Source organism: Hordeum vulgare, chromosome 5H, assembly GCF_904849725.1.
Source record: "Hordeum vulgare subsp. vulgare chromosome 5H, MorexV3_pseudomolecules_assembly, whole genome shotgun sequence".
Classification (NCBI taxonomy): Eukaryota; Viridiplantae; Streptophyta; class Magnoliopsida; order Poales; family Poaceae; genus Hordeum; species Hordeum vulgare.
The window spans coordinates 346,471,519-346,543,607 of NC_058522.1; the positions used below are offsets into that span (position 1 = coordinate 346,471,519).

The window sequence follows — 72,089 nt, forward strand, 5'->3', positions numbered from 1 at the left end:
GGGAAGGCATCCCCTCTCTCGTCTTCAATCCATCGGTAACGTTACTTGGGGCTATATTTTTATTCACCACATGTTATGTGTTTTTGCTTGGAGCGTATTGTATTGTAGGAGTCTTTTATTTTTGTTGTGTCACAATCATCCTTGCTTCACACCTAGAGAGAGAGTCATGCACACACCATGATTTTGTCGAGCTTCACTTAAATCTTTTGGTAGACAAGTCAGCTCACATGTGCTTCACTTATATCTTTTGAGCTAGATACTTTTGCTCTATGTGCTTCACTTATATCTTTTAGAGCACAGCGGTGCATGGCTTGGTAGTTGATCTATGCTTTGAAAGTGGTCTCAAAAGGGGTAGTTATCCAAAGGGATACGAAAACTTCCACCTACATGTGCATTGAATAGTTAGAGAAGTTTGATTCATCTCAATTAGTTTTGAGTTGTGGTTATGGTAATATTGAAGTCATGCTAGTAAGGTGTTGTGGATCTAGAAATACTTGTGTTGAAGTTAGTGATTCCCGTAGCATGCACGTATGGTGAACCGCTATGTGATGAAATCTGAGCATGATTAGTATATTGATAGTCATCCTTTGCGTGGCGGTCGGGGTCGCGCGATGGTTTATACCTACCAACCCTTCCCCTAGGAGTATGCGTTGAATGATTTGTTTCGATTACTAATAAAACTTTTGCAACAAGTATATGAGTTCTTCATGACTAATTTTGAGTCCATTGTTTAGATGCACTTTCACCTTCCACCATCACTATCTTCCTAGTGCCGCGCAACTTTCGTCGGTGCACAAAAACCCACCACTAGCCTCCCTCAAAACAGCCACCATACCTACCTACTATGGCTTTTGCAAAGTCATTCTGAGATATATTGCCATGCAACTTCCACCATGACATGTGCCACCACGTCTACATTGCCTTTGCACGATCGTAAGATAGCTAGCATGATGTTTCCATTGATGTCTATGCCATGCTAGATCATTGCCACGGTACACTACCGAAGGCATTCCATATAGAGTCATAGTTGCTCTAAGTTTTGAGTTGAAAGTGTGATGATCATAATTATTGTAGCATTGTCCCATGTGAGGAAATAAAAGAGGCCAAAGAAGCCCATAAAAAAAAGAGGCCAAAGAGCCCACCCAAAAAAAAGTAAATAAAAATGAGAGAAAAAGAGAGAAGGGACAATGCTACCACTTTTTCCACACTTGTGCATATTGAGCACCATGATCTTCATGATTGAGAGTCTCTCGTTTTGTCACCACCATATAGCTAGTGGGAAATTTTCATTATATAACTTGGCTTGTATATTCCAATGATAGGCTTCCTCAAAATTTCCTTAGGTCTTTGTGTGCAAGCAAGTTGGATGCACACCCACTAGTTTTCTTTAAGAGCTTTCGCATACTTGTAGCTCTAGTGCATCATTTGTATGGCAGTCCCTACGCATTCACGTTGATATCTATTGATGAGCATCTCCACAACTCATTAATATGCCTAGTTAATGTGACTATCTTCTCCTTTTTTGTCTTCCAACCTCCACCACATTCCACACCATCTATAGTGCTATAACTATGGCTCACGCTCATGTATTGCGTGAGAGTTGAAAATGTTTGAGAAAGTAAAGGTGTGAAACAATTACTTGGCCAATACCGGGGTTGTGCATGATTTAAATTCGTTGTGCAATGATGATAGAGCATATCCAGACTATATGCTTTTGTAGGGATAACTTTCTTTTGGCCTTGTTATTTTGAAAGTTCATGATTACTTTGCTAGTTTGCTTGAATTATTATCGTTTCCACGTCAATAGCAAACTATTGCTTTGAATCTAATGGATCTGAACATTCACGTCACATAAGAGGAATTACAAAGGACACCTATGCTAGGTAGCATGAAAGCATCAAAAATTCATTCTTATCACTTCCCTGCTCGAGGACGAGCAGGAGTTAAGCTTGGGGATGCTTGATATGTCTCAAACGTATCTATAATGTTTGATGCTTTCACGCTGTTATCTTGCCTTCTTTGTATGTTTTATGTACCTTTTTATATCTTTTTGGGACTAACTTATTAATTCAGTGCCAAGTGTCAGTTCCTGTTTTTTCCGTGTTTTTGACTCTTTTCCGATCTGATTTTGGAATGGAGTCCAAACAGAAGAAAAACCCCGAAATGATTTTTTCCCGAATGGAAGAAGTCCAGGGGGCTTTTGGGCCAAGCCAGGTGGGCTCCAGGGAGCCCACAAGCCCCCACTCCGCCACCAGGGGGTAGGCGGCGGTGGGCAGGCTTGTGGCCTCCCTGGCCGCCCCCTGACCTAGGTCTTTGGCCTATAAATTCCCAAATATTCCGCAAAAAATCAGGGGAGCCTCGAAAATACTTTTCCGCCGCCGCAAGCTTCCGTTTCCGCGAGATCTCATCTAGAGACCCTTCCCGGCACCCTGCTGGAGGGGACTTTGGAGTTGGAGGGCTTCTTCATCATCATCATCGCCCCTCCAATGACTCGTGAGTAGTTCACTTCAGACCTACGGGTCCGTAGTTGGTAGCTAGATGGCTTCTTCTCTCTCTTGGATCTTCAATATAAAGTTCTCCATGATCTTCATGGAGATCTATCCGATGTAATCTTCTTTGGTGGTGTGTTTGTCGATATCCGATGAATTGTGGACTTGTGACCAGATTATCTATGATATATATTTGAGTCTTTGCTGATTTCTTAGATGCATGATTTGATATCCTTGTAAGTCTCTCCGAGTCTTGGGTTTTGTTTGGCCAACTAGATCTATTATTCTTGCAATGGGAGAAGTGCTTGGTTTTGGGTTCTGCCATGTGGTGACATTTCCCAGTGACAGTAGGGGCATCAAGGCACACATCAAGCAGTTGCCATCAAGGGTAAAAATATGGGGTTTTTATCATTGGTTTGAGATTATCCCTCTACATCATGTCATCTTCCTTAAGGCGTTACTCTGTTCTTATGGACTTAATACACTAGATGCATGCTGGATAGCGGTCGACGTGTGGAGTAATATTAGTAGATGCAGAAAGTATCGGTCTACTTGTTTCGGACGTGATGCCTATAGAAATAATCATTGCATAGATATCGTCATGACTCTGCAGAGTTCTATCAATTGCTCGACAGTAATTTGTTCACCCACCGTCTACTTGCTTTCATGAGAGAAGCCACTAGTAAACACTACAGCCCCCGGGTCTATTCACATCCATCGTTTACAACTCCGCTTTTACTTTGCTTTGTTACTTTGTTGCTTTCAGTTCTCACTTGGCAAACAATCTATAAGGGATTGACAACCCCTTCATAGCGTTGGGTGCAAGCTTTTGTGTTTGTGCAGGATCTTGAGATACTCCTCCGCCGGATTGATACCTTGGTTCTCAAACTGAGGGAAATACTTACCTCTGTTGTGCTACATCATCCTCTCCGCTTCGAGGGAACACCAACGCAGAAGGATTCCTGGTGTCGTCAACGTGCCCATTTCTGGCGCCACTGGAAGGTCTTTTGTGCAGTAGCATAACGGACATCAGAAGCATTTCTGGCGCCGTTGCCGGGGATACACAGCAAACATCACTAACTGTTGGGTAACCTAGCAATAATTCAAAATTTTCCTGCGCCATACATAGATCTTCCTATGGAGAAACCACCAATGAGAGAGGAGTGAGAGCATGTTCATACCTTTGAAGATCGCTAAGCGGAAGCGTTGCTAGAACGAGGTTGATGGAGTCATGCTCGTTCCGAGTCAGATCGCGGTGTGGTTCCGATCTAGTGCCAAACCACAGCACCTCCGCGTTCAACGCACGTGCAACCCGGTGACGTCTCCCGCACCTTGAACCAGCAAGGAGGAGGGAGAGGTTGGGGAAGAGCTCCGGTAGCATGTCGGCGTGGTGGCGGTGGAGCGACGAGGTCTCCCGGCAGGGCTTCACCAAGCACCGTGGGAGAGGAGGGAGAGGAGAAGCACGGCTGCGCCGAGAGAGAGAGAAGTGTGTGTCTCCAATGGCCAAAACCTCCACTATATATAGGCAGAAGGGGAGGAGCGCACCCTTTAGGGTTCCCACCCCCAAAGGGTGCGGCAGCACTAGATGGGAGGGGCGGCCGGCGGCCAGGGGGAGAGGGGGGTGGCGTACCCCTAGGTGGGCCTTAGGCCCACCAGCGCTAGGGTCCCCCCCCCCCCCCGCCTTCCCTCTCTGGTGCGCCTTGGGCTGGGTGTGGGGGGCGCACCACCCCACCTAGGGGCTGGTTCCCTCTCACACTTGGCCCATGTAGCCTCCCGGGGCTTGTGGCCCCTCCCGGTGGGCCCCCGGAACCCTTCCGGTGGTCCCGGCACATTGCGGGTGGTGCCCGGAACATTTCCGGCGTCTAAACCCATCCATCCTATATATCAATCTTTACCTCCGGACCATTCCAGAGCTCCTCATGACGTCCGGGATCTCATCCGGGACTCCTAAGAACCTTCGGTAACCTCGTACAACAATTCCCTATAACCCTAGCGTCATCGAACCTTAAGTGCGTAGACCCTACGGGTTCGCGAGGCATGCAGACATGATCGAGACACCTCTCCGGCCAATAACCATCAGCGGGGTTTGGATACCCATGGTGGCTCCCACATGTTCCACGATGATCTCATCGGATGAACCACGATGTCAAGGATTCAATCAACCCCGTATACAATTCCCTTTGTCTATCGGTATAGAACTTGCGCGAGATTCGATCGTCGGTATTGCTACTGCAACAAAAGACCTTCCAATGGTGCCAGAAACAAGCGTGTTGACGGGAGACTATTCTAGTCTTGATACTCCTCAGCAACGGCACCAGGAATCCTTCTGCTATGGCTATGCCTTTAGGGACTTCCTTGGCAAATATGCAAAGGATTCCCCCGTGGCCTTGGAGCCTTGCGTTGGTGTTCCCTCGAAGCGGAAAGGGTGATGTAGCACAGCGGCGGTAAGTATTTCCCTCAGTTTTGAGAATCAAGGTATCGACCCAGTGAAGGATTGTCACAAGTACCTGCACAAACACAAAGGGCTTGCACCCAACACTATGAAGGGGTTGTCAATCCCTTATAGATTGTTTGCAAAGTGAGAATTGAAAGCAAAAATAAACAAAAGCAAAGTAAAAGCGAAAGTGGAAACGATAGTTGTGAATAGACCCGGGGGTCGTAGTGTTCACTAGTGGCTTCTCTCATTAAAGAAAGTAGACGGTGGGTGAACGAATTACTGTCGAGCAATTGATAGAACCGCGCAAAGTCGTGACGCTATCTAAGGCAATGATTATATCTATAGGCATCACTTCCAAAACAAGTAGACCGATACTTTCTGCATCTACTACTATTACTCCACACGTCGACCGCTGTCCAGCATGCATCTAGTGTATTAAGTCCAAAAGAACAGAGTAACGCCTTAAGCAAGATGACATGATGTAGATGGACAATCTCATATCTACGATAAAAGCCCATCTTGTTACCCTTGATGGCAACAACACGATGCGTGCCTTGCTGCCCCTTCTGTCACTGGGAAAGGTCACCACACGGTATGAACCCAAAACCAAGCACTTCTCCCATTGCAAGAATCATAGATCTAGTTGGCCAAACAAAACCCAAGACTCGGAGAGACTTACAAGGATATCAAATCATGCATATAAGAAATCAGCAAAAACTCAAATATAATTCATAGATAATCTGATCACAAATCCACAATTCATCGGATCTCGACAAACACACCGCCAAACAGGATTACATCGGATAGATCTCCATGAAGATCATGGAGAACTTTGTATTGAAGATCCAAGATAGAGAAGAAGCCATCTAGCTACTAACTACGGACCCGTAGGTCTGAAGTGAACTACTCACGAGTCACTGGAGAGGCGGTGATGTTGATGTAGAAGCCCTCCAACTCCAATGTCCCCTCCGGCAGGGCACCGGGAAGGGTCTCCAGATAAGATCTCGCGGAAACGAAAGCTTGCGGCGGCGGAAAAGTGTTTTCGTGGATGCCCTGATTTTTTTCTAGATTTTAGGGAATATATAGGCAAAAGAGCTAGGGCAGGGGGGCGCCAGGGAGGCCACAAGCCTGGTAGCCGCCGCCCCCCTGGCGGCGGCTACAGGGCTTGTGGGCCCCCTGTGGCTCTCTTGCCTTGGCCCTCAAGTCCCCTGATCTTCTTCCGTTCTGGAAAAATTTATTTCGTGGATTTTATTCCGTTTGGACTCCGTTCCAAAATCAGATCTGAAAAGAGTCAAAAACACAGAAAAACAGGAACTCGCACTTGGCCTGAATTAGTAAGTTAGTCCCAAAAAAGATATAAAAGGTACATAAAACATCCAAAGTTGACAAGATAACAGCATGAAACCATCAATAATTATAGATACGTTTGAGACGTATCAGGTATCCTTATACCTTGTTCAATCTCGTTACCGGCAAGTCTCTTTACTTGTTCCATAGTACATCATCTCGTGACTAACTCCTTAGTCACATTGAGCTCATTATGATGATGTTCTACCGAGTGGGCCCAGAGATACCTCTCTGTAACACGGAGTGACAAATCCCGATCTCGATTTGTACCAACCCAACAGATACTTTCGGAGATACCCGTAGTGCACCTTTATAGTCACCCAGTTACGTTGTGATGTTTGAAACACCCAAAGCACTCCTACGGTATCCGGGAGTTTCACAATCTCACGGTCGAAGGAAAAGATACTTGACATTAGAAAAGCTTTAGCATACAAACAACACAATCTAGTGCTATGCTTAGGATTGGGTCTTGTCCATCACATCATTCTCCTAATGATGTGATCCCGTTATAAATGACATCCAATGTCCATGATCAGGAAACCATGATCATCTATTGATCAACGAGCTAGCCAACTAGAGGCTTGCTAGGAACACATTGTGATCTATTTATTCACACATGTATTACTGTTTCCTGTTAATACAATTATAGCATGAACAATAGACGATTATCATGAACAAGGAAATATGATAATAACCATTTTATTATTGCCTCTAGGGCATATTTCCAACAGTCTCCCACTTGCACTAGAGTCAATAATCTAGTTACATTGTGATGAATCGAACACCCATAGCATTGTGGTGTTGATCATGTTTTGCTCGTGGAAGAGGTTTAGTCAACGGGTCTGCAATATTCAGATCTGTGTGTACTTTACAAATATCTATGACTCCTCTCTAGACCTGGTCCTGGATGGAGTTGTAGCAGCGCTGGATGTGCTTGGTCTTCCTGTGAAATCTGGGCTCCTTGGCTATGGCAATGGCTCTAGTGTTGTCACAGAAGAGTGTCATCGGACCTGACGCGCTTGGACCACTCCAAGGTCGGTGATGAACTCCTTCATCCAGATCCCTTCAGGAGCTGCTTCCGAAGCAGCTATGTACTCCGCTTCACATGTAGATGCTGCCACGACGTCTTGCTTGCTGCTGCACCAGCTCACTGCCCCACCATTCAGAACATACATGTATCCGGTTTGTGACTTAGAGTCATCCGGATCTGTGTCAAAGCTAGCATCGGCGTAACCCTTTACGATGAGCTCTTCTTCACCTCCTTAAACGAGAAACATCTCCTTAGTCCTTTTCAGGTACTTAAGGATATTCTTGACCGTTGTCCAGTGTTCCATACCGGGATCACTTTGGTACCTCCCTACCAAACTTATGGCAAGGTTTATATCAGGTCCGGTACACAGCATGACATACATTAGAGAGCCCACGGCTGAAGCGTAGGGGACAGTACTCATCTTCTCTCTATCTGATGCCATGGTCGGTGACTGAGTCTTACTCAATCTCATACCTTGCAAAACTGGCAAGAACCCCTTCTTCGAGCTTTTCGTATTGAACTTCTTCAATATCTTATCAAGGTATGTACTTTGTGAAAGACCTATGAGGCGTCTCGATCTATCTCTATAGATCTTGATGTCTAATGTGTATGCAGCTTCTCCAAGGTCCTTCATTGAAAAACTTTTATTCAAGTAAGCCTTTATGTTCTCCAATAACTCTATATCATTCCCCATCAATAATATGTCATACACATATAGTATGAGAAAAGCTACAGAGCTCCCACTCACTTTCTTGTATAGACAGGCTTCTCCATAAACCTGTATGAACCCAAACGCTTTAATCACCTCATTAAAGCGAATGTTCCAACTCCGAGATGCTTGCACCAGCCCATAGATGGAGCGTTGGAGCTTGCATACCTTGTTAGAACTCTTAGGATCGACAAAACCTTCTAGTTACATCATATACAGTTCTTCCTTAAGATACCCGTTAAGGAACACTGTTTTGACGTCCATTTGCCAAATTTCATAATCCTGAAAAGCGGCAATTGCTAACATGATTCAGACTGACTTCAGCTTCGCTACGGGAGAGAAAGTCTCCTTGTAGTCAACTCCTTGAATTTGTCGAAAACCCTTTGCGACAAGTCGAGCTTTATAAACGGTCACATTGTCGTTTGCGTCAGTCTTCTTCTTGAAGATCCATTTATTTTCTATGGCTCGCCGATCATCGGGCAAGTCCACCAAAGTCCATACTTTGTTCTCATACATGGATCCTATTTCGGATTTCAAGGCCTCAAGCCATTTGTTGGAATCCGGGCCCGCCATCACTTCTTCATGGTTCGAAGGTCCACCGTTGTCTAAAAACATGATTTCCATCACAGGGTTGTCGTACCACTCTGGTGCGGAATGTACCCTTGTGGACCTTCGCGGTTCAGTAGCAACTTGATCTGAAGCTTCATGATCATCATCATTAACTTCCTCTTCAGTTGGCGTAGGCGCCACAGGAACATTTTCCCGCGTTGCGCTACTCTCCGGTTCGAGAGGAGGTACAATTACCTCATCAAGTTCTACTTTCCTCCCACTTACTTCTTTTGAGAGAAACTCTTTCTCTAGAAAGGATCCGTTCTTGGCAACAAAGATTTTACCTTCGGATCTAAGATAGAAGGTGTACCCAATAGTTTCCTTAGGGTATCCTATGAATACGCATTTCTCCGCTTTGGGTTCGAGCTTTTCTGGTTGAAGTTTCTTCACATAAGCATCGCTGCCCCAAACTTTTAGAAACGACAACTTAGGTTTCTTGCCAAACCATAATTCATACGGTGTCGTCTCAACAGATTTAGACGGTGCCCTATTTACAGTGAATGCTGCAGTTTCCAATGTGTATCCCAAAAATGATAGCGATAAGTCGGTAAGAGACATCATAGATCGCACCATATCTAATAAAGTGCGATTACAACGTTTAGACACTATGTTACGTTGCGGTGTGCCAGTCGGCGTCAGTTGTGAAACAATTACACATTTCCTTAGGTTTGTGACAAACTCGTGACTCAAATATTCTCCTCCACGATCAGATCGTAGACACTTTATTTTCTTGTCACGTTGATTCTCAACCTCACTCTGAAATTCCTTGAACTTTTCAAATGTTTCAGACTTGTGCTTCATCAAGTAGATATATCCATACCTACTCAAATCATCGGTGAGAGTGAGAACATAACGATAGCCACCGCAAGCTTCAACGTTCATTGGACCACAAACATCAGTATGTACTATTTCCAATAACTCGGTTGCTCTCTCCATTACTCCTGAAAATGGAGTCTTAGTCATCTTGCCCATGAGGCACAGCTCGCGTGTGTCAAATGATTCAAAGGCAAGAGACTCTAACAGTCCATAGTATGGAGTTTCTTCATGCGCTTGACACCGATATGACCAAGGCGGCAGTCCCACAAGTATGTGGGACTATCATTATCAACCTTACATCTTTTGGTATTCACACTATGAATATGTGTAACATCACGATCGAGATTCATCAAGAATAAACCATTCACCAGCGGAACATGACCACAGAACATATCACTCATATAAATAGAACAACCATTATTCTGTGACTTAAATGAGTAGCCATCTCGCATTAAGCAAGACCCTGATACAATGTTCATGCTTAAAGATGGTACTAAATAACAATTATTAAGGTTTAAAACTAATCCCGAAGGTAGATGTAGAGGCAGTGTGCCGACGGAGATCACATCGACCTTGGAGCCATTCCCGACGCGCATCATCACCTCGTCCTTAGCCAGCCTCCGTTTATTCCGCACTTCCTTCTTTGAGTTGCAAATGTGAGCAACAGCACCGGTATCAAATACCCAGGAGCTACTACGAGCGCTGGTAAGGTACACATCAATAACATGTAAATCATATATACCTTTGACGTTGTCGGCCTTCTTGTCCGCTAAGTACTTGGGGCAGTTCCGCTTCCAGTGACCGTTTCCCTTACAATAGAAGCACTCAGTCTCAGGCTTGGGACCATTCTTTTTCTTCTTCCCGGCAGCTGGCTTACCGGGCGCGGCAACAGCTTTGCCATCTTTCTTGAAGTTCTTCTTACCCTTGCCCTTTTTGAAACTGGTGGTCTTATTGACCATCAACACTTGATGCTCTTTCTTGATTTCTACTTCTGCAGATTTCAGCATCGAGTACAAATCAGGAATGGTCTTCTCCATCCCTTGCATGTTGTAGTTCAGCACAAAACCCTTGTAGCTTGGTGGGAGAGACTGAAGGATTCTGTCAATTACAGCGTCATCCGGAAGTTCGACTCCAAGCTGAGTCAGACGACCGTGCAACCCAAACATTTTGAGTATATGCTCACTAACTGAACTGTTCTCCTCCATCTTACAGCTAAAGAACTTGTCGGAGACTTCATATCTATCGACCAGGGCATGAGCTTGAAAAACTAGTTTCAGCTCCTGGAACATCTCATATGCTCTGTGTTTCTCAAAATGCCTTTGGAGCCCCATTTCTAAACTATACAGCATGCCACACCTAACCAGAGAGTAGTCATCACTACGCATTTGCCAGACGTTCTGAACATCTTGGGCTGCCGCGGTAACAGGAGGGTCACCTAGCGGCGCATCAAGGACATAAGACTTCTTGGATGCAACGAGGATGAGCTTCAAGTTGCGGACCCAGTCCGCATAGTTGCTACCATCATATTTCGGCTTGTTTTTCTCTAGGAACGCGTTGAAATTGAGGTTGACAGGTGCGTTGGCCATTGGATCTACAATATTTGTAAAAACAACTTTTAGACTAAGTTCATGATAATTAAGTTCATCTAATCAAATTATGTATGAACTCCCATTTAAAACGACATCTCTCTAGTCATCTAAGTGTTACATGATCCATGTCGACTAACCCGTGTCCGATCATCACGTGAGATGGACTAGTCGTCGATGGTGAGCATCTCCATGCTGATCACATTCAACCATACGACTCATGTTCGAACATTCGGTCTCTCTTATTCGAGGCCATGTCTGTACATGCTAGGCTCGTCGAGTCAACCTAAGTGTCTCGCGCGTGTAAATCTGGCTTACACCCGTTGTATGCGAACGTTAGAATCTATCACACCCGACCATCACGTGGTGCTTCGAGACAACGATCCTTCGCAACGGTGCACACTTAGGGGAATACATTCTCGGAATTTTATGAGGGGACATCTTATTATGCTACCGTCGTTCTAAGCAATATATGAAAAACATGATAAACATCACATGCAATCATATAGTGACATGATATGGCCATTATCATCTTTGCTCCTTCGATCTCCATCTTCGGGCATCGCATGATCATCATCGTCACCGGCTGACACCATGATCTCCATCATTGTGTCTCCGTGAAGTTGTCACGCCAACTACTACTACTACTATAGCTAACCGTTAGCAATGAAGTAAAAGTAGTAAACACATGGCGTTGCATCTCATACAATAAATTAAGACAACTCCTATGGCTCCTGTCGGTTGTCATACTCATCGACATGCAAGTCGTGAATCCTATTACAAGAACATGATCATCTCATACATCACACATGTAACATCACATCCTTTGGCCATATCACATCACATGTCAAACCCTGCAAAAACAAGTTAGACGTCCTCTAATTGTTGTTGCAAGTTTTACGTGGCTGATTTGGGTTTCTAGCAAGAACGCCTTCTTACCTACGTGACAGCCACAACGTTGATATGCCAAAACTATTTACCCTTCATATGGACCCTTTTCATCAAATCCAATCCGACTAGAGTAGGAGAGACAGACACCCGCTAGCCACCTTATGCACCGTGTGCATGCCAGCCGGTGGAACCTGTCTCACGTAAGCTTACGTGTAAGGTCGGTCCGGGCCGCTTCATCCCACAATACCGCCGGAAAAGAATAAGACTAGTAGTGGCAAGCAATTGACAAAATCAGCGCCCACAACCTTTGTGTTCTACTCATGCAAAGAATTTACGCATAGAAAACCTGGCTCGGATGCCACTGTTGGGTAATGTAGCAATAATTCAAATTTTTCCTACGCCATACATAGATCTTCCTATGGAGAAACCAGCAACGAGAGAGGGGTGAGATCATCTTCATACCTTTGAAGATCGCTAAGCGGAAGCGTTGCTAGAACGTGGTTGATGGAGTCGTACTCGTTGCGATTCAGATCGCGGTGTGATTCCGATCTAGTGCCAAACCACAGCACCTCCGTGTTCAACGCACGTGCAGCCCGGTGACGCCTCCTGCACCTTGAACCAGCAAGGAGGAGGGATAGGTTGGGGAAGAGCTCCGGCAGCACGACAGCATGGTGGCGTTGGAGCGACGAGGTCTCCCGACAGGGCTTCGCCAAACACCGTGGGAGAGGAGGGAGAGGAGAAGCAGGGTTGCGCCGAGAGAGAGAGAATTGTGTGTCTCCAATGGCCAAAACCTCCACTATATATAGGGGGAAGGGGAGGGGCGCACCCTTTAGGGTTCCCACCCCCAAAGGGTGCGGCAGCCCTGGATGGGAGGGGTGGCCGACGGCCAGGGGAGGAGAGGGGGGTGGCGCACCCCTAGGTGGGCCTTAGGCCCACCAGCGCTAGGATCCCCCCCCCCTCCTTCCCTCTCTGGTGCGCCTTGGGCTGGGTGTGGGGGGCGCACCACCCCACCTAGGGGCTGGTTCCCTCTCAAACTTGGCCCATGTAGCCTCTCCGGGCTGGTGGCCCCTCCCGGTGGGCCCCCGGAACCCTTCCGGTGGTCCCGACACATTGCCGGTGGTGCCCGAAACATTTCCGGCGTCCACACCCATCCATCCTATATATCAATCTTTACCTCCGGACCATTCCGGAGCTCCTCGTGATGTCCGGGATCTCATCAGGGACTCCGTACAACCTTCGGTAACCTCGTACAACAATTGCATATAACCCTAGCGTCATCGAACCTTAAGTGTGTAGACCCTACGGGTTCGGGAGGCATGCAGACATGACCGAGACACCTCTCCGGCCAATAACCATCAGCGGGGTTTGGATACCCATGGTGGCTCCCACATGTTCCACGATGATCTCATCGGATGAACCACGATGTCAAGGATTCAATCAATCCCGTATACAATTCCCTTTGTCTATCGGTATAGAACTTGCCCGAGATTCGATGTCGGTATCCCTATACCTTGTTCAATCTCGTTACTCGTAAGTCTCTTTACTCGTTCCGTAGTACATCATCCCGTGACTAACTCCTTAGTCACATTGAGCTCATTATATTGATGTTCTACCGAGTGGGCCCAGAGATACCTCTCCGTCACACGGAGTGACAAATCCCGATCTCGATTCGTACCAACCCAACAGATACTTTCGGAGATACACGTAGTGCACCTTTATAGTCACCCAGTTACGTTGTGACGTTTGATACACCCAAAGCACTCCTACGGTATCCGGGAGTTCCACAATCTCACTGTCGAAGGAAAAGATACTTGACATTAGAAAAGCTTTAGCATACGAACAACACGATGTAGTGCTATGCTTAGGATTGGGTCTTGTCCATCACATCATTCTCCTAATGATGTGATCCCGTTATCAATGACATCCAATGTCCATGATCAGGAAACCATGATCATCTATTGAACAACGAGCTAGCCAACTAGAGGATTGCTAGGGACACATTGTGATCTATTTATTCACACATGTATTACTATTTCCTGTTAATACAATTATAGCATGAACAATAGACGATTATCATGAACAAGGAAATATGATAATAACCATTTTATTATTGCCTCTAGGGCATATTTCCAACACTAACTTGGTGGTTTTGAAAATTCATGACAATATACATTGTCTCTTGGACTAACACTTTTACCTAGTATATTTCAGGAATAGTCCATGGAGAGCATTGGCTAAAGGCTTATGTGGAGATGTCCCTTGATGCAAGAAAGGAATAAGATTGTCTCAAGCTTCAAGCTAGAAGAATCTTCATTTTATATTTGTGAGAAATCACTTTTGAGTCCATAGCAAAGCTAATACTATTAAAAGGGGATGAGGTATTAAAATGAACTAGTTGCTCAAGTGCTCAAAGATAGCCACCAAAAATACTCGGCCATTTTTCCCACATAACCATTCTGTCCAAAACCACACACTCAAATTCGGTGCCACCAAGTTTTCAGATTCGGCACTACCGAGTTTCATCCCAGACAAAACCCTAGCCAAACCCACCAAATCAGTGCAACCGAAACCATGTCGGTGCTACCGAGTTTGGGTAACCAACTTTCTGTTGCCTCGGTACACAAAATCAGAATTTCCGAGTTTGAGTATCGGTATCACCGAGTTGTGTCATCTGACCGTTAGCCACCTTTTCGGTGCCACTGAGTTGTGTATATCGGTTCCACCGAGATCCAAAAGTTGTTGCCTTTAGTGCAAGTCGGTACCACCGAGTTCATGACTTCGGTGTCACCGAGTTGGCAACTTTAGGTGTAACGGTTGGATTTTGGGGACAGCCTATATACACCCCTCCACCTACCTCTCATTCGTAGAGGAAGCACTCAGAACACACACACTTCATTGCGAGATCTATTGTTCTGAGAGTGAGCCACATACTCATGTGTTGATACCTAGATATTCCAATCCAATCATTTGAAACTTGATCTCTAGCCTCCCTAAGTTGCTTTCCACCAAATCAATCTCTCCTACCCATGCCTATTCTATGAGAGAGTGACTTTGTGTTGAGGAGACTATCTTTAGAAGCACAAGAGCAAGGAGTTTATAATTCTACCACATCTATTACCTTTTGGAGGATGGTGCCTCCTAGATTGGTTAGGTGTCGCTTGGAAGCCTTCTACTTCGTGTTGTGGAGTTGAACCAAGATGTTTGTAAGGGCAAGGAGATCGCCTACTTCGTGAAGATCTACCGTGAGTGAGGCTAGTCCTCTCTGGACGGAAGCCGTGGTGGAATAGACAAGGCCGCTTCTTCGTGGGCCCCTTGTGGGTAGAGCCCTCCATGGACTCTCGCAGCCGTTACCCTCCGTGGGTTGAAGTCTCCACTAACATGGACGTACGATGGCGCCACCTATCGGAACCATGCCAAAAATCATCGTGTCAACCTCTTTGTGTTTGATCTCCTAAACTCTACTCCTTTACATGTGCAATTTCTTTACTTTTCCGCTGCCATATATGTTGACTAGCATGTGTAGGGTGTACTAGACTTGCCAGAATTGCTAAAATCTACCAACCATAAAATTGGGTAAAGGCTGGGATTTTAATCTTGACAAGTAGTCTATTCACCCCCCCCCCCCTCTAGACACACCTTCTAACTATCCTGCACACGTGTGGGATAATATTTAGACCTCAAAACCTTGGAACAAAGGGAGTCATAATTTTCAGCGAGCCTCCAACATTGTTTTGCGAGCATTGCCAAGTTGAAGCTACTAATATCACGAAAGCCTAGATCACATTTATCTTTAGGAACACACATCTTCCATCACGCGAACCGATGCATTTTACGATGGTTTTCTCCATCACCCCACCAATAATGCAATATGGCATGAGTGATTCCCTTGCAATTTATTTTCAAAATTTTGAATACGCTCATGCATAAGTAGGTAAGTAGGTATGGCTTGGGCCACAGGCTTTATCAATGCATCTTTCCCACCATATGAAAGTGTTCTCTCCTTCCACCCATTGACTAGTTTCTGAATTCTTTCAATTAAATGTTTGAAGCAATCAACCTTGTCCACTCCAATCATCGATGGACGACCCAAATAGTTGTCCGAGAGGGATTCTGTCATTATATCTAGAATTTGGCATACCACAACTTTATCATCCACATGTGTGTTCGGGCTGAAGTAGATTGATGACTTTGCTGCACTCACCATTTGACCTTGTACCCGTTTCAGTCTTCCTTGTTCCTCTTCATTGTTAAAAGCTAAAAGCAAAATGTGCGCATATGCGTAAACTGGCATGCCAGTTAATAGGGAGTTGCAATAGTGTAGCATATACTCCCTATTGCATAAAGTTGTGGACATAATTAAGTTGACTTGAGAAAGAGAGCTCGGAGTATATGCGTGAAACATTTATTGCAACAGAGTATATGCTACACTATTGAGTTGCAAATGTTGCAATATTGATTTTTAAACGTAGAGACTAAGAAACAGAGAAATAATTGAGTTGACTTGAACATAATATCATCTCTGTTTCTCAGTCTCTCTACGGACATGTTGAACACTCGCCAATGCTTTAGTTCTAAAACTTTAAGAAGCAATATAGATAAAGTTTAAAAATCACATCCGATCACCCCACAACAGAAATATACATGAGTTTGTATAGCTTCCACAGCAATAGAGTATCTTTTACATATTTGATGCTTTCCGAACTCTGATCCTCTAGAAGAGATCTAACTGATATACACAGAAGAGAAAAAGGAAAAGAATAATGAAATACTACCAAATTTGTATGAGATTATATTGAAGTACACGTTTGGAAGATAATCATTTGTCAGAACTTTTGACATCATAGAACTCGATGTCCTTATATTTCTGAGAAATTATTTCTGTCTGAACTTTCCGAGCCGTGTCGGTTGCACATCCAACAAGGATGAGCACTGATGTACCAGCGAATCCCCGAAATGCTGTCAAGTGAGAGATTTGTTCAACCACAGATGGTCCAGCAGCTAGTACAGCGAGAAAGGCAGATCCTAGGACAGAGATACGACTAAGAACCTGCAATAAGATCAAATTATTTTTAGTGTGAGATATTGCTGAGATACAGTGGACAAAATCAGATGTGCTTCAGTTCTGTTGATTGCGTTTCTTATTGGATGTGGTACTTCTAAGTCTATTTGTCCAAAATTGATGCATGGCTGAAGTGCCACATGCTTTCTTTTTTTTTTTTTTCGGGAAAGTGCAAAAGCTTTGCGTTTCATTTCATTGAAAAGGAGGATAGTAAAAACTGTACAAGGGTCCGAGCCTGAGGCTCAATCAAAAAGAAAAAACACTAGGCTAGTGAACATCCCAGGTGATCGGCAGGACTACTACCCCCAGGCCAACAGCCCCAGCCCGAGCCCAAAGGGCTGCCTCCTCTCTGATCCTAGCGGTTAGCATTGCCACATGCTTTCTCACATGCATACATGAAAGTTATCTGAAATATGGGACCTAGACATTTCAACATCACATAGAAGTACTTCTGGAATACTAACAGGAACATTTCAGGAGTAAGGTCACCACTGATCTCCAAACTAAAAGTGGTATTAATTCCTAGTCAAAGTGAGAAATATTGTCCAGCTGTCTGAAAACGCACAACTGCATCATACAAATTACTACCTCCGTTCCGTCCACATATTAGTTGTCGTTGAAACGGAGGTATCTAGACCTATTTCGGTGCTAGATACATCTGTTTGAGCGACAACTAGTATGGAACAGAGGGAGTATCACATATGCAGTGGAATAGTAAATTTATGAAGAATCTAATGAAAAGAAGAAAAAAAGTGCCAATTGTAAATGTGTAGCATTTATCGTCCTATGTTGAGTTCTGCATCAGCCGATTATACACAGTGACCCATACCACTAGCAAGGACAACCATTTGACCGTCCAATTATGAATAGGACATAGGATTTTTGTTTGTTAGTCCATGTTTCAACTATCAAGACGTATCTCCAACTGATTATGCAAGTGAACAAATAAATCACAAATTTCTTCTGTAACAGGAAAAATAAATAAAGGAAATCACCAGAAAGAGAATGTTAAGAGTTATATTATGTTCCATGTATAGCCTTCCTGGCCTTTGGACCTCAGGAAGTACAAGTTGCATAACATGGTATTAGAACCCTGGGTTATTTTCTCGCACGCGCAATTCATGCTAAGGTCTAATCCCGCGTCGCCGCCGTTGTTTTTCTGGCCATCGCTGCTCCCTCCTTCCCGCGCCTCCGTTTCCTTCCGGTTGCTGCTGCTTGCCTCCCGATCTGCCCTGATCTGCACTCTCCTGGCCCGTACAGGAGCAACCGCCCTGCAGGTCAACTCACCTCGCCACCCGCTGGATCCCGCCCGTCTGCAGGTCTCCACCGTATCAAACTCCCTTCTGCCACCGCTATCTTCCGCACCGGCTCCAGGAGCGGCTCCCGATATGCCGCCCCGGCCCTACAGCCTTCGGTCGTGTCACCCAGCCCTGCAGGTCAAAGCCCCCACTGGATCAGGCCACAGCCGCAACCAGACAGAGCCATGACGCTCGCTAGCCTCCCACGCCCAGCAATCGGAGGCTCCTAATCTGCTCCAGTCCACCCTGCAGCTCAACGGCCCCGCCGGCTGCGCCTTTGATTTAATCAAACTGGGGCTGATACGGCTGGTTGTCTTCTAGTTAAATAACGAAAAAGGAAAAAAAAGGTGCATCATGTCTTCGTTGTCGGGCTATGCGCCACTCCTCGTCGCCCAGTGATTTTGTATGGTACTAACTACACCGAGTTCATTGCCTTCATGCGCATTCATAGGTGTGGCATTCGTCTCTGGGGACACCGAGTTCATTGCCTTCATGCGCATTCATAGGTGTGGCATTCGTCTCTGGGGCGTTCTTTCCAGTGAGGTCCCTTGTCCGCCGCACCCGGTTCCATCGATACCACCGACTCTTGCCACGGATGCTTCACTGGCTGCTAAGAATGCGGCTAAAGTTGCTGATGATGCTGCAGTTTGTGCTTATGCCCAGCGGGTCTTGGTCTATGAGGAGGCTCTTCCCACTTACTATAAGGCTATGTTGCTTACATTCAGTGGTTCTGCCTCCGATTGACACTAAGTTTATGGGCCTCACTACCGTCTTTGAGATGTTGACCCGTCTTGGACAGCGCTATCAGCCTTTGGTCATGCCTTATACATGTCTGTGTTTCATCAGGAGCATGCTCTTGGGCGACTCCACGGTTGATGAGTTTTACACATAGAGTGCTGCAATCTGACGACAGCTTGACTCTTTTCGTGCTGCTGGTTGTGGTTCTTGCCAGTGTTGCCAGATTGTGGGGTCAGACTTGGAGTTTCATTGCGTCTATGAATTCTTGTCTCGGCTTCGTTAGGAGTTTGAGCCACAGCGCGCTCAGTTGTTTGCTCGTCGTCGTATTTCTCTTACGGAGGCATTTTTTGAGATTCATGCTGAGGATACTCGCCTACGTGTTGCGGATTTACTTTGGGGTTCGCTCTATGCTCGTGCTCCGTCGCTCCTGCCCACACCTCCTGGTGGTGAGGGTTGCTCTCATACTCATTGCGGCTACTACAACAAGGATGGTCATCCCGAGTCTGATTGCTTAATGAAGAAGCGGCACATGCGCAACAAGGGGCGCACATCTTCTTCTGGGACTTGTGCTTCTACTCCGGCACCCTCAAGTGTCTCCTTGACTAAGCAGGATATTGTGCAACTTAAGCGTATGCTTGCCACTTTAGGTTCTCGCCACTTCAGGTGCTTGCCACTTTAGGTTCTCCTTCCACGGGTGTTGTAGGTTCAGGTTCTGTGACTGATGTTTCTTGCAATGAGCAATCACCATCTACACATTCAGGTACATTCGCGTGGGTTTTGGATTTTGGAACTTTCATCCGTGGGTTCTAGATTTTGGAACTTCCTTTCATGTCTTCTGATTCTTCCACCTTGTCCTCTCTTAGATCTCTTGATTTTCTTGTTCATGTACTCACAACTGGTGGTACTCTGCTTTCTGTTGCTAGTTGAGGCACTCTTACCAGTCCTTATTCTGAACCTGATGTTGCTCATGTTGCTCGACTTACCATGAATCTGTTTTTTGTTGGTCAGCTTACTGTCCCTTGTTGTCGTGTCATTCTTGACGTTGATCCTTGTTCTGTTCAAGATTGTCGCACGCCCATTTTGGTTGGGGCTGGTCCTTGCCCCTGTGTCTCGTGGTCTTTGGGAGTTAGGCTGGCTTCAGGTTCCTTCTGCTGCCACCACTATTGTAACGCCCCGGACACACCCGTTGGTTACTGGTCGTTACTCCTGCGGAGATCTAGCTGGCCCCACAGATCAACACTAGTCTTTCCTGCGCACTTTGTCCTCACTCGTGCACATCTGGGATCAAGGTCACCCATCCTGAAATTGCTCTAAGTTGAGCATGCTTAACTTTGGAGTTCTTTCTAAATGGGATCCCGAAAAAGAAGGAAATCCTTATTGATATGAGTAGTCTATCATCCCTGTTAAGCCAGGCTATCACATACACCCCCACTCAAAGGAACTGAAGTCCTCGTCGGCCCACAGGAACGTTCCCTATTGGCACACGTCTATGCGTCCAGTCCAGCACATGTGCCATGTCGTGTGACAAACCGGATCACAAATGTCATGCACAACATGACCGCGGACCTGACCCGCAAACATCCGTGTAACCGCGAGGGTTGGCTCTGATACTAACTTGTAACGCCCCGGACACACCTGCCGCTTATTGGCCGTTACTCCTGGCGGGATCTAAACTGTCCCCACAGATCAACACTAGTCTTTTTCTCACTCGTGCGCACCTAGGACCAATTTCCTAGTCGATCACCGATCCTGAAATTGCTCCAAGCTGAGCACGCTTAACTTTGGAGTTCTTTCCGAATGGGCTCCCGAAAAAGAAGGAATCCCGCATTGATATGAGTAGTCTATCATCCCTATTAAGCCAGGCTATCACAACTATTACCAGTTCATCTGCTTCCGCTGCTTCAACTGCCATCTCCTTCTAGCAATGGCATCATCGACTTGGTTATCTTTGTGGTTCTTGTTTGTTGTATTTAGTTCATTGAGGTGTTGAGGTCTTCTGGGGTCTGTCTCAGGAGACGTAGAGTATCATGGTTGTAGGCTTGACAAACAAATCGAGTTACCATATCATACTAACGAGTCAATGTCTCAGTCTCAACGTCCTTTTGATCTAGTTCATTCCGATGTATGAGGTCCGGCTCCCGTTTGTTAAGCTTCACACACTAGCCAACTCAACCAAAAGTCCGAACTTATGGAAAAGGCTAGTGCAATCCACATATACTGCAACACCCCCTTTCACTGTGACGAAGAAGACAAGTCAACACGTGTAACTGGAAGAGAGCGACGGCGCGCGAAACTCATGTAACAACCCTGACACTCTAAAGAGACATCTCCTGAGACAGACCCCAGAAGGCCTCGACGAACTAAAGACGGCAAACGAGAACCACAAAGATGATCAAGTCGATGATGCCACTGCTGGAAGGAGCCGGTAGCTGAAGCCACAGAAGCGAATGGACTTGCGATAGTGGTGGCAGCGGAAGGAACATGAAGCCAGTCAAGCTCCCAAAGACCTTGAGAGTCACGGCGGCGAGGGCCAGCCCCAACCAAAGTGTGCGTTCGACGATCCTGAACAGAACAAGAGTCAATGTCAAGGATGACGCGACAACCAGAATCAGTAAGTTGACCAGCAGAAAAAAATCATGGTAAGTCGAGGAACATGAGCAACATCAGGAATAGAATAAGAAGGCGTGGTAAGATGGTCGCGACTAGCAACAGAAAGAGGAGTGTCATCAACGGTGAGTACATGAACAGGAAAATCAAGCGATCTAAGAGAGGATAAGTTGGAAGAATGAAAAGACATATGAAAAGAAGCTCCAGAGTCCAGAACCCACGAGAATGTACATGACTGTGTAGAGGGTGGTTGCTCAGTGCAGGAAGCATCAGCCATAGAACCTACAGTACCTGTCAAAGAAGAACCTAAAGCAGCAAGTAGACGCTTAAGCCTCAGAATATCCTGCTCAGTCAAGGCGGTGGCGAAGATGTCGAAGTAGAGGTCCCGGAAGATGATGACCACGCCTTACGCGAGTGTCGCTTCTTTTGGAAGCACTGAGACTCAACATGACCATCCATATTGCAGTAGCCGCACTGAGGACGAGAGCGACCCTGACCGCCCGTAGGAGTAGGCAAGAGCAGCGAAGCACTGGGGCGGGAAGGAGTCGGTGGAGCAGGCGACAGAGCAGGAACTCGAGCAGCGAGCACAGAGGAAACCTCAAGTAAACCAGCGCCACATAGGCGAGTCTCCTCAGCACGAATCTCAGAAAGCGCCTCCATGAGGGAGATACGACCACGAGCAAATAACTGAGCGCACAGGGGCTCAAACTCCTTACGGAGTCGAGACAAGAACTCGTACACACGATGAAACTCCAAATCAGCCCGCACAGCCTAGCAGTACTAACAAGTACGACAACCAACAGTGCGGAGAGAATCAAGCTGACGCCAGATAGCAGAACTCTGTGCATAGAAACCATCAACAGTAGAGTCACCCTGATGAAGAGCATGCTCCTGGCGAACCGCAGACAAGTATAAGGCATCACCAGAGGGCTGATAGCGCTGACGGAGACGGGTCCACATCTCAAAGACAATAGGAAGGCCCAGAAACTCAGAAGCAAATTGAGGCAGAACACTAGCAGTGAGAACGGCTGCAGCGCGAGCATCATCATCGGGCCACTAGGTGTAAACAGAGAGAGCCTGATGATAAGTAGAAAGAGCCTCCTCATAAGTCGAAACATGCTCACCATAAGCACTAATAGCAGCCTCATCAGCAAGCTTAGTTGCATCCTTCGTAGCCCGAGTAGCATCCGCTGGAAGAACCGGTGGTGTCGGCGGAGTAGGAGCCACAGGAGGAAGCGGACATGGCGGTCTGGGGACCTCGCCAAAAAGAACGCCCCAAAGACGAAGACCACGCATACGAATGCGCATGAAGCCAACAAACTCAGTGTAGTTGGTACCATCAAAGATCATCAGACAGCGAGGAACAACAACATAGCCTGACGAAGAAGGCATTTTTTTTACCAGTCAACGATCAAGAGAACAGAGACACCCGCAGCAGCAGCGGCTGGTCCGGCAGGAGCGACACCCGCAGCAGGCACGAACAGCGGCCAAGCAGGGACGGTCCAGGGCGGGGCGATCCGATCTGAGGTGCAGCAGGCTCGAGTTGAAGACTGGGGCGGGGAGATCCGATCTGGAGGTGCTCGAGCAGAGGACAGCGGCTAGCGGCAGGAATCGGCGAGGACGGCAGCAAGGACGGCGGCTGGCGACGGGATCCAGCAAGGACGGCGGTCTGGTGACGAGATCCGACGAGAGACGGTGGCCTGGCGACAGGATCCGATGAGAACGACAGGCAGGCGACGTTGAGCACGGAGCAATGGTGGCGTTTGACTGGATCGGGGAGAGGAGCCGGCCCTATCCTGTGATACACACAGCAGAAGGGCGGGTCGAACGTGGCCTTGACCTGCAAGGGGAAAAGAGCAGGCGTCGAGGGCCAGCGGCGACGAACGACGGCCACGGAGGAGAGTGGCAGCGCGGAGCAGATCAACAGCACGAGTTGCTACGTGCAAAAAATTGACCTAGCTCTAATACCATGTTAAGCTTCATGCACTAGCCAACTCAACCAAAAGTTCGAACTTATGGAAAAGGCTAGTGCAATCCACATATACTGTAACACTGTTGTTTCGGAAGGGCGCCGTCATACTATATTGTTTTTATAGATGATTTCTCTTGGTACACTTGGCTTTATTTCATGTCTTCCCGTAGTGAGGTTTTGTCCATGCATAAGTGTTTACTGCCATGTTCCCAATATTCCAAATAACAGTTAATTAACTGCTATTGCCCCCCCCCCCCCTCCCTCTTGATACGAGAAACTGCTATTTGTGTCCATTAACTGGGAGGGACAGTTAAGAAGTCTGACAAGCCGAGGCCGATTAACTGGGAAGCAGTTTTTGGCCCAAAACTACTCTCCTATGCCAAGAACAGAAGCACTACTCTCCCATGTTGTGTTGTTCTGTAAATGCTGATGTACTACTGCTGCTGCTGTGTGCCCTCTTATGTGATGTACAAGTAGTACTGTTGATGTGCTGCTCTCCTTCCATGTTAGATAATGATGTACAATTACTGCTGTTGTGTGTTGTTGTTGCTGCTGCTCTTCTATGTAGATCTAGACATCATCAAAACATCAAGGTAACACTCTTCATTGTTGCTATGTAGCCTAAGATTGCATATTCGACATTCAATACAATGCATGAACTTATCTTCCCCGTCGCTCTCTTCCGGTTACACGTGTTGACTTGTCTTCCCCGTCACACGTGAGAGGGGGTGTTACGGTATATGTGGATTGCACTAGCCCTTTCCATCAGTTCAGACTTTTGGTTACGTTGGCTAGTGCATGAAGCTTAACACATACTAGTCTTTTTAAAAGGTTTACAGCTGAGCTATATGGGATACTACCTTGCCAAAATGTTTAATACAGTACCAGAACAATTAAGACTTATAACCATACAAAGACACATTCTCATCAACAAAGAACTACTCTTCCCCACATAGCGATTGCATAGAATCAGTTATGCAGTTAGCCTAATGAAAAGCTACCACGTTACAAGAGTGAGCAATTGAAGTACATAGTCATGCAATACTCCAACATTTAGACCAAAAAATGCATCCTTTCTGATGGAAGAGAAACAACTCACTGTTTTAATAAAGGCAGCTGTATTTTTTCCTGGCCGCACAAGCGGTATTGACGCACCTGTTCGCTTCAATTGCTCACTAAGATCATCAGGATCCAATTGAAGAAAAGTGTAATAGTAGTTGAAAAAGGCTATAAGCAATACATTAGTTGGAAGGTAAAAAGAACCTGCAGTAGACAGTTAAAAGAATGAGATTATTGTAAACAACAGGTGCTTTCTGGCATATTGGTTCTCCTCAGAATTAATCAAATTTCAAACAAACTAGAAACATTCAGTTTACCTCCTGGAGTTAGGGCTATGGCAGCCTTTTTAAGAAAATCTAAGCCAGTGAAACGTGCCAAAGTAGCGGGTAAAGCCAATGAAGATGTAGAAAATATGATAGGCATGACACCAGAACTATTGACCTGCTCGTAATGGATTGAAAGGTAGGTTACAAAATAAGTTAAAAACATGAACACTGTGAGTGAAAGACAGAACAATGTTAGCACAATTGTGAGTATTAGCAGTTTGATCTTATTCATTTGCGAATGAAGAACAGAATACATTTTTTGCAGAGTCCAAGATGCTCCAAATCTTGATCGGTTCATGTGAATGAATAAATGAGTGAATTCCTCATGCCATGTTTCATGCATGTGAGATCTAGAGAACTGAGCATTAGTGATTGTCTGCTGCTCCAAGCCAGCCAAATACGACTACCCACTGGAGTGAATATTGCAACCAAGCTTCTTGCTTCTTCTTTGATTAAAACCCAGGGGTGCCTCTGTTAGACCTTTCAGCCTGAGCATTGATAGTTGTGGATGACACTAGGAGAGTTGGGACAATTTTCGTTGGTTTATTTCTCACACAATGCCATGCCAACCTGAGGGCTTGGGGATACATATTTATAGGCTGCTAGCCAGCCAAGCATATGCTAAGATGCTAGTCTAAGATGCTGCTAAGATGCTAGTCTAAGATGCTATCCTAACTGCCAGTCCTTGATGGTCAAGGATTCTATCCTAACAGCCACAAGGACCATGTGCTGCAGCCCCACAAAGGACTATGTGCTGCAGCCCCACAAAGACCATAGTACATAGACTTATCCATCATTCTCCCCCTAAGTCTTGTACGTCGTCTTGTGGGAGAGTCGAATCATCCCAATCCTGGAGCAGAGTTCGAGGAACTTGATCCTCCCAAGAGGCTTGGTGAGCAGGTCTGCGAGCTGGTCCGTGGTGTTGATGTAGCTCGCCTCGATGCTCCCTTCTTCCAAACAGCTGCGGATGAAGTGATACCTCAGTCGGATGTGCTTGCTCCGTTCGTGGAAAACGGGGTTCTTTGCCAGGGCCAGGGCGGACTTGCTGTCCACCAGGAGCTGCACCGTTCTGGTGTCTCGGACGAGGAGATCACCAAGCAGTCGAGCGAGCCAGAGCGCCTGAGTGCAGGCGGTGGAGGCCGCTATGTACTCGGCCTCACAGCTGGACAGGGCCACCACCTGCTGCTTGACCGATTGCCAGCTCACGAGACACTTGCCGAGGAAGAAGAGGATCCCGCTCGTGCTCTTGCTGGTGTCGATGTCGCGGCGTGGTCGCTGTCGCTGTACCCGACGAAGTGTGCCGCCCCCGGACACCTAGGGTAGTGGAGGCCGTGATCGAGTGTCCCTGCCACGTAGCAGACGATCCTCTTCACTGCCTGCTGGTGCTCCGACGTCGGTCGCTCCATGAACCGACTAACATAGCCCATGGAGAATGCCAAGTCCGGCCGTGTGTGGGCGAGGTAGCGAAGGCTCCCCACAAGGCGTCGGTACTGCGTAGCGTCCACTTCCTCCGTCGTGCTGTCGCAGCTCAGTTTCAGTCTCTCCATCGGAGTGAGAGCTGGGTGGCAGTCGGTGAGCCCAGCTAGCTCAACGATGCGCTTGGCGTAGGCGGACTGTCGAAGCGCGATCCCGGAGTGATCCTGGTGCACCTCGATCCCTAGATAGAAGGAGAGGAGCCCCAGATCACTCATCTGGAAGGTGGCCTTCATGTCTTCCTTGAACGCCGCCACCTCTGCATCTTTGATGCCGGTGATCACCAAGTCGTCAACATAGACGCCCACCAGCAGGGCATTTCCTCCACTGCCCCGTCGGTAGACGGCCGCCTCATGCGGGCTTTGCTCGAAGCCCATCTTCTTTAGCGTGGAGTCCAGCTTGGCGTTCCACGCCCTAGGTGCCTGCCGTAGGCCGTAGAGAGCCTTACGCAGGCGGAGTACCTTGCCCTCCTGGCCGGGGATCGCAAATCCCGGTGGCTGATGCACATAGACTTCCTCCTGCAAGTCGCCGTTGAGGAATGCCGACTTGACATCCATGTGATGGACACGCCAGCCCTCCTGGGCAGCTAGCGCAAGGAGAAGTCGCACGGACTCCATCCGTGCCACGGGAGCAAAAGCGTCGTCGAAGTCGACTCCTTCCTGCTGCAAGAAGCCTCGGGCCACCAAGTGAGCCTTGTGCTTGATGATGGCGCCGGCTCCATCCCTCTTCGGCTTGAACACCCACTTAAGGGTGATTGCGCGGTGACCACGAGGGAGGTCAGCGAGCTCCCAGGTGCGGTTCTGCTCGACCGCATCCATCTCCAACTGCATCGCGGCGCGCCATGCCGCGTCTCTCTCAGCCTCTGCAAAGGACTGAGGTTCGCCGTCCTCACACGCGAGTTGTAGCTGCACCTCCAGGTCGCGTGGCACCAGTCCCGGCACCGGCTAGTCGCCGAGTAGATTATCCATCGTACGATACCGCAGCGGTTTGCCGCTATGATACGCGTCGATGCGCTCCTCGTCGTGAGTGAGCGGGGAAGCGAACTTCATCGGGTTGTGCTCTGCGTGAGCTGGTGCTGATGAAGACGAGCCCGGAGTGGTGACTGCCGGGGCTGGAGTATGCGGCGTCGCCGGTTGTGGTGCCGTCAGCGTAGCAGGTACCGAAGTCGATGTAGTTTTGGGGGCTGGGGTAGACGTGCTCGGCGAAGAGGAGCTGCTTGCTCCCCAAGCTTCCTTGAAGTGGACGTACTCGACAATGAAGTCGTCATACGTCGGCGTCGAGCCGTCGTCCACCGCCTTGTCCCATTTCCACCCTCGCCCTTCGTTGAACACGACGTCTCGCACCGTGCGCACACGCAGTGTCTCTGGATCGAGGATGCGGTAGGCCTTTGAGCCCTCCGCATAGCCGATGAAGACTCCCGGAGTACTCCTGTCGTCGAGCTTGCCGATGTGGCCGAGCTCTTTGGCGAACGCAAGGCAGCCAAAGACCCACAAGTGGGAGACCGCCGGCTTCCGCCCATGCCAGGCCTCGTACGGCGTCCTGCCGTCGAGTGCCTTAGTAGGCGAGCGGTTGAGGATGTAGACGGCCGTTAGCACCGCCTCTCCCCAGAAAACAGTCGGCATCCCTCTCTGCTTGAGGAGAGCCCGAGCCATCCCCACAACCGTCTGGTTGCGCCGCTCGACGACGCCGTTTTGCTGCGGGCTGTACGGCGCGGAGTAGTGGCGCTGGATGCCCTCATCAGCGCAGTACGACGCGAATTCAGCCGCCGTGAATTCGCCGCCGTTGTCAGTGCGCAACACGCGCAGTTTGCGGCCGCTCTCCGCCTCCACAGCAACCTGCGCGCGCCTGATGGCGTCCGCCGCCTCTCCCTTAGTGCCGAGGACCATCACCCACATGTAGCGAGAGAGGTCGTCGACGAGCAGCAGGAAGTAGCGTCGACCTCCTGGTGTGGCTGGCGTCACCGGGCCGCATAGATCTCCGTGCACGAGCTCCAGCCTCTCCTTGGCTCGAAAACTCGCTTGCTGGGGAAAGGGGAGTCGTCTCTGCTTCGTCAGCACACAGATGTCGCAGAACTGCTCCACATGGTCGAGGCATGGCAGGCCTCGCACCATTCCTTGGCACTTAGACGCTTCAGGGCCTCAAAATGAAGGTGCCCAAAGCGCTCATGCCATTGCCACGCCTCGTCGTCCCGACGGACAGCGAGACAGACCGGTTGTGCCACCTGCACATCAAGGACGTAGAGTCGATTTTCACCTCTGGGTACCTTGGCAAGAAGGCGACGCTGGCGATCCCTGATGCGTAGGACCCCATGCTCAATCAGCACGCGTGAGCCGTTCTCATCCAGTTGTCCCAAGCTGATGATGGAATTCCTTAGCGCGGGGATGTAGTAGACACCGGTGAGCAGCCGGTGCTCTCCCGTCTTGGTGGTGAAGATGACGGAGCCGACGCCCTTAATTTCCACAGCTGAGGCATCCCCAAACTTGACGGAGCCTCGCGCGTCGGAGTCGAGCTCGGCGAAGAATTCCCTTCGACCGGTCATGTGGTGGGTGGCGCCGGTATCGAGGCACCACCCCGCAGTCTTGTCCTTCCCGGAGCCATCGCCGAGAAGAGCGTGTGCTTTTGGCTCGTCGAGGTGGAGGAGAGCCTTTGCGACTGGTGTCGCTGAAGGTAGCTCGATGCTTGCATGCGCCATGAACAGAGTCGTCTCCTCCTCCTCCGCCTGTGCGACGTGAGCCTGGCCTTGTCGTGGTTGTCGACACTCATTGGCCCAATGGCCAAGCCGGCCACAGTTGTGGCAGCTGTTGTCCTGTGCTGGCTTGGGCTTGCCAGCGACGCCGTCCTTGGCGCCTCCGCGGGCGTCACCTTCGGCACGTCCTTGTGCCTTGCCGCCCCTTCGCGCCTTACGCTGCTTGCCGCGCTTGCGGCCGCCTGTCGTGGAAGAAGGCTCCCCCTTCTTCTTGTCACCAAGGCTGGCATCCCACTGCTCCCGAGTTAGGAGCAGCTTCCCGTCGGTGGTGATGGGCCCCGAGGGCGGCTGTGGCTCGTCGGTGTCGACGACCTTGAGGCGACCTATCGCCTCCTCGATCGTCATCGTGGAGAGATCCAGCAAAGACTCGATCGAGCGAGCCATCTGCTTGTACTTCTCGGGGATGCACCGGAAAAGCTTCTCGACAGCTCTCTCCTCGGTGTAGGTGGCATCGCCGAACTTCACCATCTTCTGCAGCAGAGTGTTGAGACGGAGAGCAAAGTCATCAACGTCCTCACCTGGCTTGAAAGCCAGGCTCTCCCACTCCTTACGAAGTGCCTGCAGTGTGGACTTGCGAGCACGGTCGCTGCCGATGCGTGCCGCGGCGATGGCGTCCCAAGCCTCCTTGGCAGTCCGCTTGTTGGAAAGCGAGAACTGCATCTCGGGCGGGACTGCGGCGATGAGGGCGTCCAGCGCCCGTCGATCTTCTTGGTGGTCGACGTTGCTGTCCTGGACTGCCTCCCACAGCCGCCGCACCTGGAGCCTGATCTTCATGATCGCGGCCCACTCGACGTAGTTGGTTTTAGTGAGGGTAGGCCACCCAACACTGGGACCAACATCCCTGACCACAGTCTGGACCTCGTAGAGGCCGCGGTCCTGGTCGTTGCAGCCGCCGTCGCCGTGCGCACCTTCACCTGGAGCGCGGGCGTGCTCAGCTGCCCACTGCGCCGTCCGCTCTTGCGCCACTTTGGCGCGGTCTGCGTCGGCGCCGTCGTCCGCAGGCGCGGAGCCGTTGGAGCTGCCGGAGCCGACACGGAGTGCCTTGGCATCCGCCGTAGCCTCACGTGCTGCCTCCGCTGCTGCTGCTGCTTCTACCTCCGCCCTGGCTGCTTCTACCTCTGCTCTGGCTGCTGCCAGCTCCGCTGCAGCCAGCCTCGACACCCTTGCTGCCGCAGCAGCTGCTGCTACAGCTGCTCGCTCACGCTCCTCTGCCACGGTGCGCTCGGCCTCCTGCCGGCGCCGTATGCTCGAGGTAGCCGTGTGCTGAGAGCGACCTGCAGACATGGCTCGCTGCAGGGGGGTTGTTGCGTGAAGAGGAGGTTGTTGCTGACGAGCTGCTGCTGCTCGACAGTCCGGAGGGAGGGAGGTAACTAGGGGCAGTCGGAGAAGCTGCTGCTACCGGCTTAGGCTGCTCAGCTCCCGATGAGAGAGGTGAGCAGGAAATGCTCAGGGTACAAGATAACGAGGCTCTGATACCACTTGTTAGACCTTTCAGCCTGAGCATTGATAGTTGTGGATGCCACTAGGAGAGTTGGGACAATTTTGTTGGTTTATTTCTCACACAATGCCATGCCAACCTGAGGGGTTGGGGATACATATTTATAGGTTGCTAGCCAGCCAAGCATATGCTAAGATGCTAGTCTAAGATGCTGCTAAGATGCTAGTCTAAGATGCTATCCTAACTGCCAGTCCTTGATGGTCAAGGATTCTATCCTAACAGCCACAAGGACCATGTGCTGCAGCCCCACAAAGGACCATGTGCTGCAGCACCACAAAGACCATAGTACATAGACTTATCCATCAGCCTCTGGTGTTCTTTTTTACTCTTATGCGTGTGACATCTAGAAAATGATTTGAGATTTTTAATTTGTCCTCTCAGATAACATAAAACTCTCGTAGAAAAAATTGAACACTAAGCAACTAAAAAATATTGAAATTCTAACCTAAAACTTTAAGAGAAAGATTGTGTACGACACTGGAACTTGACGAAGAAGAGTTTCCCCCGCTTTATATATAAAGCAACCATCACCGCATACATCCGAGAGCACCGATACAAACACACGCAACCACTGCACTCAACACTCACACCCAAGGCAAGATACAAAGGTGCCGGGCACCGACACACCACCTCAACAACTACCAAGCACACTACAAATGAGCAAAGAATAACCGCTTTGAGTCGACGAACACCACCACAAGTGCGATCCATCGAAGAGAGGCGAGACGGCCAATGTCGGGGCGGGGACTCCAAAACGGTGCCTTCAAGAAGGGCACGACCATGGATAGCCGCCACAGTCGGATCCCACGGATCAAGTTTTCACCTGGAGCAACACGAAGGGGGTGGAAGCACCACGACGGTGCCTGCAAGGAGGAAACGACGACCGCAGTCGCCACCGCTGTCGGCCAGTCCAATGACTGGGCAAGTGAGGTATCCTGTTGCTCCGACCCCTCCGATGCACCTCCGCTCCGCCAACCACCCCCATCCATGCCGCCCGAGCGGCCATGTCTGCTCGCCCACACCCGAGCCGTGCAATCTGCCCAAGATCAACACGCCTGCCACCGCCAGGGCCGCCGCCCTGCATCTAGACCGCCCAAAGACCATCCCCGACCAAACGCCGGGACACGCACGCACCTCCACCACCGCAACCACGCCACCAGCACCGCCAGACGACCGACGACAACACCAGTCGCTCGTGGCCCCTGCTGGCCTCAACCCTTGCCGCCTAACGGGCACCGGCAGCAGATCCGGCTGGATCTGACCGGGCCGTCACACGTGAAACCACCCGAAGCAGAGGCCCCCAGCACCACCTTGGACCGCTGCCCCAGCAGCAGCCGCGCCGCAACCAAGCAGCAAGAAGAGACCGCGCCGCCACCAGACGACGCCACAGCCCCCGCACGTGCCCGGCGCCACGTCACTGAGCCCCGCCGCAGCACAGCGCCTTCAGCAGCCAGCCCTCCCGCGCCGGCTAGGGGTTTCGTTCGAAGGAGAAGGAGCGGCCCCGCCGCCGCCTACATCGGTCGAGCTTCGCCTGACAGCGCCTCTAGGCGGCGGTGAGGGAGGGGGCGGAGGAGAGGGTATGGGTGGCGGCGGCCGCGGGTTCCCCCGTCCGCTCGTGGGAGCGGCTCGGGGGAAAGGGAATGGTACTCTCCAAAGGTCGAAACTGGAACTTCCCCTTTATGGATCTGCCCCTCTTATTCCATAATTTTGACTTCTTACCCAAAAAGCGTAGGTCTTATAAAACTTTCATTACAAGACCAAAATGGTCTTGCCACTGCCTCACTATCTGCCCCCCCCCCCCCCCCCCCCCCCGCGCGCCCCGCCCCACACACACACAGACACATTGGACTATAGTGATAAAGCCTCGTTTGTCGTTACATCTGTCGGGCCGCCGCGCAAACCTCACTAAGTTGATGTACCTCACCAGAGGCCTGGAAAAGCAGATTCATTCATTTAGTTCCCTCAATATGTTCCATTACTGGGTTGATTTGTTTGATTCGTGTTGAAAAGAACCAAAAAACTAGCAACCGCACACACCACCGTCGCTGGACTCCATGCCATGCCTACATGAGGACACCGCAGAGATGGTGTGGTCAAGGACTCGGTGAAGTATCCCCAAGCCTGGGAGCACCTAATATGTTCTTCTCGGGAAGGAGACAAGGGCGGCGTCTCACATGGTCACTAGTGATGTGTCTGAAGAGTAAAGGATCATGGTTTTTTTTTTAAAAAGAAGGATCAGGTTTGTAACAGGGAACAAAGGAAAAATAAGGAGAAAACGAAGAGGAGGGGTCAAAAGGGGGGGCTAAGTGGTACGTTTCCAGCATTCAACCAGCCAAATGGCACGAAGGAGAGAAGCCCAATGTTCTGGTGGAATAACCAACATTATGCAATACAAAATGTGATGTAAAATAGAGGCAAAACCACTAGTGGCAAACAAAAACATTAACAAAGATTTGGAGGTAATGCTACACACTACAGCATGATAGAATAATACATACTGAATCTTTCGTACCCAGGGGCAGATCCAGTGCCTAGGAAGGTCAGGAGTCTGTATGACTCCAAGGACCTCAGTGCATTGCTTTGCCAGAGTACAGTGAATTATGTTCTTTACTCTTTTTGAAGAATACACAGGGCATCCGTGAGCTTTTCATTCAAAGGAAGAAATTGCGTGATTTGCACAAGGCAGTGGAGGAAGAAAACAGCACCAGGCTCACACACTCATGTTTGGAGGGCAGTTGGGCTGACTGCACCCCACTGGCACATTCAGATTAAGCCACCACTTTGAACTGGTATCACTCAGGAGCAAGGCCAGTTGCCGAGACTGAAATGCTGAGACAAGTGGAATGAAAACCCTAAGGGCTTGTTCGGTTAATCCCCACCACAAGGGGATTGGAGAGTGTAGAAACGGGAGGAAGAGAGGAGTACCTCCAGCTCGTGTGTTTTGTGTGTGGCGGCTCAGACTGGGAACGGGATGGCTGGGAGCCTCTTTTTAGGTCAGTCCCACTACATGGGCCTGGCCCTAAGAGATAACTGGATGGGCTGGGCCATACCGGTTCAACACTCCCCCTCAACTCCCCCTCAATATGGGGGACACAGATCAGGTGACATGCACCTTTGCATGTCACCGTGTGACTTGCGGTTTAAATTTAAATTTAAACATTGCGAAAAAATCTGAAAAAAATCATGCATGTTCACAGCACATATTAAGATAACCTCTAAAATATTCAGATCAAAATTCGAAACATACATCAAGAAACAAAAAAGAGAAATCTGTCATGAATAGTCACGAATGGTTCTGTGTAGACTATTCACATCTAGTTTCTCTTTTTTGTTTCTCGATGTATGTTTCGAATTTTGATCTGGATTTTTTAGGGGTTATCTTAATATGTGCTGTGAACATGCATGATTTTTTTTTAGATTTTTTCGCAATGTTTAAATTTGAATTTAGGCCGCAAGTCACACGGTGACATGCAAAGGTGCATGTCACCTGATCTCTGTCCCAAGATGGGTGGTAGATATCTATCATTCCCATCTTGTCACATGCCAAGTTACAATCCTTTGTTCCCAGACCCTTTGTCAAACAATCTGCAAACTGCTGCCCAGAACTGACATGAGTAAGGCTGATGACCCCGGCATCAAGCTTCTCCTTAATGAAGAACCGATCAATTTCCACATGCTTTGTCCTATCATGTTGAATTGGGTTATTAGCGATGGCTATAGCTGACTGATTGTCACAGCACACCTTCAAGGGCCCCTTCCTCAGAAGTTTCAACTTGCTCAGTAGGTACTTCACCCAGAGCATCTCACACAACCCTTGAGATAATGCTCTATACTCAGCTTCTGTTGTTGATCTAGACACAACCGGCTGTTTCTTGCTTCTCCATGATACCAAATTTCCTCCCACAAACACGCAGTAACCAGAAGTTAATCTTCTATCATCTTGACAACTGGCCCAGTCAGAGTCACTATAGCCATCCACCTCAAGATGTCCACTCTTTCCAAACCACAACCCTTTACCCGGAGTCCCCTTCAAGTATCTCAGGATTCTGTGCACAATATCAAGATGCCCACTCCTTGGTTCATGCATGTATCTGCTCACCACCCCCGTAGCATACGTAATGTCAGGCCTGGTATGACACAAGTACAACAACCTTCCAACCAGTTTCGGATACTCTTCCTTATTCACTAGCTCTCCTGATTGTGCTGTCACTTGGTGATTTTGTTCAATCGGAGTAGGGGCAGTACGACATCCCATCATGCCCACGTCACTCAAGAGATCCAAGGTGTATTTTCGTTGGCACAAAGAGATTCCCTTCTCTGTCCGAGCCACTTCAATGCCAAGAAAGTATTTTAGGTTACCCAAATCCTTTACCTCAAACTCCTTGCTCAAACAACCCTTCAATCTCTCTATTTCCTCCTCATCATCTCCAGTGATGATAATGTCATCCACATAAACAGCAAGAATGGTGATCTTCCGATCAGAGTGCTTGTAGAACATCGTGCGGTCACTGTTACACTGACCATACCCCATACCACGGACAGCGCGTCTGAACCTATCAAACCAGGCCCTTGGTGATTGCTTCAGTCCATACAAGGATTTCTTCAGCCTGCATACCTTCCCCGTAGCCTCTGAAGTACCAAAACCTGGTGGTATTTCCATGTACACTTCTTCTTGCAACTCACCATGCAAGAAGGCATTCTTGACATCTAATTGATGCAACTTCCACCCAAAGTTTGCAGCACAGGAGACCAGTATCCTTACTGTGTTCATCTTTGCCACGGGAGCAAACGTCTCATCATAGTCAATTCCATAAGTTTGACTATATCCTCTGGCGACCAATCTGGCCTTATACCGTTCCACCTTCCCTTCAGGATTCTGCTTTACTGTATAGATCCACTTACAACTCACTGCTTTCTTTTCTGCCGGCAATGTGGTTAGCACCCATGTCTTGTTTTTCCTTAGTGCTTCCAATTCTTCTATCATCGCTTCACGCCACCTCGGATCTTGCTTTGCAGCCTTCCAATCCTTTGGAATTGACACAGTTTGAAGGGAGGCAACAAACGCCTTATATGTGGGTGACAAAGCCTTATAAGACACAAAATTGCCAATATCAAGATCATCACAAGCATCATCCTTCGGTAGAGCCTTCCTTGCTACTTCACCCTTTCTTGCCGCTTCACGTGTAGCATTTCGCAATGCAATGGGCAGCTCCACTGTGTCAGATGAGCTCGTCTCACTATCTTGCTGCTCCTCCTGCACTCTTGCCTCATTGCCTTGCTGCTCCCCTTGCACTCTTGCCTCATTGCCTTGCTGCTCCCCTTGCACTCTTGCCTCATTGCCCTGTTGCTCCCCTGCACTCTTGCCTCACTGCCCTGTTGCTCCCCTTGCACGTGTGGTTGCCATCGAGAGTACACTAGGGTGTTCGTCTGCCATCGATCCCGAACAGGAACCCGAAGAGCACCAATCTTAAGTGTATCGACGGTTGGCTCGACATGAACCTGCACATCATCATCAGTGAGAGTACTAACCGGAATTGTTTCCACTATTGGTTGGACCTGAACTTGGACATCATTAGCAGTGTTATTGCCCATAGAATCACCCTGAGTATGAGACACATCCTTCTCCCCCTCTTGACAATCGTGCACATGATGTAGGTGGTCAAGCTCTGCAAATAGCAGACTGAGATCAGTCGGCGTACCATAGAATGGCTCGAACTCCCTGAACGTAACATCCATACTCACGAACCTGCGTTTTTCAGAGGGAGACCAACATTTATACCCCTGCTGACTAGAAGAGTATCCCAGGAAGACACACTTCACTGCCCGAGGATCAAGCTTTCCAACAGATGGTCGGTGATCACGAACAAAGCAAGTACTGCCAAACAACTTTGGGGAAGCAACAAACTTATTATCTCTAATGAGCAACTCAGACGGAGATTTCATACCTAATATCCTGTAAGGTGTCCGGTTGATCAGGTACGTGGCTGTCATAACTGCTTCATCCCATAAGAACTTAGGCACATTCATGGTAAACATTAATGACCGAGCAACCTCAAGAATATGAAGATTCTTCCTTTCGACCACTCCATTCTGAGGTGGGGTGTCCGGACATGAAGTTTGATGAAGAATCCCTTGGTTAGCCATGAAATCCCCAAAAATATTGTTCACATACTCTGTACCATTGTCAGTCCTGAGCACGTTGACCTGCACCTGAAACTGGTTCTTTACAAGAGCATGGAAGTTCTGAAAACAGCTAAACACCTCATCCTTGTGACGCATCAAGTAAATCCAAGTCATACGAGAATAGCAGTCAATAAAGGTAACAAAATACTTCTTTCCATTCATTGACACTACTGGGCTAGTCCATACATCCGAATGAATGAGCATAAAAGGAGATATGCTCCTAAGCCTCTTACTCACATATGAGGCTCGTGTGTGTTTTGCATATTCGCAAGCATCACATGTCAACTTGCCCTTGCCTATTCCACACATAACATCCGGAAAGATTCTACTCATCTTATCAAAAGATACATGACCCATTCTACAATGATGGATCATCGCCTGCTTCTCCTTGTCCTCCATGGTCGCAGCACACACCAAGTCCGGTTGCACCTCCTGGTCCATGTACCAGAGCCCCCTACGCCTGGTGCCAGTCCCAACCGTCTGGCTCGTCTGTCGCTCCTGAATCAAGCAACCGAACTTGTCAAGGATCACACGACAGTCTATTTGATCAATGAGAACACTGAAAGAGACCAAATTGACAGGAAAAGCTGGCACATGCAAAACTGACGATAAGGAGATGGCTGAAGTGCATTTGACTGTGCCAACCCCTACGGCTGATTGGTACCACCGGCAGTTTGTACCTGCCTCTGCCAGTGCCCTCTCTGTTGTATCCCCTGCCTGTACCACGAGTTGGACATTCCCTCTTCCAATGACCTACCTCCCCACAAATATGACATTTGTTGGGATCTCCCCACTCCATGCGCTCAGTGACTGCAAATGTCGAAGCCGGCACAAACTTCACGTTTGCATGCTCAAGAGATAGCCTCACCTCCTCTTGAGACATTGCTGCAATAGTCTCCTCAATAGTTGGCAGGAGAGGTTGGTGCAACAGGGAAGCCCCCTGCCATGAAAGCAACCTCTGAGGCCTTCCAACAGTTTCAGCACACGCCTGCGTGCAATCCACTTGCGCCCTGACTCGATGCACGCCGCATCATAGATTTCCAGAGGATCACAGTTATCCTGCTCCGCCCACAAAGCCTGCAGCTCTGCTACATATGCCATCACTGACATGTCATCGCCTTGGCGCAGCCGACTGATCTTCCCCTCAATCTGAGCAATTAGCATGAAATTACCCTTGCCTGAGTATTGGGTGGATAGAGTCTTCCATATCTCGGCGGACGTGGATAGTCCCTCCACAGAGCGACCAATGGAGGGCACCACTGAGTTCAACAACCAGCCAACAAGCACAGAGTTTATGACCTTCCACCGCTTTCCCTCCGCGATAGTCTTGTCTCCGGGTTCATCAACCGCACCCAATAAGTGCCCATCAACTTCCTTCTGTTCCACAGCCAGCAATGCCCTTCTGGACCAGCTCAAATAATTTGTGGCCCCCTCTAGCTTCATGTTCAGGGGTGACATTTTGAGCTTCTGAGCCACTTCCTGTCGAGGAACGATGGCCCCAAAGTTGGAGTTGGACTCCACGAGGATCTTAGCGAGCTTCTTGAAAGCTGCAGCAAGAGCATTTGGTTCAGCCATCTTTGGTGTTCCAGCAGCACCACAGCCTCACTTCTCCACAGCAGAACCAACACACAGCAGCAAAACAGCAACTCAAATGCACAGCAGCAGGAACAGCACAACAACAGCTCCACTAACAGCACAGCAGCAGCTCCAGGAACAGACCACCACCAGCACCTTCTCCTCTAGCAGCAGCACCCAGCTCCCGGTCTCCCCTGTAGTGCACACCACCACCACCAGCAACAGCAGCTGCAACCTCCTTCTTGGGCAAACAGCAGCAGCCGCAACCCCAGACTCCAGCAGCCGCCCTTCTTTCGCTTCCTCCTCTCTCCTTCTCCCTTCCACCTCCAGAAACACAGCAGAACAGAGAGAGATAAGAGAGCCGGGGCAGGAAGGAACCAGCACCAGCCGTCGCCCTGTCGTCCGCGCAGCCGCTTCTCCTCCTTGCGCGCGCGCACAACCCGCGCACAGCCGCCTCCTCTCCAGCGCGCACGGCCGCCGTCGATCCCCACCGGACCCCGCAGCCACGCCGGCCGGCACCGCCGTCCGTCAGGCCTTGCCGGACCTGGCTCTGATACCATGTAGAAACGGGAGGAAGAGAGGAGTACCACCAGCTCGTGTGTTTTGTGTGTGGCGGCTCAGACTGGGAACGGGATGGCTGGGAGCCTCTTTTTAGGTCAGTCCCACTACATGGGCCTAGGCCCTAAGAGATAACTGGATGGGTTGGGCCATACCGGTTCAACAAAGAGGATTGGAGGGGATTGAGGTGGATTTTGACTTACAGGGGATTTAATCCTCCTCAATCCACTCCAATCCCCTTCAAATCCGTTGCAACCGAACAAGGCCTAAGCGGTCTTGTGAGTGGGAGGTGGCAAGACATCAAGGTTTTATGAGGGTGATCGAGAGCAGTAGGCAGCTGCAGTTGTGAGGAGCCAGGAGGCTAAGGGCTAGTTCTTTTCAGATTCCCCAGCTGATTATGTCGGGTTGCCTCTATGGTGTTGTATGGGTCATACCTTCTTTGGCGTTTGTATCTTCTGCTTTTTTATTAAAAGGGCAGCCCGGTGCACGTAGCTCCCGCTTGCGCAGGGTCGGGGGAAGGGTCCGACCACTTTGGGTCTTTTGTACGCAGCCTTTCCCTGCATTTCTGAAAGAGGCTGTTTCAAGGACTCAAACCCATGACCTCATGGTCACAAAGCAACAGCTTTACCGCTGCGCCAAGGCTCCCCTTCTTCTCCTTTCTTAATGCAACAACAACAACAACAACAAAGCCTTCAGTCCCAAACAAGTTGGGGTAGGCATATTCAGAAGAAAAAAAACTGGGCTTTGGCCCATCGATTCCCCAGCCAGCTGCTCTCAATTCATGTGTATGGACAGAAGTGAGGCAACCCCAACTTCCCGAGATTCTGAGCCAAAAAACGAAAGAGTAAATATGATTGTCCCTATCCGTCGGTGGAATTACAGAGAAATCGGACCTAGCCATCTCCCCTTCCCCCTCAACAAAAAATGCCGCTTGCGCTCCCTCCTCGCCCGGTCCCGCATGGAGCAGACGCCACCCGAGTCTCCCACCCCAGCATTCTCCCGCCAAAGCACTCCGACGCCAAGTCCATCACTCCATGTCATCATCTTCACGTTTGGTGGCGCCGGTGGTGGTTGGCGCTGCTGCTGAGTCGGGGAACATGCTTGCTGGCCTTGCCGGGGACTCAACTAGTATCTACAGCGCCGCGCGTGCTCCCGCGCAGGGAATTCTTCGTCCGCTGCCGTCCTCAACTTAAGTGTCCTTGTGCTGAAAAATGTTGTTTTCTGCATATGGGTGAATGTACTAGATTTCTTAACTCTTTAATTACGGTGTTGCTTCTCCCCTTCATGAAAAGATGTGCAAACGCTTGTTTGCACTCCAAAAAACCATGCACGTCTCAAGATAGTATGAAGAGATTGAGTTATTTTCACTTTAATCAAAATAAGACTTGAAACAATTGGCTACTCTCTAACTATAACTACTACCCCGGCTTATTTGTGTTCTGTATGCGTTAACGGATCTCGAAACCTAAAATCTATCCATGTCCAACATGTGGAGAGGCAGAAATTAAATGAAACCATATGGAAACATTACGAACCTTAAAAGGTAGATATGCAGAACGTTGGGGTCCTCCAGTTCGACTGCCGTATCGAGAAGCATAGTTGAGTGGTATTTTTCTCTCAGCTTCCTGAAACCATAAAAATGATCTGAATTAAGCAAATCATACTCGGACAAAATTTATATTTATCTTGAAAAGCAAAGTATATTTTCTCACCTGGACATAGACAATCCCAAGAACTAAGAAAAAGAATGACAATATGATTGTGAGAAGTCCAACATAATTGCCTGCTTGAAATCCCTCTGCAACTGTCCTTCCAAATGATGCAGGCAAATACGATATTATACTTGTAAATATAAGAAGAGATGTTCCATTCCCGAGTTTCAACTCAGATATTGTTTCACCAAGGAAAGTTGTGAACACCGATCCAAGTGTCAATAGAGTCACAGATGTTAGTACCCATTCTGTGCTGAAGTCATTAACATAAGGACGAAGAAAAAGAACTTGCCCGATAGCCTAGCAAAAGGTACAAAAATCAAATTTGAAGCAGATGGGAAGATAAATAGAGCAATCAGAACTTACATTAAAAATAAAATAATACCTTCATAACTAATATTGTGCAACCTCGTACTAGAATGAAATGTACACACAGCAGTATATCATTCTCCAAAAAAAATCTGACAACAGAAGCGTCGGACGGACTCAAATGAGTAATACTAGGATTGTTTTTCATTGTTCATGACCGCAAAGCACATGATTTGGCATCAGGAATAAGTTTGTTGTATTTTGAGTTTCTTTTCCATGCCAAAGGTAAGTCATCGGTGTACATAGAAGGTATAAGTTACAAAAAAGGAAGTGTCATATTACCTTGATATTGCAAGTTATGTGGTCAAATTGTGTGGCATGTTTGACATAATTCTAACTGTTTAACATGGTATGCTGTTAAGTAGATAGTCAGTTAATATAGCATGTGATCACTGATCGCACAACATTACAAAGCTTTTCATCTGTCCCGACAAAAGTAAGTCATACACACAAGGTATCCCCTTCGGTACCATGGAAACCTTGAGGTACGACGCTTCAGAACCAATTATTGACATCAAAAAATTCCAACAGCTGCTCTTGTAGTTTTAACTAGTCATTATCTTGACAAAAAGAAGATATCCAAGAGATGCTCAAATATTTCCAAGACTCTAACCTACCTGGGCAATTGCAAAACCAACAGATGCATATCTTGTGTACTGAAGAATCTTTTTTCTACCTGCCTCCCCTTCTTTTTTCTGAAGCTCTTGCAATTTCGGGTAAAGCTGAGTAAGGAGCTGAAACACAATCTGTGCATTGATGAACGGAACAATGCCGAGGGAGCATATTCCAAGCCGGCCAATACCTCCACCAGAAAAAGAATCTAAAGTGCCCAGCAGACTGTTCTGGTCAAGATTACCAGCAAAAGCTGCCTGGTTCACTCCACCCAAAGGTATATACACACCAAGTCGAGACAATGCCAAAAACCCAAGGAGCTTCAAAAACTTCCCAGGTAGAGGACCCTTGAAGAAGTCACCAAAATCAATAGTACTGTCCTCCATTGCAGCTGCTCCAATCAGATTAAAATACATTATATAGGTATAAACGGATAAACTGAAGTGTACTCGAGCTGCAAATATATGAACGTGTTATGACCAGAGGCCCAGTTAGCCAAACTGGCCCAGTTATCTTAATAATATTAGGGGCTTAGCACAGTTTATTATAGCCTAGGGAACTTATATATAGTCATGTAATCAACACTTTTGAGATTAAGCAAAGATCAATCTATTTTGATCGGCTCCAACTAGGAGCCGGTGCCCTAATCCTAGCCGCCTCTACTACTCGCCGCCGCCTCCTCCCTGCGCCGAGACGGCGTTGTCACGCCGGTCGCGGCGCCCTCGTCTCCTCCAACCTCCCTCCTACCCTTATAACCTAAGGCAGAGGGCCGGTAGAACCCTAGTTTCAACCAGTTTGGTATCAGGTAGCTTCGGTGCGATCATGTCTTCGCCGCCGCCCACCTCAACCCTCCCGCTGGCGACCACGGTCGGCACCCCTTCTCTGCCGGTGTCGGTCACCTCCGCCGTGCCGATTCCCACCGTCTTCACTCCGGAGGAAGTCGCTGGAGCGCTCCGCGATCTCGCCACCGCAGTCCAGGGCATCCGCCTCTACTTGGTTGGGCCCTACGGGCGGCCGCCAGCCGCGCCACCGGGCCGCTGCTCCTGCCGTGGCAACCGCCGCACCCGGCGGCCTCCGCGGCGCTCGCTGGGCCGCTGCAGCTGCAGCCGCCTCCCGCCTCCAACCCGCCCTGGCCGCAATGGCCGTCGCCGACCCTCGCGACCTCCGCCGCACCCGTTTCCCCCCTGCAGCAGCCGCTGCAGCTGCAGGCGCCCCCGCCGATCCACTCCGGGCCGGCTACGACCGCGTCGGTGGGAGTCCCGATGCACCAGGTCCGGTTCCCGCCCTCGCCGTCACCACTTCCGGCCTGGTTGGCCGGGTCGTCACTGCAGCCGACGCCCACCCTACAGTACTGCGGGCCCTCCAGCTCCGCGGGTCCCTACGCCGGCCTCGACGGGCAGCCGTTTCACGGGGCACCCCGTGCGTCCAGTGACCTGGCGCCGCCCCCCATGCTGCTCCACACCGCCGACCCGTACGGCCACGGCGGTCATACTCAGACACCGCCGCGCTTCGCCAAGCTCGACTTCGCCACCTTCGACGGCACCGAGGACCCCCTCAACTGGCTTAATCAGTGTGAGCAGTTCTTTCGAGGGCAACGCACACTCGCGTCGGACCGCACCTGGCTCGCCTCATATCACCTCCGAGGCGCCGCGCAGACGTGGTACTACGCCCTCAAGCAGGACGAGGGCGGCATGCCCCCATGGGAGCGCTTTCGTGAGCTCTGTCTCCTTCGCTTCGGGCCGCCGATACACGGGAGCCGGCTGGCGGAGCTAGGCCGACTCCCCTTCACCTCCACGGTGCAGGACTTCGCCGACCGCTTCCAGGCCCTGGCGTGCCACGCGCCTGGCGTGACGGCCCGTCAACGGGCCGAGCTCTTCGTCGGCGGTCTGCCAGATCATATTCGCGTGGACGTAGAGCTTCGAGGACCGCAAGACATCCAGAAGGCCATGTACTATGCCCGTGCGTTCGAGCAGCGGACGGTGGCTATGCAGCAGGCATTCCCGGTCCAGGCACCTCGCCCACCCCCTCAGCCGGCTATGTCTGCACCCAGCCGGCCTGCCCAGCCGGCGACAGGGACGCCCGCCACAACAGCAACTCGACCGTTCCGTCAACTAACCCCGGCCGAACAAAATGAGCGTCGTCGCCAGGGGTTATGTTTCAACTGCGATGAGCCCTACGTGCCAGGCAAAACTGCCTGCGCCTCTTCTACCTGGAGGCGGACGACTATGTCGCGGAGGATACAGCTCCCTCCGAGCTTGCCGGCATACGAGCGGAAACAACGATGTTGTTGCCAGTGACAGTTAATAGGGAGCGCCTCTTAGCTCTCCTGGACACGGGCTCTACACACAACTTCCTGCCCGCGTCTACTATGCGTCGCCTGGCCCTCCAGCCGACGGGCGGCGAGCAGCTCCGAGTTACCGTGGCTAATGGTGACCGTCTCCGTGGCCAGCCGACGGGTGGCGAGCAGCTCCGAGTTACCGTGGCTAATGGTGACCGTCTCCGCTGCCACGGAATTGCGCAGCAGGTTCCCATCCTCATCGGCGACGAGTCCTTCGCCATCACGTGCGTCGGCATCGACTTGGGCGACTACGACTTCATCCTCGGCGTCGACTTCTTGCGGACGCTCGGACCCATCCTTTGGGACTTTGACGCACTAACCATGACTTTCTGGCATCAAGGGCGCATGGTGAAGTGGAAGGGCGAGGGTGGCACTTCTCCAGCAGTTCCCTCTCAGCTGTCAACCGCCATAGCAGACTCCAAGCCGCCCCTGTTGGCTCATCTCCTACAGCGGCACGACAACCATTTACCGGTGCTCCTTGTTCACAAGCCCGAGGGCTCGTGGCGTTTCTACCTCGATTATCGTGCTCTCACTGCCAAGACAACAACGGTCAATTTTCCTATATCGGCCGTGCAGGAGCTCCGGGAAGAGCCGCTAGGGCCACGCTTATTCCCTACGCTCGATTTGCGTTCTGGTTCCCATCACGACCACTTCGAGTTTTTGGTGAGGCCTTTCGGTCTCTCCAATGCGCCGGCGACATTCCAGGCCTTGATGCACGACGTACTTCGGACCAGCTCAACCCTCCGAAGGCACCTTGGGAGCAGCTCAAGGAGTTCCGCCAACATTTTCTAGACGTCCAGCTTGTTTGCGCAGGCGGAGAGAAATGTTATGACCAGAGTCACAGTTAGCCAAACTGGCCCAGTTATCTTAATAATATTAGGGGCTTAGCCCAGTTTATTATAGCCTAGGGAACTTATATATAGTCATGTAATCAACACTTTTGAGATTAAGCAAAGATCAATCTATTTTGATCGGCTCCAACTAGGAGTCGGTGCCCTAACCCTAGCCGCCTCTACTACTTGCCGCCGCCTCCTCCCTGCGTCGAGACGGCGCTGTCACGCCAATCGCGGCGCCCTCGTCTCCTCCAACCTCCCTCCTATCCATATAACCTAAGGCAGAGGGCCGGTAGAACCCTAGTTTCTACCAGAAGGACAATGCCACCAGTCATACATGTTTAATACATAAATAGTAGCAGTCGACTCGGCACTCCCTATATCAACTGAATTTTCGTAGTAACTAAATATCATGTATATGTTTGGGCTAAATTGGGGTTGAAATTTTAGACTAGTTGAAGAAATTTCTCATCAAGATCCTACAACCAAAATCTTGACAAAATGTGGATGAGCAATCAAGAGGCAGATTTTTTTATGGGTAGTCCATTAGGTTTATCAGTTACAAGCAAATTACTTTCTTTTCCCGAGGAACCGGCTGGAGCGATGCCTTTTAATTAAGGAGAAGAATATTTACATGTTGGGACATGTTTTGAGAAGGGGACAAGCGCCAAAAAAATCCGAACAACAGGGGATGCTCAAACCGTTGATCACTGAGAATATGAATGGATTTGCGTTAGGTACGACCGATATCAAACGTATTAAGTTTGCTATTCTAGCTTTAATCTAAGACCCCAGGGGCGGATCATATATCCCAATTACAACCTATCGCACTTATCAATGTGCTCTTCAAACTGGTTGTCAAAGTATGCGATGCGATTGGGTCTGTTAGCGGCTAAAATTGTCGACCCAGCGCAAATGGATTTTATTAAAGGCTGTTCTAACCTTGAGAGGGTGCTATGTCTTAACGAAATTGTTCACGAGCTTAAGCGTAAGAAACCCCCTGATGTTCTTCTAAAACTTGACACTGAAAAGGCGTATGACCGAGTTAGTTGGTCTTTTCTTCGAGAAGTTCTGCAACGGAAAGGGTTCCAAGCAGGCTTTATTCACAGGATTATGCAGCTTGTCTCGGGAGGACATACTGCAATTTGCATCAATGGGGAGGTTGGCCCTTTTTTTGCAGTAAGAGAGGCCTGCGTCAAGGGGATCCCATCTCTACCCTTCTATTTGATATAGTCAACGATTCGCTTTCTTCCATGCTAACCAAAGCCAAAGAGGCTGGTCACCTCAAAGGGGTGGCGTCCCACCTCACACCTGGAGGAGTGACTCATCTCTAATACGCAGACGACACGATGCTTCTCTTTGAGCCCGATGTACAAAGTTTGGCCATTATCAAGATCCTTTTAATTTGCTTTGAAGCTATGTCAGGGATGAAAATTAAACTTTGCCAAAAGTGAAGTATGCAGGGTAGGTGTGGATGATGTTGAGAGTGGGTGTGAATTGCCAATCTTCTTAACTGCCACAAATCGGATTTTCCCATCTCTTAGATTGGCCTCCTATGCTGGATAGACAGGTGTTGGCGTCGGATTGGGATCCAGCGATTAGTAATGTTATTACACGAGTTGACCCTTGGCAAGGGAAACTCGTGTCTTCGGGCGCGAGACTCACTCTTACCAATGCATGTTTGTCGGCTAACCCGACCTTCGCTATGGGCCTCTTCTTGCTGGGGGTGGCATCCATGCGCAGTTCAACAAAGTTAGAGACAGATTCTTCTAGGAAGCAGACGTGGCCAAGCACAAATACCATATGGTTCGATGGGCGGACATTTGCAAACCTAAAGACCAGGGAGGCCTAGGTATTACTAATTCCAAGAAAATGAACCTTGCGCTGATTAGTGAGTGGATTTGGAAAATTGCTCGGAACGATGACAGCCTGTGCGCTCGTGTCCCCAAAGCTAAGTACTTCTCAGATTCTTCGCTCTTCGCTACTAAGACCAAGGGCTCCCAATTTTGGAATGGGGTCCAAAAATGCAAAGAGATATTCAATTGTGCTCGCTTCGAGGTCGGGAACGAGAAGGACACCAAATTCTGGCTTTCAAAATGGACTGATGACAAACTTCACTATGCTATTTATCCTAACCTATTTGTCATTGCACCAGACCCCGAGATCTTAGTTAGCAATGTGTTTGTCGCCGGCCAAATTAATCTGGCTTTTATGCGTAACCTCAGTGATTCTGAGCTTGCCTCATGGGAAGCTTTACAAATTCAGCTCACTAATACTAATTTAACCACCGAAAAGGATTCGGTAAATTGGGATCTGGAGGCATGTTGCGACTTCTCAGTAAAATCTTCATACACCAAACTTAACCAAGGTCCTAAGGTGAGATACTCTAAGGCCTTCATACACCAAACTTAACCAAGGTCCTAAGGTGAGATACTCTAAGGCCCTCTGGGCAGCAAGAGTTTCGCTCAAAGTCCATATTTCTCTTTGGCGGGCTGAGTTAAATCGTTTGCCATCTGCAGTTAACCTTCAGAAAAAGAGAGGTCCAGGCAACGGCTGCTGCGCCCTTTGCGACGGCCCAGAAGACGTCGACCACATTCTTTTTCGATGTGCCCCTAATAAATTCTTATGGAGCTGTGTCAAGGACAGCTTTGCCGCTAACTGGGCAACAAACTCCATGGTTAACAGCTTGCTCTGCTGTGCACCACGAGAGGCAAGCAACGTAGATTAGTCTAGCGCTCGTTTGCGGCCTTAGCAACAAAATTGCTATCGAAGGAAAATTTCTATGTCATCCAGCTAATTTTATTTTCAAATGGTCTCTTTTCTTTCAGCAGTGGTGCCCTCCAGTGAAGGGGAAGGCCAGTGACGCAGCCAGCCCGGTGCATCGCATGATCATACACTTGCACACCAATACGCCATCAACAGAAACATCTTGTGAAGCCATCAAGCCCAACGTAGCACCTTTATATCTGTGTAGGGCTATGTCTTTTGAGCGGTTCTGTAATGCTTACTCTTAAGCTCTGATTTTGGCACTTCTATTCTCCTTTCAGTTGTAACACTTTGTAAGACTAAGTGGCCTATGTTGGCTTTATTAATTTAAAGTCGGGTGCTCCTTGCGCCTTTCATCCCAAAAACATCACTTCACCTAAAGTAAGGAAGCATTTGTGCAAAGTGGCGTCCTTCTAAAGCACTGACAAAATAATCATTGACTATAGTACTCCCTCCGGTCCTTTTTACTCCGCGTTTTAGATTTCGGTCAAGTCAAACTTTGCAAAGTTTGACCAAATTTATATTAAAAAATATCAATATCTACAATACTAAATATATGCATTATGAAACTACATTTCGTAAAGAATCTAACAATATTGATTTGGCATGGTGAATGTTGATAATTTTTTCTATAAGTTTGGTCAAAGTAGGGATACTTTGACTTCCGACAAAACTTATATGCAGACTAAAAAGGACCGGAGGGAGTATGTCGAAAATAATAGAGGGAGAAGGGATTAGCTTCGAGTTGCAACCTGCTGCTCCCCGGCCATAGGATGACTTCTCTTTCCTGGATCCACTGGAGCTCCCGAACACTGGAGAGAGGACACCGAAAAATGTCAAGAAGGGAGACTGATAATCAGAACTGGAGGGGTCCTCCCTGTAGAGCCCTAGAGGATCAAAGGCCGGGCCACCCGTCTCCAACGTGCATCTACATGAATACAATAGAAGAGAACCCAATCAAATTTAAACAGCGGGTTCCTCCTGACTGTATTCTTCGGCCAAGAGAGGAGCTAATTTGCTACCTGGGGGAGAAGGCGAAGGCGGCTCTTCCTCTCCTTCTTGCCGTTGCCGTGCGGCGGCCCGGGAAGTGGAAGGAGGAGGCTGCTCTGGTGAGGTGGCGTAGGCGCAGGGGAGCGGAGGTGGGAGGAGGGAGCGCGCGGGCCGGAAGGCAGCATTGCTGCGGTGTCGCCGTGGCCATGGTGCCGCGGGAACGATGGCGGAGGAAGGAGACGAGTGGATGGTGGGTTTTTCCAGGTGATAAAGCTAGACGAAATGACGATGACGCTGTAGAACAGGCTTCCTCAGCCTGTTCATTTTGGCCCAGTTATGGCTAGGGTCTCGCCTGTGAAGAAAACGGTGAAACCGATAATAAGCCTGCCGAAGGATCATAGGTACTACTATCATACATACCAACTAAACAATTTTAATGAATTGACGTAAAATTAAATAAAAAAAGAAAGGGTTGAGTATCATATTATGATACCGTATCATATTAAATGAAATGGTACTATATGTCTTGCATGACAATAAATGAATCATCCTATGATACTAACACATGATACTATGCATTACGGTTGTGGTACCATACACAAAGTATCATATGCATGATACTAGTATATGATACTGTCCATTACAACCGTGCGTCTAAAATATAAACTTTAACGTTGTGTTTCTCATGACAAAAATTTTAAAGCCAAATCTTATGTTGATAAGTTTCGATGAGCTTTTTCAAACATATGTTACTCTCAACTACTACTAACCTATGCTCACAACGTGAGTAATCTGTGCTCATATAAGGATATAAACCGGGTCCCATTTAAATCCACCTTATGGTCTAACGGTGCAATAAAAAAACAGAGAAAATGAACAACAATCAGCAGCTGAGAATGTGGGGCATCGTGCTTTTGTCCTCTATCAATTTCATTACCTTATGAGATGTCAAAATACATGTGTTGCTTATTGTTACGTGATCCGTCTCCTCACTCAACTTTAAAAACAAACACCTTCCGGCTTCGTACTACTACTACCTCATCGTTCTTTCCATTGCTTCATTGTCCTCGTCTCAACGAATTCAGAACATAGAAAAAAGAATTAAAATAAAGTTAGCTAAATCTAACTAAACAGGACTTGTGTGCGTCATTTATTCGCCATTTACATCACTATGCCCACTTCTAGTAGTAACTTATGCTTCCCATTTTGTGCTCCCAAGTAGTAGTAACACGTATAGTCCCAACTACATTAACATGTGCCCTTAACATAAACTAACTCAGTACTTCCACGTAGTACTAGCATGTGCTCCCACCTAATATTACACTACTAGCAAGTAGAGGTGCGGCAGCACGCCGCGCCCAGCATGAATCTTATACGCGTGGATGTGTTGATTTTCTTATAGAAAAAAATAAGGCAATGGATAAGTGAGCTAGCAGTTGATAATGCGCAAGTAAATTTAATTTAGATAAATACTGAAAGGTACCAAAAAACAATTCATCCATGGTTACAAACACTTAGCTATACATCATAAATGTTTCAACCAAAGTTGCGTCTATCAAGAGAAACACAATTTAAAATTTGTCTGACGCAACCAAAAGTTTAACAAAATGAAGGTCCTTTGAACCAAAGAAAATTTCCTCCAATATATAGTTTAAAGATCACATTTCACAAGTAATACACATCCTATAATGGATGGAAATTTGTATTAGTGAACGAAGCAAGATACAGAAGAAGGAAAAACAACAGAAAAAGTGATGTGGACAATAAAAAGGATTGACCTTTATACAAATGTCCATTCTTTCAGACTGGGTGTTGGCAACCCAGTGAAAAAAAATCAACAATGTCATTGCTTCATTGTTCATAAAACTGAAAAATTTGAATGAAAATACTCTAGTAGAAAGTTAGAACATTTGACATTATAGTGCATTGAAGATTTCGTTATACATACTATTTTAAGTAATATATGTTGCATTCCATAACCCATAGTCATGAAAAATAGCATGCGTGAGCAATGGAATTAAAGATGCACTATCAATCAAAATCAAGCATAATTCTCACAGTTTAAATGGTACTAACCTAGATACTCTAAGGCACATAATTTTCTTTGATTTGCTTATACTATGGTATCCTGCAGAAAATAGTTTTTAGGTATCGCACCATAATTATTCTAAATTTATATAAAAGATAGAATGAGCAAAAAATGCTTCACTTTGTACTACTCACAATGTTATAGGTGTAGAGAGTATGTGCACGCGTTCATATGGGGCATATATGTGAGCATCTATGTTGGCACTCATGCTCACATTTTCCTAGATTTATTTCCGGCTCTCCGACGATATTCGTTTAGTGGGAGAAGACGTTCCCGTGGAAAAAGAAGGCGTATGGGTGACTTCATCAATTTCAAGATACTGTGTCGACTCGGTATCTATAGTAAAGGTAGAATGAGAAGAAAAAAAATGCTACGCTTTATACTACTCATAACGTTATAGGAGTACGGTGTGCATGCATGTATTAATAAGGGTGAGTGTATGTGCATATATATAAGCATATATGTTGTTCTGTGTTGGCATCGGGGCTTGCATTTTTCTGGAATTTTGCAAGCTCTTCGGTGATATTCATTTAGTGGGAGGAGGCATTTTCTGTCGACTACGATGGCATCTATGATAATTTCGTTATTCTCAAAATGCTGTGCTGGTTTAGAATCTCGAAAATTATTGTAAGGATAAGATGTGTGTGCGTGTGTTTGTAGAAATGTGTGTATATGCATATGCATAAGCATTTGTATTGTATTGTATTGTGTTAAAATCAGCAACAAAAAAAACAAATATCAATGGACAGTAAAAAATTGATGGCTTAGCATCTAGTACATGTCAACCAGATATGAGAAAAACGTGACAATGAGATAGCTAACGCCCACAACGGCAAACGCACATCAGATATTAGAGAAGTGACTATCAGCTGATAGCTAACGCCCACAAAGGCAAACGCATGTGAGAGCTCCTAGTTTAGGAGCTTTAATGTAGTGCATCTGAGAGCTCCTAGCTTAGCAGCTTTAATATAGTAGCATAGTATATTAGGCGAATGCTTATAGCTAGAAGGTTAACACTAGCGTGGGATAACTCACTGACGCTACTATTACTTTGCAGCAGTGCAGGGAAGTAACCTGCGCTACAGTAAAGACATAATAGTAGCGCGTGTGAGCCAACAAGTGTTATTGATAAGTGGTCCTCATCGTACACATCAGGGCTCCCGATAATAGAAGCGTGGCTCGAGAACACACCGCTATCGCTAAACACATAGCACTAGCGTCGGCTCTTGGCCACACGCTGCAACTATGGTCACTTTCTGCCAGCTGGTGGGCTCCACTTAGCAGCAGTGCGCAGTTGCATACCGACGCTACGGTTATTTGTCTTAGCAGTAGCGCATCTATTTACTCGCTCTACTACTAAGCTGATCTTATCGCCCACCCGCGGTCGTCTGTTTCATTATCTCATTAGTCATTCTCCTCACTCTCTCGCGCACTCTCCTCTGCTTGCCGCCGCCGTCATCGCCCGCCGCCTTCGTTCGCCGTTGCCCGCTGCCATCAATGCTCTCTCTTCCCGCGGTAGCTCTCCCTATTCCCTCCCTCCCTCCCTTCCTCCCTCCTCTCTCCCTCCCTTTTCCTCCCTCATCCCTCCCTCCCTACCTTCCTCCCCCTCTATCCCTCCCTTTTCCTCCCTCCTCCCTCCATTCTTTCACTGAATTGGTAGGATGCATGGCAGATAGGATGGCAGTAGAATGTAGTTTTTTAATAGAATAAAACATATAGGTTTTATTGATAGAATGTAGGTATTTTGAATAGAATAGAGTAGAAATATAGGTATGATGTAGGTTTTTTTAATAGAATAGATAGGTAGAATGATAGTAGGCAGTAGTGTGGATTTGCTTATAGAATGTAGAATGGTAGGAATTTGCTGTAGAATGTAGATAGGTAGAATGGTCTTTTGAATATAATAGAAAACTAGTAATCGAATAGGTTTTTAGGTATTTACATTAACCAAATTCCTTTGAATATTTTAGGTATCAAATAAAATAAAAAAATGTTGTTGCCAGTTATATTGGGAATTATTTTATGTCATGTGGTATGATGATATTTGGACATGTATATGATGATAGATAAAAGTCGACCTACTTTTTCTCTTCTCCTCGGACATGTGTGTGATGATATTTGGACATGTATTTGTTTTATCTTTGGACAAGTGTATGATTTTGCTGGGAACACCTCCGAGTGGCCTATGTTTTGTAAAAAAATTGATTCTTTTCCATTCTGACAAATTTGAGGCTCTTGATATGTCTTATTTTAACAAAGGTCTTGCCGAGATTTTTCTTGGATTTCACCATGACTTGTGCTATAAAGTAGGAAATATCGAGTGACCATGATTTACTGGAACATGAACTAAAAGACATTCTGGTAAAACATAGGGCATTTTTATGTCATTGCTCGATATATGTAATCGGTTGACTTTCAGTCTACTAAGGCTCCTTGTGTGACTTTCAGTTTGTTCTTGAAGGAAGAATTCTGACTGTCGTCGTGGGGTCGCTTCTCCTTCTTCTTCTTGTGCTAGACCTTTGTAATGCACTAGGGGAAGGAGGTGTAGCAACCATCACCACAGACGGAATATTAGTGAGGAAGTGTCCACCATATATGAGATAGTAATAATTTTGACTGTTGTCATGGGGGTCACTTCCTCCTTCTTTCCCATGTGCTAGATATTTTGATGTAACGCTCGAGGACGAAGGAGGAGCGACCATCAGCAACGGTCGAATAAATCAGAGAGGAAGGAGTGCCCACCATATACACCACGTGAGATGAGAGTTTTCAAGGAATACTTGATAGATCGAAAGTCAACCCGTGCTGAATAGGGATTTGTTCATTGAGTTCCTGGTAATTGCCTTTGATTTTTTTATCTTTGAATTATGAACAAAGGAAATATCTGACGATGATGGGATCCTTGAGTGCGATTATTGCAATGACGACAAGGGTATGTGCGCGAGGCCTCACCTGGAAAAGGGCAGGTTCTTCACCATCAAGTTGGACGAGACCTTCATTTTTTTACGATACGTAACAACGACAAGTATTTTGTTCATAATGAAGCATGACTTGTGCTTCTTTGCTTCAATATGTAATTTCTACTTTTTACAATTTGACTAGGGCATCTCGTGCCATGCAAGAGGATATGTCTTGGAGAATCTCGGTTTTGAAGATAGTGAGAATATGGAGACGGAGATACCTCACCTAAGGACGAAACATGATTTTGCTTTTGGGGTGAAGCTATACAATGGATTAAATCACTCACATTTTGGTTGCTCGAATTGAAGAGCACTATGCAAGGCCTATGGATTTTAGAAGCATATGAAAATAACCTTTGATATCCATTAGGAAGACGATATTGAAAATAATATCAACATCTGGATGTATGTGGATATGCTTCTCGTTCTACCTCTATGTGAGTTTGTCAAACAAATGTGTTAAATAATTTATATTATTTATTTAAATATGGTTGATAGCTTATTTTCATTGACAACTTATTTCCATTCTCCAAGCAATATACGGAAGGTAGTAGACAATACCTACTACAGTTATGGCGTAGAACTAACTTGGGAGTAGAAAAATTATATCGTCTCATTTATTAATGATATTGAGACTTTCAAGAACACTTATGAAATTAACCAAAATTATGGTCAATACGTGCCACTACTCCACGTGTTAAACTATGGTAACATACATGAAGATAGCATGGTAAGATTTTTTACTATTGTGTTACTAGTTCTTCCTTTATATGTATTCTTCTTAAGCTAAACTACATTGCTCACTATGTTATTATTATGTTCTTCAACATAAACTCCCAAAGAAATGTGTGACTGATCTGATGTATACGAAAGGTGACATGGATATTATTAGCTTACAATCAAATCTGTCGATGACTTGGCACATACCATACTAGATTTCACGAAGAGATGAAGACCTTAAAATTAAAGGAAGGAAACAAAGCAATGAATGCGATAAGGGAACTATTTGAAAGCAACATCGCGCGTAGACCACAAATTGGAGACAGGTTGATCTCTGTTTGTCACGCCCAAGATGCGACCCTATCCTTAATTTGGCACAAGGGCCTCGTCAGGGATAGAAGCGCATCTCGTCGTGTCGCAAGAATGGATATCGTTACAAGTACATGTACTGAAAAGAAGAGATATATATAGAGTTGGCTTACACTCGCCACAAGCTACATCAGAGTCACATCAGTACATTACATAATCATCAAGAGTAAGAGCAGGGTCCGACTACGGACGAAAAAAAACGAGAAAAATAAGAACGACGTCCATCCTTGCTATCCCAGGCTGCCGGCCTGGAACCCATCCAAGATCGATGAAGAAGAAGAAGAAGAAGCAACTCCAAATGAGCAATCAACACGCTCGCGTCAAGTAACCTTTACATGTACCTGCAACTGGTGTTGTAGTAATCTGTGAGCCACAGGGGACTCAGCAATCTCATTTCCAAAGGTATCAAGACTAGCAAAGCTTAATGGGTGAGGTAAGGTTAAGTGGTGAGGTTGCAGCAGCGGCTAAGCATATATTTGGTGGCTAAACTTACGGGTACAAGAAATAAGAGGGGGGAAGATCTACGCATAACGGGCGTGACTACTGATGATCAAATGAATGATCCTGAACACCTACCTACGTCAGACATAACCCCACCGTGTCCTCGATCGGAGAAGGAACTCACGAAAGAGACAGTCACGGTTACGCACACGGTTGGCATATCTTAATTAAGTTAACTTTAAGTTATCTAGAACCAGTGTTAAACAAAGTTTCCACATTGCCACAAAACCGCGGGCACGGCTTTCCGAAAAGATTTAACCCTGCAGGGGTGCTCCAACTAGTCCATCACAAATTACCACAAGCCGCATAGAAATCCTCAATCACGAAGCTCGCGATCTCGTCGGATTCCCTAGTGGAAGACCTCAACTCTGAGATTACCCAAAGCATCACCGGAATCCCGATGCACAAGATATCTCGTCAAAGGTAAAACTAATCCAGCAAGGCCGCCAGACGTGTCGACGAACCCGATAGGAGTCGCGTATCTCGTTCTCAGGACACGTCGGATGGAAAAGCCTACAGGTACCAAACCTCGAGTTGCCCCGTGGTGGCCCCGCAGTCTGTCCTTTTGGGACCAACACCATCAGCACTGGCCCCCCTGTTTATGTAAAATTACTCCTCGGGTTCATGACGCCCTATGCATTTAAGTGTTAACAAAATTATTATGTTGGGCAAATGTAGAACCAATGTTGGGCCTTGCCGGAACAGCTTTAATCTAAAACGAATTATCAAGGGGGTCCCCATAACAACCCCGATCGTGTTAGGAGCGCTCATTTATGGAACATAACACCGGTAGCCGAAAACTAAGGGGGCAAAGGTGGAACAAAACACCAGGCTAGAAAGGCCGAGCCTTCCACCTTTCACCAAGTATATAAGTACATTAAATTAAATAGCATTAATATGGTGATATAACAAGGAACCCATGTTAACAAATGGAAGCAACTGCACCTGCAACTAGCAACGCTAACAACATGGATAAGCAAGCGGTAACATAGCCAATCAGTGGTTTGCTAGGTTGAACAGATTGAAGGTTTTCATGGCATTGTTGAGAGGCTGATATTTAACATGTGGTAGGCAACGAGACATAAACGATAGAAACGGTAATACTAGCATGGCAATGATAGTAATGGTATATGGGGAAATGGTCATCTTGCCTGAGATCCCGCTTGGAAGAAGAATGTCTCCGTGAAGCAGACGAACCGACGTAGTCGAACGGGTCCTCACAATCCGGCACGCTTGCGGAACTCTATCGAGACGGAGGAAACCGGAAACAAGCATCAACACACGATATACACCACACGATGCAAGACACACATGATGCTTGAGCAGCTGAATACATGCAAGACACGACATGTCAAATCACACAATCAAACACTACACATTAAGTGAAGTTCAATATGCAACGAGTTGCATATTGACGAAACTCCATGTTAATTATTTAGTTCTATCCCGATTAGATACACGACAATATAAAATGTGATTAAACATGGCAAGAGGTGAAGCGTAATCAATCTACCTATCTAGGCATTTTAAATGAGGTCGGAAATGACATATAGCACCTCCGAGACGACCTCACAAGTTAATTTACAATTCTGTCCAGACCTGAACTAACACATTTAATTAGTTGTTAAACAACAAAACAAATAGGTTCACGTGATTCTACGTGTCATCTCAAGCAATCTACACATAAAGAACATCTCCAACGGAGCTACGGATCAAAAGTTGCAAGCACCGCAAGATATGATGGCATGAATGCAATATGTGTGCAACGGCGGTCACGAGCACTTCAAAACATACAACCAGCAAGAGAAGATGAAACTACACGAGATTCTAAGCAAGTTTCATATAGGAAACGATCAAATCGGAACTACGGTTCAACAACTACGAGCAAAACATGAAATCACTACAATCTGCCAAAATCGGCCACATAGCATATTCTACACCCCACAACTATGGGCTACACAACTCCGATATGCTCAAGCAAGGCATGGCACGAAAGAGGGCAAGAAGCACTACTACAAACAACTAACAACAACTAGCATGGCATCAAGGAGCACTAGGAAAAGAAGACACAAAATGGCATCTCACACACTTTTTCAGACTTAGTGAAAATTATACCTCATGAAAGTGCGGTTTTCAATCTGAAGCAATATTGACAGCAGCAAAACCATAAGCTACAGGAAACCAAATGGCATGAAACTTCACAGCATGCTAGAGAAACACAAGGGGTACAACTAACTCCATTGGACCAACCTCAAAAGAGCTACAGATCACAAGACGCAAGCAAGACAAGACAACAACAAAATATAACAGATTCCAGACTTAGAAATATTTCAGCTCCTCTAAAATAGCACTATTTCTAGCAACTTGAGAGCAAGCAAAACACACCTAAACATGCATTTCTATTGCAACCAAAAATACCAGGAGCTAGACAAAACATCCAAGAACAACTTCCTAGTTGATAACTTCGTCAAACGACGCACGGAATAAATCCTACGAAATAAACAAAAGGGCATCACGGCAAAATATCGCGCGAACTAACTTACTCAAAAGCTAAAACTAATTGCACAGAAAAATCCCATGAATTTTTCTACCCCGGAAACATATAAAATATGTGGGGTTGCAACAACAAAATATTACCACACGTAAATGCGAGAAATAATCCTAAACACGGAAAATAAACTATCACAAATCCCTACACGCAAAAATACAAATGACTGCTCTAAAATACATGGAAAAATGATTCCTAAAATATGGGCATTTTATCTACGGCATACGATCAATTCGGACTTGCGCGAAAATTAAATACGGACTATATCCTATTAAGACAGCACGTTATTCTAGGCATCCGGCATGCTAAACGACGTCAAACAATTATGCAAGTTGTGAAATCGTGATCTACGCGCAAAACTACCCCAAAACCATATACAATATGTCGCGATCTGACTTACGGATTTAAAACTACGGGCGTTTTAATATACGGATATTTACTGGAATTTATTAATTCCTAAAATACATAATAAACCTATTGGGCCGTATAGTGGGCGCAACTTAGATAAAAGATGCACAGGCAGGGGGATCTCACCTCTCCTTGGGCCGGCGGTTGGGGAAGAAGCTTGCTGGCCGGTTGGTGATGGGCCGGGGCGAGGCCGGCTGCTGACAAGGGCAGACTGGGCCGGGGGCGCGCCTGGCGCTGGGCGAGGCCCAGCTGGCTTCCTAGGCCGCGGTCAACGCGCCGAGGGGAGGGAGGCGCTGCGCGCTGCTTGCTGGATCGGGAGGCGGCTGTCCCAGGTGGCGGGGCGAGCGGGGATGACGGCCAGAGAGCTGGCGCTGCGCGGTCAACGGGGAGGGGGGGGGAGCTAGGCCAGCGCAGCCTCGAGTGGCGCGGTGAATGGCTCCCGATCTGGCCCTGATCCAGATCGCGGGGAGGAGGCAAGTGCGGCGCTGACTGGCGGCAGGGGGCGACGCTGAGGCACGGCAGCTGGCTGGCTTGGGAGGCGCGGCCACAGGACTCCTCGCGGCGGCCAGGATCGGGCCAGCTCTCAGATGGAGAGAGGAGGGGGCTGCGGGTGAGCTGCGGTTGGACCGGTGGGCAAAACGAGGTAGAGACCAGGTGCTAGCGGCGGCGGCTGGATCGGAACAGGGAGGATCCCTAGGTTTTGGTCTGATCTGGGCTAAGCGGACTATATAAAGTAAAAGCATTAGTCTATAGGGGTATTTGGACCCTCCGATTAAATCAGACGGTCGGAAAATAACTAGGTTAGGGAGACCATTGGACAAACTGATGACTGTTTGCGGTAAAATGGGGTTGATCCGGACCCAACGGTCACGATCGCCCGGTTCGGCTTCCGGGAGGTTTTCGGACTGGGTCGCGCGCAGGGTCGACGCACTGTGCAGAGGGGTTAGGCGAAGATGAGAGGGAAAATGGGCGACCCGGCAACGTATTTTAAAACACCGACAGACGTCAGACGGTAGACCGAATACGGTGCCGCTACGGTCGACCGTTCGGGTACCAGACGGACTCCGATTGCGACGAAACTTGACAGGCGGCCTAGCTACAACTAATTACGACCGCACGCCAAGTTCCAATCCAAACAGAGAAAGTTTTACGCACACTTTTAAAACAGGGTTACGACGATGCCGCGGGCGCGTGCGTGTGCGGTCGGGCTCAGAACGGACAACGACGAGAACCGGCAACTAACAACGGATGCAAGTTTTGAAAACTGGCGGCAACGGAGATGCCGATGCAATGCAGATGATGCGAATGATGCGATGATGATGCGACAAAAGAAAATAGACACACGACGAAAACAGAAATAAGGGGGAATCTTCTGGAACGTCGGCATCGGGCTGTCACACTGTTCTCCATAATGAAGATGGAAGAGCTATCCTCTTTTATGCTATTTTATCTTACAGAGGGGAGTATGTCCTAGCTAGTACTTGTAATGTGCTAGAATAATGATGAGTTGTTATATGACCAGAGATGATGATGTGTTATATGACTAAGATGATGAGGAGGAGGTCGTACTACTTGTCGTGTGTTAGAATGATGATGAGTGATTATATATGTGACTACACATGATTAGTTGTTATATGACTACGTATGATGGTGATGATGAGTTGTTATTATATGACTATGGATGATGAGTTGTTATATTATTGGTGTGAAATAAACACTAATTCTTGTGTGCACCCTCAACATCATATCATCCTGCTAATTGAACTTCCTCACTTGAATCCATCAACTTTAATCTAATCTGTGTTTTTTCCACAACCTCTACAAATGTTATTTTGTGAGAGTATTTCGAGGTGGTGATTTTTCTAGCAAGACTGACCCGAATGTTTGTGATGAAATTTTCCAAGCATACAAAACATTTATAAATAGTCATTCGAGAATATTTTTTTTATTTTACTAGTAAGCGTGTACGTGCAGCGCACGTCCCAACTAATAGCATGTTGAAAATCAAGAAGACATTCTAGGTTACATATTAACTAATACAATTTTTTAAGAAAATGTTTGAAGAAAAAGGAATACATATGCATTTCAAAACTGAATCAAGTATTTATTGATAAATCATGAAAAAAATAAAATGATAAACCATCATTTTCCTTGCGTTATTCGAAAATAACTCACTATGTATTAGGTGTTTTCGGTTCATCAAGTTCAGTTCTTGGAAATTAAAGTTTTCATTGCGAAATGCTCAAGAAAGGAACTAACTATGTTGTGAAAGGGTATGCACCTAATTGTAGGTATTAGGGCCAAGTGAGCTATAAAGGAAAACCAGACCCATGATACAAGATCACGATCCTCGGTCATCCAACAAAATTCTCCAAGTATTACATTTTTCAATGATATGAAATCTGACATCATCATTCAAAATGTAATCAGGATAAATTCCTTTTTTAGTAGTAGGAGCAGAGTTGACCATGTGAAATAATATAAATCATGGACGAAGATCTATATCATTCGCGTTGAAGGGAAATAATGAGCAATGCAAGAATTGAATTAGAGAATAACCTAGGGCATGAAGTCAACGGGTAACCTTGCACACGCAATGCAGTCCATGGTAAACACACACACACACGCATGCACACACACGCGCAAGGTATAAACAACATATGCCTTTGTCTTTAGAGAGAGAGATGTTTTACATTAAAACCATTGTGTCACGGATACTCTGGATCGATTTTGCATGAGAATATTAGTTGCACTGGTTAACTCATTAGGTGCAGCCAAAAGAATGGATCTCCTGCGGAAAAATACAATCATGTATTGGGCAGTGCCATGAATGTCAAAGTTTGTTGCATTATTTGCCCTATGGCAACAGAGCCGTGCAATTTAAAAGTGACGATCCAATAAGGCATTTCGATGTACATTTTTGCAGCACTAATTTGAAATCTACAAGGTGATAAAACTGTTCAGATATTTGCACAACATCCGGGGAGTAACATAATAACAATAGAACTTTGCTACCTAGAACCAATGATTTTGATCTCTCTAGGTCCTTAATGGAGATGAATTTGCTTAAAGGGCATCCCAGTCAACTTTGTATGCATCACACTAGTCAACTTTGTATTCTTAGCCACTCTTGATGCATCGTGCTGCCCCTCATATCCCACTAGTGGAAAACGGGCCTTTGGCCTGGACCCTTTAGTCCCGGCCTGCCTCTGGGCCGGGACTAAAGGCTCGGCCACGTCGCCCCAATTCTCAATGCCTCCTTCGAGGCTTTAGTCCCGGGCCGTAAGGATCCTTTAGTCCCGGTTCATGTCCCAAACCGGGACTAAAGGGCTACGCGGCGGGCAGTGGTGGTGGCAACCGTTCGTATCCCCCTTTAGTCCCGGTTGGTGACTCAACCCGGGACTAAAGGACTAACACGTGGCCTGCCGTAGTGGTGGCAACCGTTGGTATGCCTCTTTAGTCCCGGTTGGTGGCTCAAACCGGGACTAAAGGCCTAACACGTGGCCTGCCGTAGTGGTGGCAACCGTTTGGTATACCTCTTTAGTCCCGGTTGGTGGCTCAATCCGGGACTAAAGGCCCAAACGGTTTGCATCCCGCGTCGTTTCGGGCGATGAAAAGCACGAACCGAAGCGTACAGTCGCCATTTCTCTGTTCTTCTTCTCTCGCGCGTCGCCCTCTCTGTTCTTCTCCTCTCTTCTTCCCTTCTCTTCTTCCACCATGCCAACTAGCTTTCGTAAGGTGCTCGCACATGGCACGACGATGCTCGATGTCGTGTACACGAACCTGAGCAACGAGGTGCTGTTTTTTCTTCAACAGTTGAAGGAAAAATGGTTTGACCATGCAGCGGATCATGAGAAGTTCTTGGGGCTTGATCTGGAGTACACGGCCGATCAACGCGGTGTTGCCGTCGTCCAACTATGCTTCGCACGCCATGTCTTGATCTTCCAATGGGCAAGGTAAGTTTTGAGGCTTTCTTTGATCCAAGATAATGACATTGTAAGTTTATTTGTTTCAATCATAGTTGGTTCCCTTCAAATAGTTGTAGTGAAACAATTTTGATTAGTTGAAGGGGAGCACAATCTAATTGGAATAGTGTTCCATAATCTGAAAAATCGTATTAGAATCAACTAGTGTTTAATATGTTCCATTGGAATCATAGTTGGTTCCCTTTAAATAGTTGTAGTGAAACAATTTTGATTAGTTGAAGGGGAGCACAATCTCATTGGAATAGTGTTCCATAATCTGAAAAATCGTATTAGAATCAACTATTGTTTAATATGTTCCATTGGAATCATAGTTGGTTCGCTTCAAATAGTTGTAGTGAAACAATTTTGATTCGTTGAAGGAAACACAATCTGATTGGAATAGTGTTCCATAATCTGAAAAATCTGATTGGTTCAATATGTTCCATTGAAATCATAGTTGTAGTGATACAATTTTATGCGGTGTTCTTTGATCCAAGGTTATGAAAATTGAATATAGCTAGTGATCTCTCTAGGTTCCATTGGATAGCAATATGATATGTCATAGTCATGAAAATTGCATATAGCTAGTGATCTCTCTAGGTTCCATTGGATAGCTATAGTGATCTCTCTAGGTTCCATTGCATATGTTCTATTTGAATCCTAAAGATAAGTTTCTCTTTAGTTGTAGTGAAACATGTTTCCTTATTGCAGCAGTATGTAACATTTGTTCCATTTTAATTTGTTTCTGTTGCAGGAGTGACAAGCATTGTCCAGAACTCATGGAGTTCCTTCGCAGCGGCATCACTTTTGCTTCCGTTGACGTAAGGAACGACAAGCTGAAGATGAGGCACAGCTTCGGTATTGAGATACCAGCCGGTTGCCTCGTTGATCTCCAAACGATATTCAGGCTTCGACATGACAGGACTTCGATGGCTCATATGGCAGTTGCCTTGATCGATGAGTCATATGGTGATATGAAGACCAGTTTCCCAAAGTCTCAGCACAGACTTTGGGAGAAGGGCCCACTTGATGATATCAACATTGAGTATGCAGCAAAAGATGCATACGTTTCATACGAGTTGTACCGCAAGATTCGAGTCGTCAACTATGGCCAGCGTCACCTCGAGGAACGTGGACATTCTGATTTAGATGATTCAGACGAGTAGTGTTCTTAACGTAGAACACTTGTATATATATCTATGGTAGCTATTATTATGTACTGTTTGGACTAGTATCATGTACTTCTTGGACCAATTTATATATGTCTAGTTTCTGTTTGTGCCATTATAGTTTCCAAATTTGAATGGTTTAGCCCTTTCTAACTTCATTTGCTACTTTTGAATGGTTTAGCCCTTTCTAACTTCATGGTATCATGCATTTTGACCACATATATATACAAAAAGCCTTCAGTTCAAATAAGTTCAAAAAATGAAATCCCTTTTGTAACAGATCTGTTTTTGATTAAAACAATCATTTAAAAATGAAAGACCATTAGTCCCACGTGGAGTGCAGCGGAACCACGTGGCGTGCCGCGGAACCACTTTTGTTGTGGGGGTCGCTTCTCCTTATTCTCCTTGTGCTAGATATTGTTTATGCACTAGGGGAAGTAGGACTAGCGACCATCATCGACGGTTGAAAAATCAGGTGAGCTAGTGTCCACCATATATGAGAGAAGAAGAATATCGTCTCTTATTGTGGGGGTCGCTTCTACTTCGAGAGAGATTGTCCATTTTGTGATGTGCCTTTGAATGGTGCATTTTGAACACACAAAAAGTATGGAGTTCAAATAAGTTCAAAAAAAATGAAATCCCTTTGTAAGAGATGAGTTCTGGTTCGAAACCCTGCTACTTCGAGAGAGATTGTCAGTTTTGTACACGAACTGCATCCAGTTTTTGTCGTAGCCCTCTCAACTTTTTAACACATGCTATGTGGGTGAAATGATGATAACATGCCAACTTTCAACATTTTCAGAGTTCATTTGTAGTGCTTTTCAATTTCAGGGTCAACTAGCTCAAAAAAAATAAGTAAATGCACGAAGAATACCAAATGAAGTCAGAAATTGTTAAAATTTTGTGATGTGCCTTTGAATGGTGCATTTTAAACACACAAAAATTATGGAGTTCAAATAAGTTCAAAAAAATGAAATCCCTTTGTAAGAGATGAGTTCTGGTTCGAAACCCTCCTACTTCGAGAGAGATTGTCAGTTTTGTACACGAACTGCATCCAGTTTTTGTCGTAGCCCTCTCAACTTTTTAACACATGCTATGTGGGTGAAATGATGATAGCATGCCAACTTTCAACATTTTCAGAGTTCATTTGTAGTGCTTTTCAATTTCAGGGTCAACTAGCTCAAAAAAATAAGTAAATGCACGAAGAATACCGAATGTAGTCAGAAATTGTTGAAATTTTGTGATGTGCCTTTGAATGGTGCATTTTGAACACACAAAAAGTATGGAGTTCAAATAAGTTCAAACAAATGAAATCCATTTGTAAGAGATGAGTTCTCGTTCGAAACCCTGCTACTTCGAGAGAGATTGTCAGTTTTGTACACGAACTGCATCCAGTTTTTGTCGTAGCCCTCTCAACTTTTTAACACATGCTATGTGGGTGAAATGATGATAGCATGCCAACTTTCAACATTTTCAGAGTTCATTTGTAGTGCTTTCCAATTTCAGGGTCAACTAGCTCAAAAAAAATTAAGTAAATGCACGAAATATACCAAATGAAGTCAGAAATTGTTGAAATTTTGTGATGTGCCTTTGAATGATGCATTTTGAACACACAAAAAGTATGGAGTTCAAATAAGTTCAAAAAAATGAAATCCATTTGTAAGAGATGAGTTCTCGTTCGAAACCCTGCTACTTCGAGAGAGATTGTCAGTTTTGTACATGAACTGCATCCAGTTTTTGTCGTAGCCCTCTCAACTGTTTAACACATGCTATGTGGGTGAAATGATGATAGCATGCCAACTTTCAACATTTTCAGAGTTCATTTGTAGTGCTTTTCAATTTCAGGGTCAACTAGCTCAAAAAAAATAAGTAAATGCATGAAGAATACCAAATGAAGTCAGAAATTGTTGAAATTTTGTGATGTGCCTTTTAATGGTGCATTTTAAACACACAAAAAGTATGGAGTTCAAATAAGTTCAAAAAATGAAATCCCTTTGTAAGAGATGAGTTCTGGTTCGAAACCCTCCTACTTCGAGAGAGATTGTCAGTTTTGTACACGAACTGCATCCAGTTTTTGTCGTAGCCCTCTCAACTTTTTAACACATGCTATGTGGGTGAAATGATGATAGCATGCCAACTTTCAACATTTTCAGAGTTCATTTGTAGTGCTTTTCAATTTCAGGGTCAACTAGCTCAAAAAAAATAAGTAAATGCACGAAGAATACCGAATGAAGTCAGAAATTGTTGAAATTTTGTGATGTGCCTTTGAATGGTGCATTTTGAACACACAAAAAGTATGGAGTTCAAATAAGTTCAAAAAAATGAAATCCATTTGTAAGAGATGAGTTCTCGTTCGAAACCCTGCTACTTCGAGAGAGATTGTCAGTTTTGTACACGAACTGCATCCAGTTTTTGTCGTAGCCCTCTCAACTTTTGAACACATGCTATGCGGGTGAAATTATGATAGCGTGCCAACTTTCAACATTTTCAGAGTTCATTTGTAGTGCTTTTCAATTTCAGGGTCAACTAGCTCAAAAAAAATAAGTAAATGCATGAAATATACCAAATGAAGTCAGAAATTGTTGAAATTTTGTGATGTGCCTTTGAATGGTGCATTTTGAACACACAAAAAGTATGGAGTTCAAATAAGTTCAAAAAAAATGAAATCCATTTGTAAGAGATGAGTTCTCGTTCGAAACCCTGCTACTTCGAGAGATAATAGTTTGGATAGTCAAAATTATTAATTATGAAAATAAAAAATAGTTTTGCATTATTTATTCAATTTGACACACTTTTCATTATGAGTTAAATGCAAGCGCGGTCCTAATTCTTTTCTGAAAGTGTCACTTGGGTCCTAATTCTTTCAAAATGCATATCTGAGTCCCATATCTTTTTAAGTTGTTCATCCGAGGTCCTAATCTCGTCTGACCACCGCTGACGAGTGCCACATCGACACCAGAGGGCCCGGGCGGGGTAACGACCGGCCGTGTATATTTGCAAAAAACACCTGTAACCCTAAATCACTTTCTATCGCGGTCCCTCTTCCTTTTCCGCACACCTCTCCATCTCCCTGTCCGGCGAAAACAGGGGATTGACGGCGGTGGCGGCGACGGCGAAGCTAGGATGGCGCCACATCTACGGCGACCCGGAGATCCTCCTCCACGATATGGTAACAGCTCCTAACCCTAATCCCAATCTCTCCCCTGTTAGGTGCTCGTAACCCTAATCAGTGACCGAATCCTTTGCAATCTAGGACCACAAGAGGAGCTTTTCAGTGTAGAAATCAATTATGATGGTTTTTTTTGCGGATTTGGCATGTCAAAGTCATATGTTGATGGCAAAGATGCTGTGTTTGATGGATGTGAAGTAGGTACATGGTCTCCTCTCTGGCTCACTGATTTTATGCAACAATTAGGATACAGTGACCAATCGAACTTCACTTTGTATTGGTTGCTCCCTGGAAAAAATCTAGCTGATGGTCTCCGGATTGTGGACTGCGACACTGACACATTGCACATGACAGCAGTTGTTCCAAAATTTCAGTATTTTCAGTTGTTTGTGGACCATAAAGACATGACATTTGACAATGCAATTGATGACATTCATGTTAGTGGTACACCTGATCTTCCTGCTGTACTATGCCCTAAGTCTCCTCAGTTTAATACTGGAATTAGGGGCAGTCCTAGGTTTAAGGTCAAAGCTCAGAAAGGCAATCTGAACCAGTGTCATGGAGGTAGCAGCCATGTAGGCAGTAGCAGTGTTCCACCAATGGCACAAATTGTTGGTCATGAGCTCAGAAGAAGTAGGAGAAAGCTTGTGGTAGAAGAAGAAATTTGTAATGAAAAGGAAAGTGACAGTGATGACAGTGAGTGGGATTCGGACTGGGTTGACTCTGACAATGAAGTAGGTAAAGATGATGATGATCTTTATGAAGAATGGGTGGATGACAAGTTTGAGCAGAAGAAAAAGAAGAAATCCAAATTGGAGCAGGACAGTGACTATGAATCTGATGAGCTGCAAGAGTTGCAAGATTCAGAGCTTGAAGAGAGTGATTCAGCAGAAGAAGTGGAAGTAGTTGATGCTCAAGGAAGGAAAACAAGGAAGAAGAAAGTGAAGCTCAAAAGGTGGAGGCCAGAGAATATGAAAGAAGTGAATTTTCACATAGGCATGGTGTTCTTGACAGTGACAGAATTGAGGGCAGCAATTCAAGAGTACATTGTGAAACAAAGAGTGCAAATACAATACATTAAAAATGATAAGCAGAGGGTTAGGGCTGGCTGTGTTGGTGATTGTCCCTGGTTCTTATTTGCTGCACCTGATAGCAGGACAAATTCTTAGGTTGTGAAGAAGTATGTGGGAGAACATACATGTGAAAGAGAGTGGGCACTGAAGCAATTAACAGCAAAATATCTAGCTGCCAGGTATGTGGAGACATTCAGAGCAGATGAGAAGATGTCATTGCAGAACTTTGGAAGGCTAGTTCAGTTGGACTACAATATGCTTCCTACTAGAAGCAAGCTAGCAAGAGCAAGAAGATTTGCACTGAAGCTGATACACGGAGATGAACTGGAACAGTACAATATGCTTTGGGACTTTGCAGCTGAAGTTAGAAGGTCCAATCCTGGAAGTACAATGTTTGTGAATGCAAAAAATGGAGTATTTGAGAACTGTTACATGTCATTGGATGCATGCAAGAGAGGTTTCTTACTTGCTTGCAGGCCAATTATATGCATTGATGGGTGCCACATTAAGAACAAGTATGGTGGAGTGATGTTGACAGCTGTTGGAGTTGATCCCAATGATTGTATCTTTCCCATTGCAATTGCAATAGTTGAAGTAGAAGATACTGTTACATGGAAGTGGTTTCTAAACACATTGAAGGAGGATCTAAACATAGAAAACACAGCACCATGGACACTTATGAGTGATAGGCAGAAGGTATCATTTCATACTGTAGCATTTCATATATCACATTGTATTATTTCATACTGTAGCATTTCATATGTTTTCTATACTCTGTGTATGTAGGGGTTGATCAATGCTGTCAATGCACTGTTTCCTGATGCACAACATAGATTTTGTGTGAGGCACCTGCATCAAAACTTTGCAAAGAACTGGAAAGGCGATGTTTTCAAGAATAAGTTATGGCAAATTGCAAGAGCTACACATGAGGCAGACTGGAAGAAATACATGCAAGAGATGAAAGAGATGGATCAGGGGGCATTTGAGTACTTGGATGCAATTGACCCAAGACAGTGGTGCAAGGCCTATTTCCAAGAACTCCCAAAATGTGATTTGCTTCTGAATAGTAGTTGTGAAGTGTTTAACAAGTAAGTACTAACTACAGCATCTAATTTCTCTAAAATGTAGCATCTAATTTCTCTAAAATGTAGCATCTCATTTTATTTGTTCCCACTGTAGATATATACTTGATGCTAGAGAACTGCCCATTGTGACTGCGCTTAAGAAGATCAAGGACCAGTCAATGACTAGGTTTTATAGCAAAAATGTGGAAGCTGAGGAGATGTGTGGTTCTATTTGTCCCAAAATTAGAAAGAAATTGAACAAAAACATTGACATGTCCAACAACTGCACAGCTTTGCCTGCTGGGCAACATATCTTTCATGTGAAGGGCATGATTGGGGAATATGAGGTGAACATACAGAAGGAAGAGTGCTCATGTAGGGCCTGGCAGCTCTCTGGAATTCCATGCAGACATGGAGTGGCATGTTTAAGATATGAAAGAATTAAACCAGAGGCAGTTGTCAACAAGTGCTACAGCATTGATGCTTTCAAAGCAGCTTATGGCAAAGTCATAATGCCATGTAGTGATCCTAGGGTGTGGCCTAAAACTAATGGCCCTCCAATGGCACCACCCAAATATGAGAAGCAAGTTGGGAGGCCTGGGAAAAAAAGGAAGAAGAACCCACTAGAGGAAGAGAATGGTACTAGGATGAGTAGACATGGCATTGTGGGGCATTGTAGTGTGTGCCAGCAGCCAGGGCACAACAAAAGAAAATGCCCTGAACTTGGTAGGGGCCCAGGAGCAGCAGGAGCAAGAGATGCAGCAGCAGAAGGAGCAGGAGATGCAGCAGCAGAAGGAGCAGGAGATGCAGCAGCTGGAGATGCAGCAGAACAGGCAGAGCCTGAACCTATTCGTATTATTCTTCCTGAAGAAGCAGAACCACTTCCAGCACTTCCAGCACCTAGCCAGAGAAAGAAAATGCCAGTAAAAAGGCCTACTTACAAGGTGTTTTTTTTTGCAAAGAACTGGAAAGGCGATGTTTTTCAAAATGTCTGCATTTTTCAAAATGTCTGCATTTACAGTGCAATTCCTGTTATGCAGAAAAAGTCATGCCCACAACTCTCAAGTAGAGCATCCAGTTTGGTTTCACCTTCAATGACTTATGATCTTGCTTCATCTACTGTCATGGAAATTCTGCAAGACCAAGTGAGTGTTGATTACTTTCTTCTACTGTGTATTTTCCTGATAATTACTAAGTGCTGCAAATGCTTCAATTGTAGGTGATAGCTACACAGCAATCACAAACATCATTGCCAGCTCCTCTACCAGATAGCCAGTTCCTTGCAGCCTGTAGAGATGCTCTGCCCCCTCCAAGAGTGCAAACTACTGCAACACTGGGCTTGAAGAGAAGGAAGAAAGTGACAAAAACTAAGGAGAACAAAGCCCCATGAACTAAGAAGTGAAGAGCTACAAAGGTGGCACATTTTGGACATATTTTGGATAGAAGCAAACTTGGACATATTCTGGAAAGAAGCAGTGTAGGATGTTCTCTTATTTTGGTTAGGAAACAAGATGGTTTGTAATGAAACCTGATGCTGGGATGTGCCTTTGGGTTTCACACAAACCATGGATAAGAGTACTCCCATGGAAATGTAATGCTATTTCCTATAATCTATCTTTGAAACTACTTCTAAGTTCAATTACTGTTTATTTGTGTTCTCTAGAAGCAAACCATCTTTGAAAATGCTGGCACAGTACAGGAAAACAAACAAAATGCTGCCAAATTTTACTTCAAATTCATTACCACAGTACATGATCAAGATCTGGATAAATCAACGGTGCATACATCAACACTGGATACATCACTACCACATCACTTCTTAAAACCTACATACACCACTACTGCAATCAATACAACAAGTCTACTGAGAATACTCTTACAAAGAAAAATAAGCTCATTCATCTTCTTCAGTACATCCGCATTCACCACAGTCTCAACAGTGCTCTGCATTGCTCCTGCACATTCCTCTTGCACTTCTATCTCTTCACTTGCAATGACACCAGCCGAATCAAAACTGCTCAATCCATGGCTGATGTACCCACCTCTCACCAAAAAATCAAAATAGTTGTCTGGTCCATCTTCCCAGTAATAATGTTGGCAAGGATTTGGTGGAATCTGACACAAAATGAGTAAGAAAATTTAACACAGGAACATGTCGAACACAGAAACATCAAATCGATTGGGCCACTTGTATAAAATCTTACATGATGATTGGGGCACTTGTAGAAAATCCTGCCAGGATTTGTCTCCGATTTTGACACAAGACGAACTGTAGACCGAATGCCGCAGCTAGGGCAAGGTACCAACGGCAGCATCCCCGCCGGCGGCTGCACCGAATGAGCTACTGTCCTTGGTGAAGATGCCAGCGGTGGATACGGCGCTGCCAAGGCCATGGATGCCCGCGATGGACCAACCATCTTCCTCCCGTGGCGCTTCACCGCAGAGGAGCTAGCGGCGGCGGACATGGCGCTGGGCGGCGGCGGAACGAGCGGCGGCGGGGTGGAGCAGACCAAGGGACGGGGGGAATGGGAACGAGGCATTAATCAGGGGCCAAATTGCATATAAGCCCAACCGCCACGCGCGGGAAAACTCCCGCCCGGGCCCTCTGGTGTCGATGTGGCACTGGTCAGCGGCGGTCAGACGAGATTAGGACCTCGGATGAACAACTTAAAAAGATATGGGACTCAGATATGCATTTTGAAAGAATTAGGACCCAAGTGACACTTTCAGAAAAGAATTAGGACCGCGCTTGCATTTAACTCTTTCATTATCATAGTTTTGTCAAATTCTCAAATATGCAAAAAGAATTTTTAATAAACATAGTTTTTAATTGAAAATAAAAAAATAGATAATAGTTTGGATAGTCAAAATTATTAATTATGAAAATAGAAAATAGTTTTGCATTATTTATTTAATTTGAAACACTTTTCATTATCATAGTTTTGTCAAATTCTCAAATATGCAAAAAGAATTTTTAATGAACATAGTTTTTAATTGAAAATAACAAAATAGATAATAGTTTGGATGGTCAAAATTATTAATTATGAAAATAGAAAATAGTTTTGCATTATTTATTCAATTTGAAACACTTTTCATTATCATAGTTTTGTCAAATTCTCAAATATGCAAAAATAATTCTCAAATTTCATTATCATAGAAAAAAATTGAAACTATATGAGAAATCATGGAAAAATTCAACCTGAATTCACTTTGAATTCAGATTGAATTTTCTCCACAATTTCAAATATAGTTTCAATTTTCAGTAAGTTTAGGCCCGTAAGCCTGCTTTAGAGAGGAGCTCGATGGACAAGCTGCGACGGGGCTTATAAACAAGTGTTAGTCCCCCTCGCTGGGCGAGGTGGGACTAAACTTATCATGCAGCCGAGGAGGGGCTTTAGTCCCGGGTGGAGCCACAGCCCGGGACTAAA

At 46.5% G+C, this 72,089-nt stretch overlaps 1 protein-coding gene across 1 annotated transcript; it reads right to left on the minus strand.

Moving 5' to 3' along the window:
• Positions 1–16,546: 16,546 nt before the first annotated feature.
• LOC123399075 (preprotein translocase subunit SECY, chloroplastic) lies at positions 16,547–48,945 on the minus strand. The gene is made up of 8 exons (XM_045093497.1): positions 48,659–48,945; positions 48,389–48,564; positions 41,705–42,090; positions 40,719–41,018; positions 40,542–40,631; positions 24,965–25,088; positions 24,744–24,851; positions 16,547–16,961 (listed from the first exon to the last, which is right to left on the minus strand). The coding sequence occupies exons 1-8, from the start codon at positions 48,832–48,834 to the stop codon at positions 16,954–16,956; spliced, it is 1,368 nt and encodes a 455-aa protein (XP_044949432.1). The 5' UTR covers positions 48,835–48,945; the 3' UTR covers positions 16,547–16,953.
• Positions 48,946–72,089: the final 23,144 nt, after the last annotated feature.

What these genes read in the sequence shown, in the direction of transcription:
- LOC123399075 (XM_045093497.1), bottom strand. Translation starts at nt 48,834, where the DNA reads ATGGCCACGGCGACACCGCAGCAATGCTGCCTTCCGGCCCGCGCGCTC. An exon ending in TTGGTTTTGCAATTGCCCAG is followed by an intron (nt 41,019 to 41,704) that starts GTAGGTTAGAGT and finishes ACCTTTTGCTAG; the next exon opens with GCTATCGGGCAAGTTCTTTT. An exon ending in CTGCATATCTACCTTTTAAG is followed by an intron (nt 25,089 to 40,541) that starts GTTCGTAATGTT and finishes CATTACGAGCAG; the next exon opens with GTCAATAGTTCTGGTGTCAT.